The sequence below is a fragment of the Pleurodeles waltl genome, chromosome 3_1, assembly GCF_031143425.1.
Source record: "Pleurodeles waltl isolate 20211129_DDA chromosome 3_1, aPleWal1.hap1.20221129, whole genome shotgun sequence".
Lineage (NCBI taxonomy): Eukaryota > Metazoa > Chordata > Amphibia > Caudata > Salamandridae > Pleurodeles > Pleurodeles waltl.
The window spans coordinates 1,453,114,897-1,453,186,985 of record NC_090440.1 but is presented as its reverse complement, the minus strand read 5'-3'; positions in this window follow the sequence as shown (position 1 = coordinate 1,453,186,985).

Below are 72,089 nucleotides of genomic sequence, written 5' to 3'. Positions count from 1 at the left end.
CGCTCATTTCCCCCACTCATTGCAGCCCCCGCCAATCGTGCTTCAGAATCTCTGGCGCAGTGGGCATCAAACAATGGACTAGGAGATATATGGAGGGTGCATCATCCCACTCACCGCGAGTACTCTTACTTCTCCCCAGTCCATAAACTGCATACCAGGATAGATATATTCTTTGTATCCGCCACTGTTAATCACAAAATATGCTTATCTGAATATTTAGCACGCACGATATCAGACCACAACCCATTATGCCTAACATTGGCATGGGGACACATACATACTCGGATACCAACATGGCGTTTGCAACCAGAAGCCCTCCTAGATCCTCCTTTTCAAAAAGATATCTCCAAAAGTTTAACCGATTACTTTCTATCAAATAAAAACACAACCTCATCCTGTGCCATAGAATGGGACGCTCATAAAGTGGTGATAAGGGGTCACTGCCTTTCGGCCACGGTAGGGGTCAGAAAGGTACTCATTAAGGAACTACAAGACTTAGCAACAAAGCTCCGTAACGCAGAAAATGCAAATGATAATAGTGAACCCGCACTAGCAACACTACACCTGCTTAGGGCTTCTCATAAGGAGGCAGACAATAGACTGAGTAAACACGATTACAGACACTATATGACCAGACAACACGCTGAAGGCGACAGATCTGGCAGATTATTAGCTTGGCTGACTCGGCAACCATCACAACCAACACCAATTGGCGCAATACGCTTAAACCCTGACATGATCGTTAATACCCAAGCAGGCATAAACGATGCCTTCTCCACATACTATCGCACCCTTTATACGCCCCCTCCACAACCTCCAGAGCAACATATTATCAACACAATAAGCCTGGTCCCCCAAAATCAACTTATCCTCGATAACACCGCCACTTTAGATGGCCCCATCACTATTGAAGAGTTGCGTCTTGCATTATCACAAATGGCACGTAATAAAACGCCCGGCTCAGACGGCCTACCAATAGAATATTACAATTCCCACGCTGCCCTCTTATTACACCCACTGAGGTACTGGGTTTTTCAGAACCGGTACTGATCCGGTAACCCAGCGGTGCCAGGGTACACCCAAAGACCTCGGGTACTTTCCTGATTCAGACCACAGAAACTCAGAGTCTTCTAGGTGAAGTCAAAGATCGAATTTATTGGCTGCAACCAAGTAACAAGCGTCCTAGAAGTACAACAGCACGGTTTGTATGTTCTCAGGAGACTGTCTGTCAATGCAAAATCAGGTTTCCTTATATACAGTTTTTTAAGCTTCAGGCAAACATTCTTGACATTTTGGTTGGTCATTCACATGTCTTCACTACAAAGGAAAAAACAGTGTCATGATGAAACCTCATATTTCATGTCATCCAACCCATAATAAATTACCCGGCAAGGCCTAGAATTTCACATCAGATAAGTGTGGACCCCCAATAAAAACGGGCACCTCCCCCTCGTAAAGTAAGAAGAAGAAAAGAGCAGGTGCAGGTGTGAGCAAGATTAGGCAGGGTGTGTGAGTGATAATAAGGGTTTTATGGCATGGTGTGCCTTGATGCTATCTGATTCGGCCACTGGGAGAGGGACTGACCAAACAGGTTTGGCCTGAGGCAATGGTTCCAGCTTGCCCAGGTCAGAGAAAAGTCAATCAAGGTGTACGTGTCCTTGGAATCAAATCCAACTGTATTATAAGCCTATGTGAGGGCAACTTTTAAAATGGCTGCCGTGTATAAAATGGGAGCCACGAGTGCAGGACGAAAATGGCGATTTCGAGGTGAAAACGCGGCTGGAATTGAGCGAAAATGCTCATGCTTAGTGTACTAGTCATTATCGGTCTTTTGATACTAAAATCGTACTGTTGTGGCAAAGTAAATTACATGGGTCCAGAATTTTTAGAACCACAAACCCTCCTTTTGCCCTTACATAGGCAATAAACCTATTCCCATGCTAATCTGAGTCCAGGTCTATGTTTCTAAAGTCGTTGAGATGTTGCTGTAACATCATCCTAGTATTTAGCTCGTCTCTTGGTGCAGGTTTCCTTATGCATGATGTAACACAGAAACCACATATCGCAGGAGCACACTGCACGCATAGACAGAACAGGAAAAGAATGGCCAAGATCATCCCAATGACCATCAGAATCTTCCATCCCCATGCTGATATCAGTTCCCAGAACCATCCCATTAATGACCAATCTCCTTTATCTAAATGAATAGATTCGGAAATTCTATGCAGTTTGGAGATGGCCTGGTATACTGTTGGAGCGTTATCTGGGACAAAAACACAGCAACTCGACTGGATCAATGTACATACTCCACCCCGGTCTGCAAGTATGACATCTAATGCGACCCTGTTCTGAAGGGTCATAAGACGATCCGACTGGAGCTCAGCAGTCAAGTTACCAAGGGCACCAGCGGTTTCAGCCACGGTGGATTCAACCACTCTTATCAATTGCCTTATACTCCTGCTGTTACTTATTTGTCCCCAGAACGGCAGAAAACCCTTTACGAAGTCCCCAAATTCTTGTCCTGCAGTGTCTTCTTCAGTGAAGACGCCTCTAACTATCCTTGTCTTGTGGTAATCTGCCGCTGCTGTGTAGGTAGGGGGCAACAGGAACTAAACGAAGCATGTGCCTGAAAAGTCAGGGGGCAACCATGTAAAGGCTCTATCATGGCAGATGAAATAGGTACCCTTAGCTGCCAAGAGCGGAGGGGAGGTCTGAGATGCGAAGACATATGTCTCAGTGCAGACGCTTTCCCCTAGCTGAGCTCTGGGATTCTTGCCAGTACCTTGCAGACACAGGTGACCCTGATGGGGTACAACCCAAATCAGGGAAGATATCTTAGCTTGCTGTTTCTCACTCATTGTGGCTTCATATCCGGTCATGTTCCATCCTATATATGCCATTGTCTCATCTCTGGGGATAGTCTCGTAGAAGATATTGTCCTTCATCATGTCTATGATACCTTTAACTAAAGCATTTTTCTTAGGGTTGTCTTCCGCAAAACGTAGGGGGTAGTGTGCATAGATGAATATCGTTCTGAATGCCCACACGGAACCATTGTGGCTGAAAGGCAGGATCAGATAAGGGATACCTTTATCTGCTGTGTGAGGCATAAGGCCACACACCCAACAGTTAGTTGTATTTATCACTAGTTGGTGTTGGTGCAAAAGCTGGATGAAGGAGTTATTAATGAACTCTAGTCTCCTAGCAGATTCATGTTTAGGGAGGAGTTGAAAAGAATGTGGGGAAACAGTGGAAGGAGGAAGTGCAGACGAGGTAGTGGGTGCCAATATCACGTTAAAACAGAATAAAATATATCCTATAAAAAACATAAGTATACTAAATAATATAAAAATGCACAGCAGCAAAAACCGTTTCCTGGTTATCGTTTCACATATTCTCTTCTTGAAACTCAGTCTTTCAACATGTTCTCCATTTTGGAAAGATTCCATCCTCTAACCGTTGCCGCTCGTGGCGGTTGGTTTACTTCACTTAGGAGTGTTCTGAATGTTCCAGGCCGCCCTAGAACAAACCAGACCTGTAGACCTTGTGTCCACAGGCTACCCCCCTAAGTCTTTTCAGCCACGATCCTACAGCTGAACCCGGATGGAGGTTCAAAAAATACAAAAAAACTAAAAGTCATTCAAAAATAATTTTCCATATTGGAGAACTTTGCTAAAGGGAAGAAAAGTAAACTGTTTTATTTGTCCTTTATTCTTGGTCGTAGATTATAACGGTTAGTCCCAGGTATCGTGTGGTCCTGAAAAAGGAGTTCAGGTTCTGTAGTGTCCAATCGAACTGACGGTGATACTGCTGATTGTAAAATGTCATCACTTTCTTTCTCAGTGAGTGTTCCTTTTATTCGTGCATCGCTGAAAGGCAGAAAACGTGGCACGGTTTCAGTCTCTGAGTCGGCGACACCTTCCTGGACCCACCGGTCATATGGCAGAGGTAGGGGCACCCTTTTGCAATGGGTCCCATGGATCCAGTGTTTCTTCCCTTCTACTCGAACAGCTGATCTTGTGAAAAGAAGAACGAGGTGCGGTCCGGTCCACCTGGGCTGCTCGCTTTTGGTTCGCTGAAAGTTCTTTATTAAAACCCAGGATCCAGGCTCAATGGGATGACCTGGAGATTCAGAGACCGGAGGCAGGGTGTCGTGGACCTGTTGATGTAAGACACGCAATTTAGCTGTCAATTCATGCAAATAGTCAAGCAAGACAGGATGCTCTATCTCGCTGAACTTCTTGGGCCTGGGCACACCCCATATATTGGCCGGGCGGCCAAAGACTATTTCATAAGGACTAAGTTTCACTCGTGAATGCACAGTCATTCTGGTTGATAGGAGTGCTAAGGGTAGAGCGTCAGGCCATTTGAGACCGGAGCTCGCTTGTATCTTGGCCAATTTTAGCTTTAGAGTGCCATTATAGCACTCCACTAATCCAGCTGATTGGGGGTGATTTGCAGCGTGAAACTTTTGGTTTATGCCTAGCCCTTCGCATACTTTCTTCATCACTTGACCCACAAATTCACTTCCATTGTCACTCCAGATCATTCTCGGCATTCCGAATCTAGGGAAGAACTCTTTCACAAGGGCTTTGGCTGTGGATAGCGCAGTATTGTCTTTTAGGGGATAGGCTTCCACCCATCTTGAAAAGGCACAAACAACAACGAGTACGTATTTTAAGTTGTTGCACCTCTCCATGTGGATGAAATCTAGCTGCAAAACCTCAAACGGATACGTAGGAGGTGCAAAATGACCAGCTGGAGTTGGGGTTCCTCTACCAGGGTTGTGTTTCAGGCATACCATGCAATTTCTAACCACATTTTCTGCGCACTTGGGAATTCCTGTATTTTGCCATACTGGGGCCAACAACTTACAAATCCCTTTCACACTGATGTGAGCCATTCCATGAGCCATTGTAACTACTGCAAGCACATACGCATCGGGTAGCAACCATCTTTGATGTTCTGACAACTCGACCCAACAACCATTCGCATCCAATTTACCCGTACTTTCTCTCCACACACTCAATTCTCTCTCTGTGGCTTCAGCTTGAATCGATTTCACGCTTTCTATCGTGTCTTCACACATTCCAACATCACCAATCCATCTTGCAGGGCCCGCGACATACATTCGGCTTATCACATTCCTTGCCGTTTCTTTTGCGACCTCGTCAGCAAATGCATTCCCACAACCAACATCATCAGTCACCTTTTTATGTGCGCTACACTACACAATCGCAACTTGCAACGGTAAAGTAAGTGAATCAAGAAGCTCATTTACCAACTGACCATGCTGTATTTTAGTTCCATGCGAGGTCAGGAACCCACGTTCCTTCCACAAACGCCCAAAACTATGGGCCACACCAAACGCATATTGGCTATCGGTATAGATAGTCACTTTCATTCCTTTTGATACTGTACATGCTCTTGTTAGGGCTATTAACTCAGCTGCTTGGGCTGAATTATGTGGGATACGTGCAGCTTCAACAATCGTACCCAAAGTTGTCACAGCATACGCCGCAGTCGTGTCACCATTCGGGAGCTTAAAGCATGAACCATCCACCCACAAAGTACCATCACTCTTTGCAATGGGAGTGTCCAGAAGGTCTATTCTCCCTTTCGTTTCTTCTTCTGTTCTATGGAGACAATCATGTTGTTCAGAAGTATCTAACTCCGTCACAATTGGCAATAACGTAGCTGGGTTAAGTGTAGTGCATCTTTTTATATGTACATGGCTTGCTAACAATGTCAACTCGTAACCTGACAATCGAGCACTAGTTAAATGCTGTGTCTTGGTTCTGTTTAACAACGTGTCCACTGCATGTGGAACCATTACGATTAATGTGTTATTCATCACTAAACCAGCAGACTGTCGGATAGAAACAGCAGCTGCCGCTGCCGCTCTTAAGCAGCTCGGTAGTGCCTTAGCTACTGGGTCTAAGGTTGAAGAGAAATAGGCGCATGGACGCTCCCTGTCTCCAAACTGTTGTGTCAAAACTGCTAACGCACAACCTTCTTTCTCATGGACATACAATGTAAAAGGCTTGCTGTAGTTGGGGGTACCCAACACAGGAGCTGAACATAATGCATCACGTAATTCGACAAAACTTTTCTGACAATCTTCAGACCATGGGATGGGATTTGGTATATCTTTACAAGTTAATGCCACCAAGGGTTTGGCTATTAACGAAAAATTAGGTATCCATTGTCTGCAATATGATGTAATACCTAAGAAAGCACGCACTTCTCTTTGTGTTCTTGGCACACTTATTGCTGCAACAGCCCTGATTCTCTCTGGGGTCAGTTGCCTTCCCTCCTTCGAAAAGAGATGACCTAAATAGGTCACTTCTTTTTGACAATACTGTAACTTTGAAAGGGACACTTTGTGGTGTAAATCAGACAAATGACGCAATAATGACAATGTTGCTTCTTTGCAGATCTCCTTAGTATCTGCGGCAACTAGCAAATCATCGACATATTGAATGAGAGTGGCGCCATCAGGTAACATAAGAGTGTCAAGTTGTGCTTTCAAAGCCTGACTATAGATAGATGGACTTTCACAATAGCCTTGAGGAGCTCTCTTAAATCTGAAGCTTCGTCCTCCCAAATTGAAGCCAAAAATGTCCCTGCTCTCTTCTGCAATAGGGATGCTGAAGAAAGCATTTTTCAGGTCTATTACTGAGAACCAAGTGGCTGAAGCTGGAATCATTGTCAACAATGCAGTGATATCGGGGACGACTGGAAACTGTGGCACAACTATTTTGTTCACCTCTCTAAGATCAATTACAAACCTATAAACAGGTGGCTGAGTAGGGTCAGTATGCTTCAAGACAGGCAAAACAGGACTATTGCAAACGTTGCCTCTTGTCTCTTCAATTACATCCTTCTCAATCAGATCACAAATAATTGCCAACAACGCTTTTTCCCCTTCACTAGAGATCTTGTATTGGGGAATACGTGGCATTTTAACATTGGCTTTTAATGTTATCACATATGGCTGAATTTCCAAAAGACCTACATCATTAGGTCCAGTAGCCCAAAGAGTATTAGGAAGAGACGAAAATTCTAGTGGAAATCTGTCCTTTGACAAATACATTGGTGAAACCACTTTCTTACCTAATGTGAGTTGCACTCCAGAAGGAGAGCAATACAATGTCGCATACAATCTTTTTAACAGATCTAATCCTAACAAGTTCTCGCCACAACCTGTCGTCAAAATAAGGGGCGTTTCAAATTTACAAGGTCCAACAGAAAGAGATATAGGGTTAGAAATCGGATTTCTAACTGGGGCGCCGGAAAACCCTACTGATACATTTGTTTCACCAGACAAAGGTGCGCCAGGGAGTTTTGAGTGCATAATAGAACTCTTGGTAGCACCAGTATCCAACAGAAAAGGTTCTGACACACCTGATGCAATCACCTTAACATAAGGCCCACTCTGATCTACTGGAACTGAAACAACTCCCTCTCTTTGTCTATGGCTGTCCTAGCAATCATTACTGTCCAAATGCTCATCCTCTGTATAGTAATCATCAGTATAGTACTGAGCCGTCCTACCAGATGCATTAACCTGTTGATCAAATCTGTTCATTGAGTTTTGAGGGAGGAATGGACGCGCGCTCTGGGGAACATATCCACGTCCTCTTCCTCTAGGTGCTTGTGGAACACCTCGACCTCTTAAACCAGAAGTACCATTTGCGCACTGTAGCAAATCAGGGCAACTATACTTGAAATGACCCTCTTCCTTGCAATATGAACACTGATTGGGACCTACTGGGATATGTGGTTGAGCATACTCGGCTCTTTGCGAGTTTCTCTGAAACGGTTGGGGCTGATAGTTATTCTGATAGTTGTTCTGTGCACCACTATTCTGACCACCACGTGGCGGGTACGCTTGTTGTAACAGAACCTTTGTTTTCAATTCTTTTGTTTTCTTCTCTACTCTATCTCTCTCATCTTTATCTCTATTTTCGTAGTACTGTGCAGTAGCCAATATCTGTGCTGAAGAGGAAACTGCCCAAGAACTTTCCGAGTCTTTTAACTTTTTACACAACTCAGGAAGCAGATTATGCACAAATTTATCGACGAACAAACGTTGACCACCTTCCGTGCTCATATCTTGACCACTGTGGTCCACAAACGTTTCTTCAAACCTGGTGAAGAAATCTGATACCGTTTCTTCTTTCTTTTGCTTACATGCAGACAATTTATCCCAGTTTACACGCATCGCAGGCATTATAGTTTTCATGTAATCAATAATTCTACCAGGAAGCTCTGTCACTAAAGGCTCAGGTTTAGCACCACCAATTTGTCGGGCATCTGCAGCAGCAATATTAGCCCATGTGTCACCTAACTCTTGAGCATGGTCTGTATGGCGAATCTTTCCCCATAAAGGCTGTGGAACAACATTCCCAAACAACATGTCTATGTCAGCTAAATTCATAATGCAAGACCCCGCAGTCTGTGACAATTCCTTGTAATACCCTGTAGGATTCTTACGGGGATCAGGCAATATCTGCTTAAGGGCTAAAACTTCAGCTCGCTTCCATGGAACGTGTACCCATACACGCTGGAAATGAGGCAGGACAGGTGGATTAGCATTTGGGTCCCCTTCCCTCCACTGTGGGGGAACTTCTCTCATGGGGTACTGTTTCCCTTTCTTTTTAGCAGGAGAATCATATTTAAACAATAACCTGGAAACACCTTCAGTCCTAAACGACAATAACATCGCAACTGCTTTCTCGACATCTGAACCCACAATCAAACCTGTCGAAAAATCGAACCGTACACGACACAACTGAGGCGGATTGGGCTCCAAACCATTTTCCTCTAAATCCTCAGAAAGAAAAGTACACATTTTTTCAAAAACGTATCTCTGTTTCGGTTCTTCCCACTGATGGAAGACATCCATAACAGACTCTAGTTCATATCTCGCTGGTTCAGTAACCCATTTATGCGCCAAATAATTCAGTGTCTCTTTCTCCATACCATCAGACAATTGGCTACGCAATTGCTTACGCTCTGAAACTGGGGTCGTAGCTAATGACCCAAAGAGAGGGGATAAAAGACTAGTCACAGTGTTTGTCATTCTCTGACGGATAGAGGGAGAGGTTGACAAATGAACAGGAGGAGAAACAGAATGAGACAAGGCAGAGACAGAAGCAGTGTCAGAAACAATACCAGGAGTGGTAGTCGCTATAGTAGTCAAAGTTGTAGGAAGTAAAGGCAGAGCAGATGTCAAAGCCGGTGGCCCTTGAGGAGGCTGCACCGGAGGAATAGGAACCAACTGAAGAATAGCTGGTGGGTGCTGGGGAGGAGCAGGAGGCAATGCAACCACCGGTTGTGCAACTAGAGGTTGCGGAGGTGCCGTTGCATTCTGCGCATAGGGTGGTGGCGAACTTAGCAAATGCGACATTAGGGGATCTTTTTCAGAGTCTTTTGCTGCATCTTGCTGAAGAGGCGGCAAAACTGGATAGCATTTATCTACTGTCATTTTATGTCGCCTATGCAACTGCTCATTCAACTGTTCTACTTCGTTATCTTTAAACTGTATAGCAGCTTGCATAATCGAAATACCTTTTTCTCTCTTATTTTTCTTAGCTAATTTAATTTCCTTTTGCTTGGCTTCCTTACGCCATAAGCGGAAAGAATCAAACATTGCCGGCCGGGCTTTCTTCTTAAAAAGTCTAACTTCGAGGTTATCTAAGATTTCTGTGTCAAAGCTACCATTTTGGGGCCATTTTAAAACACCATCTTTTCTGGTGTAACGGATCCATACTTTATTATATGTGATGGGGCCTACTCCGTGCTTCACATATAGTTCATAGGTTGGAGTTCCAATCGGAGGAACCGGACATGAGTCCTCCAACCGGGAGTCCCTTTTACAACCAAGACAAAACAAATTTCCAAGTCTGCTAAAACCAGGCATCTTCGCTCACTAGTCTAGCTTCAAACTTCAAAGGATTATCGTTTACGATAGTCTCGTGAATACACGAGTCCTTCGGCTTTGGTACTTGCAAGTTCCAAATCAAAGTGATCCCAAAGGGATACCAAACCAAATGTCCAACTAAGGACCAAACCAAGTGTCCAACTAAGGACTGGGAGACGCTCCACTTATACTTAACTGAAAATATCGATGACGTCACCAGAAGACTCGTCTTATCGTTTCGCTCTACCAAACATCAAGGGTCCAAATCAGGGCGATAGCCAGGGCAGCAGTCCTTCGTAGCCGTCGGGAAGCGGGGAACCTCGCAGCAAAGACTTTCGGACTACGTCGACATGCAGGGGTCGATGAAGTGGCGGCCTCCTCCAGAATTTTCACACGAAGCTCCTCACAGACCTCAGGCTTGGACCGGTACCGCTGGTATCGCCCCACATTGGGCGCCAACTGAGGTACTGGGTTTTTCAGAACCGGTACTGATCCGGTAACCCAGCGGTGCCAGGGTACACCCAAAGACCTCGGGTACTTTCCTGATTCAGACCACAGAAACTCAGAGTCTTCTAGGTGAAGTCAAAGATCAAATTTATTGGCTGCAACCAAGTAACAAGCGTCCTAGAAGTACAACAGCACGGTTTGTATGTTCTCAGGAGACTGTCTGTCAATGCAAAATCAGGTTTCCTTATATACAGTTTTTTAAGCTTCAGGCAAACATTCTTGACATTTTGGTTGGTCATTCACATGTCTTCACTACAAAGGAAAAAACAGTGTCATGATGAAACCTCATATTTCATGTCATCCAACCCATAATAAATTACCCGGCAAGGCCTAGAATTTCACATCAGATAAGTGTGGACCCCCAATAAAAACGGGCACCTCCCCCTCGTAAAGTAAGAAGAAGAAAAGAGCAGGTGCAGGTGTGAGCAAGATTAGGCAGGGTGTGTGAGTGATAATAAGGGTTTTATGGCATGGTGTGCCTTGATGCTATCTGATTCGGCCACTGGGAGAGGGACTGACCAAACAGGTTTGGCCTGAGGCAATGGTTCCAGCTTGCCCAAGTCAGAGAAAAGTCAATCAAGGTGTACGTGTCCTTGGAATCAAATCCGACTGTATTATAAGCCTATGTGAGGGCAACTTTTAAAATGGCTGCCGTGTATAAAATGGGAGCCACGAGTGCAGGACGAAAATGGCGATTTCGAGGTGAAAACGCTGCTGGAATTGAGCGAAAATGCTCATGCTTAGTGTACTAGTCATTATCGGTCTTTTGATACTAAAATCGTACTGTTGTGGCAAAGTAAATTACATGGGTCCAGAATTTTTAGAACCACACCACTCACAGAAGTATTCAACGAAGCACACCATAAATTACAACTGCTGGACTCAATTTGCGAGGCATTGATAGTCGTCCTTCCAAAAACGGGCCGTGACCCTCTAGATGTCAAATCATACAGACCGCTCTCCTTGCTGAACACAGATTGCAAACTATTAGGAAAAATACTCGCAAACCGTCTCCTCCCCTATTTACTGACTTTAATACACCATGATCAATCAGGCTTCATTCCTGGCAGAAGCACCTTCCTGAACATTAGGAGACTCTTACACATAATACACAGTAATACAAACTCGGAAGCAGTGGCCCTATCTCTAGATATAGAAAAAGCATTCGACACACTCAGTTGGAACTATCTTTTACACACACTTAAAGCATTTGGCTTTGGTGCCGGTTTCATTAACTGGATCAAAACGCTTTACTCCAGGCCCACTGCTCGTGTAAAAAATGGACGAGTTATCTCTGAAGCATTCCCCATAGGCAGAGGCACCAGACAAGGCTGCCCATTATCCACATTGCTGTTCGCTATTACTATGGAGCCACTAGCGATTAAACTACGGAGCTATGCACACATATGGGGTATCCCGGAGGCTAACACCCACCACATCGTATCTATGTACGCGGATGATGCCTTAATATATCTGCGTGACCATTCAGCTTATATCACTGAGGTCCTGCAGTTACTGGACTCCTTCGCTATCGCCTCTGGACTGCACGTCAACTGGTCTAAATCAAGCATATTCCCCATATCTCCGTCCCCGGTAGCTCACCATATGTCGCTACCGCAATACAAATTACCCTGGTCATATATAACCTTTAAATATCTGAGAGTGCAGATTTATCACTCCATCACGGATCTAAAAGAAGGAAACATAGACAGGATCCTTGGCTCCGTTCGCGGCTCAATACCCTTCTGGAGTTCACTTCCCCTGTCTCCAATGGGCCGTGTGGGGATAGCCAAAATGCTCATCCTTCCAAGGTTTCTATATTACTTCACAGCTCTCCCGCTGTGCTTACCGCATTCCTTTTTTAATAAGCTGCAATCAATACTAACGGACTTACTCTGGGGTAAAGATAGACGCAGAGTGGCGCTGTCAATAACGCAACACCCGCAGGAGATGGGCGGATTGGGAATGCCTAACTTCGAAAGATATTATGCAGCCGCCCAATTATCATGGCTGTCTACATGGCTATGTGACACCCCGTCGGCTGAAAGCAGGATGTTACAGACACATTTAGCATCACAGAGGCTGCTACTCTCGATACTAACTAGTACCCCCCATACGTCTTCCAGACTAATATTACTAGAGGCAGCCCGATTCTGCTGGAGCAGATATGTCCAAACTAAGTCCACATCTTTCCTCTACTCGCCTCTGTTGCCACTACTTCAATTGCCGGGCACCCAAATCCTGTCAATACACCATGATACACGTGAAATGAATACGCTCCAATTGGGTGACTTATACTCTCGCTCCGTGATGCGTACTTTCGCTGAACTGGTGACCGCAGGCACGATGCAAAATGGGGCCTTTCTAACATTTAATGCCATAAAGCTATTGCTCAATAATATCTGGGGCGCAGGAGACTCGGAACCTCCCGAGTCCTCGCTGCTCACCACTATACTAACCATTGGCAGCTCAAAGAGCATTATTACCATACTATATAAAGCATTGCTCGAAGCAATATGTACAACACTGCCACACGCAAAGTCACGATGGGACTCTGTCCTTCCTACCCCACTACCACAGAAGACCTGGGTTACTGCCCTCGCAACAATCAAATCAATATCCCGTAATCCTCGCCTGCGGTACACTCAATTTAATTATCTTCACCAATCATATTTATCACTAGCCCGCATCCCAAAAATTTACCCCAATACAACACCAACATGCCCTAGATGCGCTACACCAGCAGCTGACTTCTACCATATGGTTTGGAGTTGCCATTCCATAAACTCGGCCTGGCAACGTGTGACGGAGGTCACAGCAGAGATCTCATCTCACACCCTAGTGCCCACTCCTGACTCCTGCTTACTCGGCATAAGACATCGTACTAAAGCGAACAAATGTACGCACAGGTTTATCGACCTGGCATTTGTAGTGTATAAATGCTTGATAGCAATACATTGGAAAGCTCCACATGCTCCCTCCCACGCGACATGGCTACATGATTTACATAGCCGATCTCAAGCTGAAGCCCAGACACTTCACTTGCTACAACACAGAGGTCTCATCCTTGCTGGCCCGGAGGTCTGGGACACATTTGTGGTAGCAATGGAGGCCAGAGACGACATGTATCCCCCATGAACAGGTTTCAACTCACGAACACCACAGCCTGTGCTGACACTGTTAACACCTTAGCCGCACGGCATCAACTCTGATTGTCCTTAAATGCACTCATCGCTAATATCCTTCTTCTTCCTCAAAGGACATTTCTTAGCTGTGCCCAATTACTCCCCACACGCTTATACATGCATGTAACATACAATCATAACATGTAAAATATTCCTGCCCCTGAACCTGTCAACACCACAGATACTCTTTACATCCTTGAAGTGATTTCTACATTAGTTACGGATACCGTCAGTGATTGGCCAGACCCCTTAAGCTGCAATCGGCCCTCACAATAGCTTGCATGCTAAATGTCACTGCATTCTCCTTTTACCACGCCCTTAACTCTCTCGCATTATTAGGATTAGTTGTAAAAGTTTCCCCTTCCAGCTATCCTTGCCTTCCTCTTCCCATTCCCCCTTCCCCTCCTTTCTTTTTGACACCTCTCGGTGTAGCAATGCTGTGTAAAACTAGACAAGTGTGTAAATGTATTGCAAAATAACGTACAGCTATTGTATTGTTGTGTGAAGTTTGTGTTCAATAAACAGATTTAAAAAAAAAAAAAGGGGGACACAATGGATTTCGAGGCTTTCGTATGGAGACAGGGTGTTTCATCAAAAATGTGCATAATCTGCATGAGCCGCGGTCCTGAGGTCTCTGGATCAGTAATGAAAAACAGTATACTATCCACGTATAAGTGTACTCTGTTGGAGCATTCTGTACTCCTTTCAAAACCCCGCACCTGGGCATTCATCCTGACTCAAACGGTCAGGAGTTCGACCACTAGGGCAAACAGTAGCAGAGAGAGAGGGCACCCCTAGCACATCCCCTGCTGGATTGGAAATGAGTCTGATAAAGGAATCTGCAACTCTACCTGCCGCAGTCAGGTCCATATATAGCAGCAGAAGATAGGAGAGGAATCTGGAAACAAAATTCATCCTCCGAAGCAGGACAAACAGATAGTCCCAGCTGACAGAGTTGAACAATTTGTCAATATCTACCAGAAGAACTGCCACATTCTGATCCAGGTGATTCGTAAGGGCATTATAAACACAACAAATGTTATAGTGCATGGCGCAGTTAGCCATAAACCCCCACCCGCTCCGGATGAACTAAGTCTGAGATGCAACTTGTCAGTCTATTTGCAAGGGTCTTAGCCAGAATGTTTCGCCTCCAGATTCAGGAGAGAGATTGGGCGATAAGAGGAGTGTTCAGCTGCCAGACGGCCCGGGTTGGGAAAGACCACCATTTCTGCATGCTGCCCCTCCGACGGATGTATCCCCAACCGCAGTGTGAACTGCCTCTGATATATGTGCCCCGAATCTGGGTATAAATGTCTCAAAAAACTTACCTGGACCTTGAGTTTTGCCCAATTGGAGTACTAAGAGGGTGAACAAGATCTCTGCTTCTGAAATTGTCTTTTCAAGTTGGGTTCATGCAGAGTCAGAAAGGGTTCTAAGAGGAAAGGCATCCACAAATCTGAGCACCTGTCCACGAGCCAGCATGTCCTTTCGGGCATACATAGCTCTAAAATACATTGCAAAGCTGTGGGCTATCTCCTGGGGGTGCACTAGCAGTGTCCCCTTCATGTCACAGGGATATGGAAGGCATTAGGGCGGTATGCAGCCTGGCACAGCCTATGAAGCAGTTTGCTCGATTTATCTCCTCACTGGTATATGCAGCTCTGTGCCAGCCATCAGGTCTGTCTGGCCTCCTTCAAGTGCAACTGTTGATATTGTTAGCGCATCTGACTTTCATAAGTAAACTTACAAGGGGACACAACTAGGTCTTTGAACCGTTTGACTTGCAATTAAGATATTCCCATCATAACTACTGTACATGCAGATCAATAATCAATCACTAAAATCAATAATTAATGATAATCAATGACATTAATAGTCAATGGAGTCAATAATTGTCACACACCGTGACCTCTCAGTCATGAAGAACCACACCTTTAGTAAAAGTTAGAATATGTATTTCCCTATATTAACAATGCTAGTGTCACGTAAAATAATCTCAAAATCAAATGATACACATACAGAAACAACACTGGCTGTCCAAAGCGACAGAAGAAATGTAATCTAATCAAAGCTTGAACTATTACACATTTTAAGGTTACAGTACAAATTAATAACAAGAACAATTGTGCAAATTATATCACACACATTTAGATGCAGCAAAGAAAATCATTAACTGTTATCCCCTATTAGCAGACTAAGAATCCTTAACTAACACCAGATTAGCATCGGCATGTTCGACTTCATGCAAAACAATTTAGCAAACACATATTTGGAAAAACATCTAGCTATGGCTCTATCAAAACAGTGTGGTTGGTCCCTAGAAAGAAAATGCAAATAAGGATAACAAACACATAGGTACAAGAATCCTCAATTGGATCAGCAAGCTAAAATAGCCTTCGTCAGCATGACATCAGTTCGGTCAGCAAGGCATTAGGATTCAGCATCAAAGTTCACAAAATGCAAAGCCTTTAAGCAATAAAGTTAAGCACGTCTCTTGTCAAGACACTGTAGAAAGTAACCACCTTTCAGCTAGCAAGAAATTGAGCAAATGTCCGTCTTCCCCTGGTGCAGTCCAGCTAAGTTAGATTTCCTAAAACTACTTCCCAAGTCCATATTGGTCAAGGGATCGCATGTTCACACTTTGTCCAATAAAACTAAAACTCCAAATCTATGAATTCTACCACTACTCCGTTCACATGTTGCTGATTGGCTTTTCCTGCAATGTTCTCATCATCCGGCTCATAAGGTAACAATATTGTTGCAGCTTATACTCCAGTCAGTGTCTTCATTGTTTTCCTCCTAAGAAAGTCAGTCTTACACAGTGTACACTCAAAATGTTACATTTAGCAAGACCAGCATCTTCTAGCAGTCGGTTCTAATGAGAAAGACGTTTATCTACGAACACATTACACAATACAATGGAAAATCTGTATAGGACAGCCATTTATTAAACGTTAAGAAATACAGCTTGACATGTGGCCGGGCAACTAGGCCAAGACATCTGCTAAATTAAGGCCTACACTTAATAAAGCTAATACATGATGCATAACTCTTCATATGACATATTACTACATTAATCTAGCATATACTCAACATTTCATATTAATAAACTATTAATAAGTATACTTTGTGAATATTGGCGGCCACTCATCGTGATCACATTTTCAAATGTGTATATTAATTTTTCTTCGTCATTGCTTTTTCTACGCAAATCCATTACTCACGGTACATGAACTCTCAATCATTTTTATTAAAACACCTGCGCTAGCAATCCCTCCTCTGATGACTAAGGCGGTCATTATGAACATCGCGGTAAAGACTGCCGACCGCAGTGGCGGTGGTGAACAAAATCCCGCCGGCGGCAGCGAATGCAATCCTGCCATATAATGAACAAAAAACCCAACACCGCCAAACATTCCCACACCACCACTCCCCGCCAGGACCCTGTCAGCAGGAATCACGGCCCACCCCAGCCCGCCACCGCCAAGCACACCCACATCCCGCCCTCCAAATAAAGATGCACAAATCACCTCATCCAGAACACCATAAAACACCCTCAGACACACCCCACAATCCCTTGCAATGAAACCAGGACCAGAAGACGGAGAGCACCAGAGCCAGACAGAGAAAGCTAGCAGACAGGACAAGCACATCGACCCACACAGGAGCACCCAAACACCATCCCCAGTCCCGATGCCATCCACCACCCTCACCATGTTCCCCCAATAAAATCCACGCTTCACCGAAAGGGAGCTAAGGACCATGGTGGACGAGATCCTAAAAGTGGAGCCACAAATATTCGGCTCCGAGGTGCAGCATACACCCATCGCCCGGACAATGGAGCTGTGGCAGACCATTGTCAACAGGGTGAATGCAGTGGGACACCATCCACGCACCAGGGACGACATCAGCAAGAGATGGAACGACCTGCGGGGGAAGGTCCGGGCCATGGCATCCAGGCACCACATCGCCGTGCACAAGACTGGGGGAGGGCCGCCACCAACACCACCCGACTAGACCGATTGGGAGGAGAAGGTACTCGCCATCCTGCACCCAGAGGGACTCACTGGACTCACTGGAGGAATGGACTTGGGTAAGTCGTCTACATTTACCCCATATACACCATACCTGTAATGCATGCACAATCCCACCTCACCCACACCCACCTAGACCCACACCCCTCCCAGCCATTACCCACTACATCCACCACCCTGCATCACCCACAACTCACTACCAGGGCCACATCACTCCCGCTGTGCAAAGCCACCCACTGCTGCACTTTCCAACAATGGAATAATAACCCCCACCACAATGTAACGCCACCACTGCCACTAGATGCTATGTCCACCTCACAAAGGCACCCCTGAAGGCCACTGAAAGGCACACCAGCACTAAATTGCAGACCCTCCTGCATATGTAACAAACAATCCTATGTCCCCCAACAGGCACCACCACCCATGCAACCCTAATGGAGGGGGCAAGGAGTGCCACAGCATTCCAGGGAGACAGAGGCACATCACAGGACACTGGTGAAGGATCCCTGGACACTGATGAGCAGGCAGGCCCTTCACACAGCCCTGGATGCTCACCATGCAGCAGCCCCACCCAGGAAAACACTGTCACCCCTAACACCCAGTCAAGACCAGCAGGCCAGGGGAGGAGTGCCCACACCAGTGAGCCCAGGGCACAAACAGGTGGAACACAGCAACAGAGGCCACAGTCTCCCACCCCCAACATGCAGGAAGATGAGGGCCCCAGTACTAGTGGCACATCCAGACCTGCGCAGGGGACACAGGCACAGGGGGCAAGGTCAAGTGCCCCAGTGCGTCAGGGGGTAGGGCACCGGATAGATGCGGCAGCCCAGGACGTCATTGCAGAGGTATTGTGGGCATACCAACATACCCAAGACCGGTTGGCACAGATTGTAACCACCCTGGAGCAAAGTCAGAGGATGCAGCTGGAACACCATCAACAGGCCATGGAGCAGTGGAAAGAACACAATGCCACAATGGCCACCATTGCTGGAGCACTGCTGCAGTTGGTCAGCAAACCCTCAGACATCCACACCGGACAAGAGGGCCCCACAACAGCCCTGGACAACCAGCAACAGTTGTCTCAAGCAGCTGAAACTGCACAGGAAAAACCCTCCCAGGAATCACAAGGGCCGACCATGTCACCCCAAGTAGCTCCACAGCAGGCGCCCAAACGTAGCCTCAGGCCAAGATATGGCACTGGAAACCCAGCCAAGAACAACCCCCCTACCAGCAATTGACACTGCTGCTACTGCCAAGCAACCAACACACCCATTCACAAACTGCACTTAGCTGAGGGCTTAATGATGAACAGAACTACAAATAGGACCCACCTATGAAATCAAACAGGCCTGCCACAAAGTCGGTTTTGTGGACAACCAACCATAACGACTTCCATCACTGTACATAGCACCTTTCACTATATTACACCAATAAACAACATATCTCACCTGTAACACTGTCCCCTGTCTTCAATGTTGAACAAAGTGGAGTGATGATGCAACAGGCAGGGATAAACTTTATTGTCAAATTGTGCATGCTGCTGGTACAGTGTGTTTCTAAAAAGTCAAGAAGGGAATGCTTATGTTGTCTGTCTGTACCATGCTGAAGAGGTCCATGACTCGCATATCATGACCAATTCCCCCTAGTTGACATGGCACACTTACAGTATCAGCCACTAACCACATATACAGGCTGGAGTCCCAGACAGTTATTGGATGTAGAGTTGTTTCAGTTGGTTTCTGTAATTTACATCTTCCCCTTCCTCATCCTCACCATCACTCTCCTCACCTCTCTGAGGTAACTGATCAGGACCTATAGCACCCTCCACCTCCAAAAGGGGGATTGAATGTCTCACTGCCACGTTGTGCAGCATGCAGCAGGCCACCACTATCCTGCACACCATATCAGGCCCATAGGCCATGGAACCCCTAGAGATATGTAGGCACCAAAATCTAGCCTTCAGGAGACCTATAGTACGCTCTATCACCCTCCTAGTACGTCCATGAGCCTCACTGTATTTCTTCTCTGTATCCGTCCTGGAATTCCTCACTGGTGTCAGGAGCCAACGCAAGATTGGATAGCCAGAATCACCTAGAGAAATGGTCAATACAGAGTCGTCATTGGAATGTTCTTAGTCTGACAGACTGTTTTTCAGCAATGTGTCAGTTAGTGACAGGCACACTTACCTATGATCCACCCTCTGTCCTCTTGGAGTTGTTCCATATTTTGTGGCACACTACTGTTCCTCGAAACAAATGAATCATGGACTGAACCAGGAAACATGGCATTCACATGGGATATGTACTGGTCTGCTGTACATACCAACTGGATGTTCATGGAGTGAAAGTTCTTCCTGTTTCTGTACACCTGTTCACTCACTCTTGGGGGGATGATGGGTATGTGGCTTCCATCGATGGCACCAATTAGATGGGGAATGTTTGCAAAGGCATAGAAGTCTGACTTGATGGCAGGGAGCTCAGCACTTTGGGGGAATCGCACATAGGATTGCAGATGTTGTACAGATGCATTTAGAAATCTTGTATGTACCTGGCTGAACATTGGCTGTGGGAAACCAGCACCCATGCCCACTGTCACTTGAAAGGAGCCTGTAGCCAGGAAATGGAGTGCGTAGAGCACCTTCACCTCAGTTGGAATGGCATGCTGATTATGATTTCCGGGAGTCAGTGCAGGATCCAGTAATGCACATAGGTCCTGAATAGTTGCACGTGTGAGTCTGTAAGTGATAATGATCTGACGCTCCACCATGGTCCCTATATCCACAAGTGGTCTGTACACGGAAGGTGCCCTTCCTCGCCACAAGGGTCTGTACCTGTGAGGGGTAAGAACAAGGAGTCATGCACACACATACACAGGCATATTTGCTAAACACATTCACTGCATTCTTCATAGTACTGTATGAACAATAACTGCAACCTGACATATGTACATTGTCACCACTGAGAGGGAATGGAGTAAATCATGGGTGATAATATACTCGTCATTGTGTACTCACTTGACTCCCTGATCTTGTGCAGAGAAGTACTCCACTCTGTGTACTGCTGTGGCCTGCCTCTGGCTATGGATGTTCCACGTGGTGCAGGGAAAAGGGCCCCGGCCTTCACCCAAGAAGAACTGGAGAAACTGGTGAAAGGGGTCCTGCACCTGTGTGGCAGACTCTACGGCCGGCCAGAGGTATAGGTGAGTCCGGGTATGGGGGGCACTGTGTGTGGAATGGATGGAGTGAATTGCTCTGATGTGTGTTCCTGTGAGCCAGGATGGGGCTTGGTGCATGGAATGCTGCGTGCCGCTGTCCTGCATGTCTGGGAGTACTGTCTGTCCTATGTCTAACAATCAGCCAGCTATTGCCATTGTGCAGGTGCCTGACCTCTGTGTTTCTTCTCTGTGTCTCCCTACTAGGTCAGCACCCACCAGAAGAGGGCACACTGGCATGCCATTGCCAAGGAGGTACGGACCCTGGGGGTCTACAACAGGCGGAGCACCCACTGCTGGAAGAGGTAGGAGGACCTGCGGCGCTGGGCGTGGAAGATCAGTGAGGCCCAGCCAGGGAAGTCCTCCCAACGTGGTAGGGGTGCCCATCGGCCACTGACCCCCTTAATGCGAAGGATCCTGGCGGTGGCGTACCCAGACCTGGATGGGGGCTTGAAGACTGCACAGCAGTCACAAGGGGGTGAGTACTCACAGCCCATACTTCAGCCTGGAAAGATGAGTGTGTGTTCGAGAGGGTCATGGGGCTTAGAGCAGGGTTTTGACTGGTGTCCAGCTACTGTCTGCTCCCCAAAGGGTGTCCCTGTCAGGTTTCACTTACCTCAGCTTCAATGCAATGACAGGATATGGGTGTAGGTCACTATACTGCTCAGTAGTCAGGGCCATGGTCATGGGCCTAGTGCACGATGCAGCCTTTTGGGTGTGTCTGCTGGGTAGGTGTATGTCTGGCCATTGTGTATCAGCATTCAGCTACTTACAAGTATCTCTCCTGTTTTGTCTCCCCATCCCTGTTCTCTTTTGTGTTTCTTGTACAGCATCAACATCAAGCGAGGGAGCTAAGGCACCGGCTAGTGGGGAGGGGAGATAGCGGCCCACGGATCCTCGGAGGTAGAGACAACGGACGCCCAGGGGACCAGTGAGTGGGAGGGCGAGGGGGCTTCCACGGGGGAGGTTACTACCACCGGTGGTAGTGACTCTGAAACCTCCTCCGATGGGGGTCCTCAGGCGGTGGTGGACACTAGTGGACAAATCATGACGTGACATCTTCCACCACCACCCATACCATCAGTGCCTTCCCTTCTGCTCCCCATCGAGTTGGCCGTGCCCGCCCACCCAGAAAGGTGGGCGTCTCCTTCGCCCCAGGCACTTCCTCCCCTGCCCCAGTCAGCCCTGCTGCACTCACAGAGGAGGCTATTGACCTCCTGAGAACCATCTCTGTAGGGCTGACAACCATTGTCAATGCCATCCGGGGGCTAGCATCAGAGGTGCAGCAGACTAATGCCTATCTGGATGTCATTCACGGTGCCGTGTCTGCCCTACAGAGATCTTTTCAGGCTCTGGCCTCCTCTTGGACAGCAGCCAGTTTCCCTAGCCATTCCGTCCCCCCTCCAACCTCCTCTACCCCTTCCAGCAGCCCACTCCCTTCACCCGTCCAAGGCACACTTTCAGACACGCAGTCAAGCACTTCAACACACAAAAAACTGTTGTGTAGATATATGGCAAGGAGCAAGGCTGGCATGATCTGCAGCTCTCTGTCCATGGCTGCCGCTGAATGTTTTGTGGTACTCCGGTGAGTGTTTCCTTCTATTTGTTTCATTTCCGTCTGGCTTTGTGTGGCAGTGGTTCCCGCCCAGGAACTGGCAGCGGAATGGTGTTCATAATTTGATGGGCGGGTTGGGCATTTCCGATGGCCTGTGGGTGGACTCTGCCATCGTCAGCGGGACTACTTTCCTGGTGGTGGGTGGTGCGCGGGATGCAAGAGTTTCGTTTGGTTCATAACGGACCACCATGTTCATAATGAGGGCCTAAATGTGTCATCACACTAAACTATCACTCACAAATTTTTGCATCAGCTAAAATTCTGTCATTTCAATCCCTTCATACTTTTGTTCCTTTTTCGAATTTTCCCTAAACAATTTTTCCCTTTTCTTTTCTTCCCTCCTCTGATCATTCCTTGACTTTTCAATTTAATTCTTTTACACAATTTACATATTCCCCATACTCCAATTAGGCAAACTACAATAATGAATATCCACTGAATAATTTTCAACAAAATTCCTTTTCCAAAATTGCTGAGCCAATTTCCCACTAACGCAAAACATTTGCCAACCCTTTCCCAAACACCTGGTTCTTTTAATTCTTTCAAATCAGCACTTTCATCAGTCAGATTAGTAAGCAAGTCTCTATTTACTATTATGAGGTATGAACGAACAATGCCTAGATTTGATAATTCTACAAACTCTGTCTTCCTTCGCTAAAAGAATGTCTAATGCAAGGCGATTTTAAAGAGTCATAGCTCTTTTAGCAGCTAATTCAGTATCTATCCGGAGTATGGGTGCTGAAAAATTTGTCAGCATGTTATCCACAATAGTAGACAACTTTCAAATCTTTATCAAATTCAGAACAACTCCTACTGAAGGAATCATTGCTCCAAATATATCTCCCACAATACCAGTAGTAGACTCCCTCCTCTCTCTCATTTGAAGTCATTCAGTCACTTTCGTAAACTTCTTCCAAGCATTCATTTGAAAAATCTTTGGGAAAACTCTTCCCAAGTAGCATGTACCATACCATCCTCTTGGAAGACGGTAATACGCATTAGGACCACAGATGTAATATATCCCAGGAATTGCCTGATCCTGTCCATTCAACATAAATTTCCTATTACTCTGAAACAAAAACACATGTCCACATTCATTCGTTCCCACAAACAAAGCATCAGCACTTGACTAAGGCCTATTTGTACAAAGTTTCCCTAACGTGTCACGCATCTAGAGCTAATTCCCCTTGCATTTTAATTGCACTATAAGCATAATCATTCTTGTAAGTTCTTTTCTCTAAGTCTTTTTTTCTAACTTCTCCTTCAATGCCTTCCTCCTGTCATCTGTGTGATCTAAGAAGCTCTTCTTTAAAGGTGTAAGCAAGCATGTTAAATTATTCCTGTGAGCATAAGCCGGGCCAATGCCAATGTAAGTTCAAAGAAACCTCTAACTAATACTATGTCATTATTCTTAGCTACCCTACTCAAATACCTAATTATAGGGACACATGAAAACACCATATCATAATTGGAGTAGAAATACTGAATGTACTCCTGATTATAGAATCTTGTTAGTAGCAGACTACAACCTATTCCATATATTAGAGGCAGACTATGGTAAGTAACTCCTTCTTCGACAGATGAAGGAAACTGCGTACACACATAACAAGTCCTCGCATCCATTGTCTCAACATACTCAGCAAGCGACAGAAGACATTAGAAGAAAGTTCTCCTGGCGCATTAGTACCTTCATGCAAATACTTTTTATCTAACTTAAACTTCTCCATTGCTGTTAGTGCAGTATGAATTATGGTTGGCTCCACCTTTATCAAGAACAGACACACCTGCAATCAATACCACGACCAATATCTCACATACAATCGCCAAACCAATACTCATATATTTACAGCATCTATTGTTCCTACCCTGCTGGCTAATGTTACTCATGATCTGTGAAGAATCAGAAAGCAGAAGAAAATTTAGAAAAACTGCAGCAAAATCAAAAACAAAAATCTTCTTTCAGCCGTTATTTACAGTTCTCAGTCTCACTCCCAGGATCCCTTATAAAAAATTGATAAGCAGCTTGTCAAAATCAGGCTTCAAAAGTCAAATCAGGTTATCAATGTCTTTTAGGGTTATTTTTAACAGTCTTTTTCTAAAAATAAATTTATCTCGGATTGTTTTGACAGTTCAGTTCATCAGCTTCCTTCAAGTGCCAAAATATTGACCCAGAATGTCTCTATAAAAACAAATAGACAAAAATTCTTGCTGCCGTTCACTTGTAGTTGCATACGCCCATTCAGGACCTGCGTATCTTCGACTTTCTATTCTCTTTCCAACTTACAATCACCATTCAATTCTACTTCACTTAGATCTTCTCTACTTGTTACTTGTTGTATCTACTTCTTCTTCAATTGTTGTGCCAACAACCACTTCCTTTCCCTTTCCTTGTGACTCTGGCCATTTACCTACTTTCAGTGGACCTTTGGTCAATGTTCTTTTCAGAGTCAAACTTGAAACTTCTCCTTGGTCTATGGTGTTTTCTCTTGACGGACCTGCAACCAGTTCAGGAGGAGTCAGACCACCCTGGCTTTGATCTGCCTGAACTCCTTTCGCCTCGAGTTCTAGCAATTGCTCTGTTTGTCTCTCAATATCGTCTGCTTCTGGGAAAGCCCTCCTTTGACTAGGCTCTCCTGCTGCCTCAATTAAGATAGGCTCTCCGTCACCCTCCTGGAGGTTTTCATCTCTCACAGGAGTGACTGAACCGTCCTCAACGGGCTCAGATCCGGTCTGAGTTCCTCTTTGTTGTCTTTCTGGCCCTGAGACTTGCTCTGCTATTGGTACTCTCAACAACTCTTCTTCATGATCCAGTAGACATGCCACTTTCTTTGTGTGACTGGCATGGATCCAGTTCGGAACTGTAGCGCACTTCACAGCTGTGGTAGTTGTCAGAACTACCTGAAACGGTCCTTTCCAATCAGGCTCTGAACACGTTTTCCTCACATGTTTCCGGACCACGACCCAGTCAATGGCCCTCAGATTGTGCCCTGGGTCATGTATCGGTGACAGTCTGGTAGCCTCCACCTGCTGAGAGAAAGAGCGAACCACATCAGCCAGACCTTTCCAGTAGTCCAACACCATATCATCTGTAATGTTGACCAGTGCATTTGCAGGCACCGCTGGCAACCTCATGGCTCAGCCCATAAGGATCTCATGCGGTGACAATTCTGTCTTCCTGTCAGGTGTGTTTTTCATTGTCATCAGTACTAAAGGCAATACGTCAGGCCATTTCAAATTCGTGGATGCACACATCTTTGCAATTCTTGACTTCAAGGTACCATTCATTTGTTCCACTAGTTCTGATGCTTCAGGACGGTAATGACAATGCAACTTCTGCTCAATGTTCAGTGCTGTACACAGTAATTTAATTACTTCATTGTTGAAGTGACTTCCCCTATCTGATTCAAAAGAGATCGGAAACCCGAAGCGTGGTATCAGTTCCCTAAACAGTAGTTTCGCTACTGTGAGACTGTCATTTCTTCATGTAGGGTAAGCTTCAATCCAGTGAAAATCCACATAATCACCAACACATATCTCAAACCTCCACACATAGGCATCTCAATAAAATCCATCTGCATTCTGCTGAATGGACCTCCTGCTCTTCGAATGTGGCGCAAATTAACCACTGTCCCTCTCCCCACGTTTATTTGCTGGCAAATGACACAACAGTGGCAAACTGCTTGAACAACCTGTCTAAACCTTGGGTTGAATCAATCATGTTTAAACAAACTAATCATGGCATCCCTCCCAACATTTGCTTGACCATGATAATACCTAGCCAAAAGACTATTAGACAAAACCAATTGACCCTCTTCTGAAACATACAATTCATGTTGTCTTTGGACACGTTTCATTTTACTCCATGAACATTTTTTCGCCCTGTCAGCATTATTCTGAAGCATTTTCAAATCCTCCAAGATGTCAATTACTTTCAATGCAAAACTTGGACATGTTTTGTCTTCTTCAGGTAACAATTCCCACTTATCTTTGAACGATATACAGTTCAATGCACAAAGCCTTGCGACTTGATCCGCATATCCATTTCAAAATGACACAAAGTCCTGTGACTTTAGATGTGCACTGCATTTTGCCCCAGCAATCTTTTCAGGCATTTGAATAGCATGTAACAGTTCTTTAATTCTCCCACCATTTCTCACTGGTGAACCAGAAGAGGTCATGAAACCTCTCTGTGATCGCAACTGGCCAAAATCACGGACTATTCCAAATCCATACTGGCTATCTGTATAGATTGTAACTTTCATCTGAGCAGTAACATGGCACGCTCTAGTAATGGCTACCAGTTTTGCTACCTGGGCAGAATACACTCCTTGAAGCCAAGAAGCTTCCAAAATACCAGTAATTGTGCACACAGCCTATCCTGCTCTCAGTATCCCTGTATTGTCCCTTAGACAAGAACCATTAACAAAGATAATTTGGTCATTCTCTTCCAATCGGGTATCTCTAATGTCAGGTCTTGGTTTTGTGCACAAGTGGGTTACTTCAAGACAATCATGCTCAATGTCTTCCAACTTTTCAATTTCAACATTTTCATTAGGAAGTAAGGTTGCCATGTTCAGCACTGTACATCTTTTCAATGACACATTTGGTGACCCTAGAATACTCGTTTCATTTCTGGTCAATCTCGCACCAGTCAAATATTGGGTTTTCGTCCTTGTAAGTAGAATCTCAATAGAGTGAGGGACCATTTAGTCAAAGGGTATCCCGTCACAATGCCCTCACACTGTGTAAGGCTTTGTCCAACCTTTTTGCAACTGTGCGCAAACAACCTGGTTAGGCTGCTGCGACTGGGTCCAAAGTAGCTGAATATGTTACTGGATGGTTTACACTTCCATGGACCTGTGTCAAGACAGACAAAGAACATGCATCACGCTCATGACAAAACAAAGTGGAAGGTTTCATGTAATGAGGCATTCCCAAAGCTGGAGCCCTGCATAGACTCTCTCTCAATTCAGTGGATGCTTTCATTCCAGCCTGGTCTAACACTATGGGGTCAGTGACTTCCTTATGAGTCAGCTTCTGCAATGGTCTCAAAATGACTGAAAAATTGGAATCCATTGGCGACAGCAGCCTACCATCCCTAAAAACATCCTGAAATTTCTCTGTTTAGTCGGGGGATTCATCTGCAATATGGTTGCAACCCTTTCTCTGGATTTCTTTTTCAATCCCTTCTCAGTCTTGTGACCCAAGTATTTCACTTATTTATGTCAGTATTGCAATTTAAGCTGAGATACTTTGGGGCATATTTATACTCCGTTTGCGCCGATTGTGCGTCCAAAAATTGGACGCACAATCAGCGCAAACATTGCCTCATATTTAAACTCTGACGCCCGAGCCCGCAGACGACAAAATTCCGCCGTGTGCGTCATTTCTTGGATGCGGCAACCCGCCCTGCGTTAATGATATGCAGGGTAGGCGTTCCCATCCAAAAAACGACGCAAACGGCCGTGCGTCGTATTTATGCTTCCGGGCAAAAATGACACACGGCCGGGAGGCGGAGCCAGAAAATGACGCACAGCCCGATTTGCGCCAAAATTTAACGCTTGGGTCAGGGCAGGCGTTAAAATGGGACAAACACACCTGTATTTAATCAGAACACACAGAACAAACAGCAGAGCAGCAGAGCAGCAACAGGGAGCCATGGAGGTGATTCTTATCCAGCGTGCACGCAGACGCAGAGCCCAGCAGCAACAACAGCAGCTACCACAACACCAGCAGGGATCCCAAAGGCAGCGCAGAAGGCAGGAGAGGATATTCCGCCCAAAAACAACCCTTCAGGGCCTCAGGGAACACGACATCATACAGAGGTACCGGTTGAACTGGCAGGCCATTCAGCAGCTGCTGCGAAACATTGAACAGCAGTTGGCCCTCACTTTGCTGACACCCCGCACCATACCAACAGAAACAAAGCTGCTTGCCGTACTTCACATGCTGGCAAGTGGCTCATTTCAAACAACTGGTGCCCTGGTTGGTGGAATATCACAACCATCATTCTCCGCATTTCTGCTAAAAGTACTGGATGCCATCATTCGCCTGACACCCCGCCACATCTGCTTCCCTAAGACAATGCAGAAGCAGCAGGAAACTAAACAAGGGTTCTACGCAATCAGTGGCTTCCCACACGTCCTTGGTGCAATCGACTTCACACATGTACGCCTTGTGCCACCTGCTGCAACTGAACACCTCTACCGCAACAGGAAGCACACACATTCAATCAACGTGCTGGCCATAGTTGATCACCAAGGAATGTTCACAAACATCGTGGCTAAATATCCTGGGAGTGTCCATGACTCATTCATCTTCCGTCACTGCACCATCAACCAACACTTCCAGGATGGACAGTATGGCAATGGACTACTTGTTGGTAAGCACTAAAACCTACTTATTCACACACTGCACAGCAACCCTCTAGAACACACAACACATACACCACAACAGCAACATCTAGACAGGAACACACTGAGGTCCTGACATCACTAGCCATGTTTCGTAAGTCACCATTGAACCTGTCACACATTGGAATTTACTGTACAGCCTAATGTGAAGACATTAATGAGTGTGGTAGCCGAAATGTCACCTTGCAAATTGTAAGTGTCACAATGACCTTTACATTAATACACTGCCTAAGTCTAAGGGTATGGGATGTCCAGGGTACTTTCATATGAACGTGCTAACAACACTTATAAATTAAACTCTACATTGAACTATCTACTCACCCCAAGTGAAGACACAAGGACACCTGTATCACAAGTCACAATGTTAGGGAGGGCACACTGCACTGAAAATTACAATACATACTGATGACAAACTGTTAGCAGAAAAACACGTGCTCAGCCAAGGTTTAAACACAATGCAGATGGTATAGCCTACAAGTATAGGATGCCACATCAGTACACAAAAGAGTCACAGACAACACAAGACAACTACTGCCATGAAGGTTTTTTTCAATAATGCAAGCTACATCAACATGATCCCATTGTTTTTTTTCTTTCAGCTGATCAGGGGTATGGCATCCAGCCATGGCTAATGACACCATTTGGGAACCCGAGTACTGCTGCAGAGCGGGCATACAACGACGCCCATAAGAGGACACGCAGCATTGTCGAGCGGACCTTCGGCATCCTCAAGTCAAGGTTCCGCTGCCTCGACATCACTGGTGGTAGCCTACTATATTCTCCCGAGATGGTCTGTAGGATCATACTAACATGTGCAATATTGCACAACATTTGTGTCAAAAGGAACATTCCCCTCCTCGAACCAGACCTATACATGCCTGAAGACGAGGAAGAGGAGGATGCTGCCCTGCAACAGGAGGGGGAACAACCAAACACGGCTGCTGGAGTGCGTAGGCGCCAACAGATTGTAAATAATTTCTTTTCATAATTATCACCATCACCACTTAATGCACTATTGTAAATAAACACTGATAACAAACACCACATCATGGTTTGGCCTATTCATTTCTGCCACCTTTAGCTTTAAATATCAGAAGAAGAATGTCGTCTCATGGAGCAATAATGATATAACAATCAGGACACAGAAAAACACACAACAAATGTAATGCCCATCATACAATGGTCACATACACACACAATGTAAATGACTGACATCCTGTACAGTTCACCTTTGAAGGGCAATAGCTGATGACCACACATATGACACACATACATGTAGGAAACATGGTTCATCGCAGCAGATGGCACACAACTAAAACACCATCACTCCACTAGGGGAAAACAGGCCTCATACATCAGGCAGTTGACATGCTTATGCTTCAGGAACAGGAATGTATTACCAGACTCTTGGCAGCAATAATTCCAACTACTTACAATCTTTGCAATGACTATCTGTCACTAGAGTTACACATAAGAAGAACATACACAGCACAAGTGCCACACATATGACAAGCATCCAGCACATCAATACCCATCTACATGTCAGCCCTTTTCTAAAAACATTACACACACATGCGGCTGGTCACACCCCACCTGTCTGAAGAGGTCCCTGGAATGCTGATATGTGTACACTGAGATTCCCTCATCTACACACACACACTCACAAGAGTCATCCAGTGTGCCACACCCTTTCCTATGCCTACCAATGTCATAGTACCATCTCACTGCATGGAACTCAGCTCATACAATACACTGGCTTGGAGTTTTTAAGGCCTGGTATCACCTGTAGATTGATTCTCGTGTGAAAGGTACTGTAGGCTAATTTTCAGCAAATCTCATCCGACAGGACTAGTGAGACACTGATGGAGGCCACACCAGTGATCCCCTCCATGCACACCACCCAAATGTACATGCCCCGTCCCTGCTGATGCCTCCTACAGCATAGATGTTGGCATTTGGGCAATTACATCATTAAGCATTGCTACTAATGTTGCCGTGTAACACTTTATCAGGGTTCATGTGTCACCTTCAAAACAACACAGACATACACAGTGTGACATGTCAACTGTGTTCTCCTCCCTCTGACCAGTCCTGGTCAGACCACTGATCATGTAATTTGTGAAAGAGCTGGCTCCTGATTGACCCAGCATCCTGTCAGCCTGACTGGCACCTGTCCGTGGGTCACCCTAAAGATACCTGGGGTCCACCTATGGACCACACGTGCTGTCCAAAACCTCTTTTACCTCAGAGACTAATTTTTCATTTGCCTCATCAATGTATACTCAAATACATAGTATAGCATCATCTGACTGTTATTTGTATCATATTTGTGACAGTGCCCTTGAATAGCTAAATCATGGCCCTTCCGTTGTCTGGGCCTCATTAATGCCTAAACTACAAAGAGTGACAGTGTACCTGGACCATAGCGTTTGATGGTGTACGTGGCCTCCAGCCGAACCAGCAACCTCAGATAATGCCCATGAAAAGTCCACACATATGAGGACCCAGACAGTTCACACGCTGAGTTACATTGTTCAAATAATAGAGATGAGTCGTGTGTGCTGAATACCAGCCATTTACTTCTGCACAGAGGCTATGATGTTTCCTGATACATTGCCATCCACAGAGGCCAACTTGAGTACAAATGTTGCAATGACACATGCCGGATCCAGACACCTGAGACATTCTCTCACTCAGCACACCAAGGTTGCCCAGTTGAAAGTCTCATTACACGTCTTCAGTGACAGGGTGGGACCATTCACGTGTAGGTTACCATGTCCTCAATGACTTTTCTCACATTAAGCTACAAACGATAGTCATTAGATACACAATTAGCTGCCACTAACTCATGAGGAGACGTGGACATTACAGTGACAACATACACCTTAACAGTTAATACTGGATCAAATATGGACCACACACATGTACATGTACCATCCAATCAACAAAATGGTTGCAAGCAGCCTATCACAGTAGTGTCCCAGTTGTAACCTAGCAGGAAGAATGAAACATGCCACTAAACAAGGTAATGCATAAAGGGCCACATACATCAACAACCTATTTGCTATCATGACATAAGGAACATAGAGAATTTGCTATTAAATCAATGCTAATTGGTATGTCAGAATACTCCAAAGAATCAATAGGGCAAACGTCAAATGGGCAAATGGGATTACAGATTAGCAAACAGGGAATCATACCCAATTTGCTTCCATGGGCCTGCTGCCAATGGTTTTGCATTACTGAATTTGGGAAAACCTTGGATAAAGTTGCAAGTCAGGAACAGCAAACCCCAGGGTGCTGGGGGCTTAAGTCCCCCTCTGCTGCACCCCAAATATACATTTTTTATGCACATGTGAAGCACACACATGCATAAGGCGCATGTGTGCCCTACATGTCAATAGTGAAACACATTTTAGATACATTAACTCGTAATTAGGACATGGTTACCCCCAAAAAAGGTTTAGGCGACAATTGCACTACCTAATTGGCCTTTATGCAATTTGGAATAGCTTGATACATGTGGACACAATTTTGCTAAGGAATACATCCTGGTATCTCTTTCACATTTTGAAATTAGCAATCAAAAATTACCTGCATATGTGCACAATTATGAGTAATATCCATTCTGGCCAATCATTACTATTGCACTGTGAATACCTTCTATACATCCTATAAGGGACATTTGCTATAGCTAACCCCAAAGTTTATCACTTCGCACCGTTTGGTCATGCCAAAATTATTTTCTCATTTGGACCAATGAAATACATATTTGTCATAATGCGTCATATTTTCACGCATACAGCTTGTGCGTCATAATGTTTGACGCACAGGAGTGCAGATAATGCAGAGTCAAAAATATATTTCATAAATAGATATCATAATATCCTGCATAACATGGCCGCCGTTTTTTTCCATTATGCGGCATATTTCCACGCATACAGCTTGTGCATCATATTTTTTGACGCACAGGAGTGCAGATAATGCTGAGTCAAAAATATTTTTCATAAATATATATCATATTTGCTGCGGCTTAATTTTCACCTCTAGAACTTTAAAATATGCCTCAAACAAATATTATATCCCAATTATGAAAAATATTTTGACTCTGCATTATTTGCACTCCTGTGCGTCAAAAAATATGACAAACAAGCTGTATGCGTGAAAATATGACGCATAATGGAAACAAACGGCGGCCATTTTATGCAGGATGTGATGTAATAGGATATCCTGTTTACAGAATCTGTACAGTGGGTGTACTTTCACTTTCACTTTGCAGTCTCTGATTAATCTAGACTGTGTGGCTGTGTGCAAAGTGTTGTCCTGTGTATTAGTGCTTTTGTGTCCAGTGTGCCATCTCACTTGTTCTTTTGTCATCATTATCTTGTTGTAGAATACTGTCTGAGTCTGTGTTGTATAAATGTGTCAAGTTCAGTGTTGTATATATTGTCTGTGGGAGTCTGTTGTGGGTACTGTGATATAGGGGATAGTTGGGCACTTCTTTTTGTTAAGTTTTCTTTGTATTTCCCCACTCTAACTTTCCCCATTTCCCCCTTTTCCTTTTTTCTACTAATTTTTCCCCTTTTTCAGTGCCAAAATGTCTGGTAGGCCACGGCTTTCCAGGATGGGTGAGGAGGAATTGGGGGGGGTTTATATGTCTTGTTTGCCATTTCCTCCCACTTATGCTGGAGGCTGGGGGTAGGGTGATACAGGGGTATCACACGGAGGCCCAATAAGTCCGGTGGGGGAAGGTGCGCCATCACTTGGTGCGTCTACATGGTAGCCAACGGAATGACCATCAATTGAAGCACGGCTGGGCTGACCTGATCTCCAGGGAGCAAGATCTGCTGGACCACCTGGGAATCAGGATTGGTGGCCATGATGGTGAGTACAGATCATGTAAATGTGCACAATTTAAAGCTGTGTTGTGACATGTGATGATTGTTACCCAATCTGCCAGATAAGTAGCTGACTGTGTGTAATGGTAGGGAAACATACAGGGTAATTGATGCACTATGTGAAGGATGACAAACGCTAGCAGTCAGGTAGCTCATGTTTTCAACACATACAGGTTGCTTGTAGCAGAATGTAATGTAGTGCCGCCTTTGTGTCAGACAAGCGACACATTAATGACGCAATCAGGACTCTACAGGTCACAATAGCCAGTGAAGTATGGATGTAGAAACATCATACCTACATATGTTGACGCTATAGCTAAACTGACATTTGTAAACCCTACATGATGCTGAAAATGAGTGCTGCCTTCACGTCAATTGAAGTTAGCAATGTGGCCCACACATATGTCACATGTGTGTCTGGTTGGTGTGTAGGGAAAATGTTCACGGAAGTGCCATGCCTTGTCGTGATAAATGTGCTCCTTCACATTTAATTGTTACATGCCAGATCTGAGCATGAACCATATTTGTAAAGGACTCAGGTGCCCTTAGCTAAATATTAGACAGGTATTTATTGTCACTTGTGCCCAAATCTGAATAGGGATGGCAGTCCAAAGGTATGGACTAGGGTACAAACATCTATGTTTGGTGCCAATCACCATTGTTTGGACACATCAATGTATGAAACTGTAACAACATGAGGTATTGCCAAAGTACCTGGCCCTCTGTACCATGTACCTATCTGTCACATATGTGTCATGGCCACATAGGCTGTTTGACAGGTCAGGCAGTCCTCAAGTAACCAGCTTTTGGATGTCTCTCTTGGATGCACATGATGAGATGAATGCACACCTATATTGTTGCTGCATACTAATGGAGGTGCATTTTTGCCACCACATGACAGTCCGGGCCACTGCATGTGTGTAGAACTGTGTGTAACTGTAGCAGGAGACTCATCCGAAGTAAATGTTGCGCATGAATAATTCCATGCAGTATGAGCATTTGTGAAAGTGTTTAATTACTCATGTCATATTATCACATTGTGTTTGTATTTGCAATTGTTTGTCAGTGCACGGATTCTGAGTATATTCTTCCTTCCATGCTTTACAGGTGGACCTGCACCGTACACAGTGGGAGAGGTGGCTCATTTTGAGGACCCCGACACCTACAGTGAGTGTTGCATGTGTGGTATGTTTTGTGACTGTTGGTAATGCGTGATGGACTACTGTGTGTTGAACACATTGCAAGGTTTGATGCGCTGCCCAATCATTAGTCTTGTTCCATTAGTGGGATTTCAGTTATCACTTCATTTTGAGTTGACCTATGCTTATCCATTTGTCTGAATTTGGGTCTGTAGGCCATTCCTGTAGGGCCCGCTATGGGAAATGGGGTGAGTCATGTGGAATACACTAGTTAATGTAAGAGTTGCACTGGGACTCGTCTCGGACTGAGTCTGCATGTCAGACTGACATTCTCCCAGATAGCTTCTGCAAATGGCTTGTCTGAAATCTGCTGCTTCCCTAGTAACCGATGTACTGAGTACACTGTAGGTTGGATCTTCCGGGGGCATGTACTTCCACAAGTTGTACTAGAAGTGTGTGGGACTAGAGTGCAACGGCCTAGGTGTGCATGCTATTCATGATCATGGGTGTTCTTGCTCCTCTGTGTCTGTAGAAAAATATGCCTCACTGTAAGTATGTGATGTTGGCCTAGGTCAGTACATTTTGACATGTGTGGACCTTGGATAGGACAAGATTTAGCCGACTCCAATTTGTTGATAGCCCTTCACTGGTGGTGTGTGTGTTGAGGCAAAAACATGTTGAGCTTTCTATACACTCCTGGGTGTGCATCTATTTTGGGATTGTTGGTTGTTCTTCCCCCCCCCCCCCTCAAAGACAGGCATGTGTTTGGATATAGGGTACCTAGGACTGAAGCAACCAGTATGTTACACATACTTGTGACCATTTGAAACTTTGTTTTGAACCTAGTGTACATACTCGGTTATGGCACATGAGTTCCATACTAGCGAATCCCATTACAAATTGCAGATCTTGAGGTTTGTGATTGTTATCACATACACTGACATATGTAGTCCAGGCAATAGGCGGAGGAGGTGCAGCATGATTGTTGGCTGCATTTGTAATTTTTATGATGACAAGTTTTGGCTGATGTTACCCATCATGTAGATTATTGTATATGCTATGTTTGAGATGACCTTTGTATGCAGTCTTCCCATGTACTTCCTCTGAGACTTTCAATGATCTATATGGTGATATGAGCTGTTACAACTACAGTAAATGTAATTTCCGATTGACCACTTGTGCTATTCCACACAATGCAGTTCCTATGGTAAATAGTTGCCCTTTCTCTTCACAGCTGCAAACATGAGTGCCGCACAGAGGCATGAATTTGAGAGGCGGGCCATGAGGTACCGACACATCCTGCAGGTGCAGTCGGGGTTCCGACAGATGGCCCGAAAATACCAGGCGGATCGGGCCTCCGGAGCATGGTGGGCTTCACCACAGGGTGGCCCAACGTTGCCCACTACAGCCACCACAACCACCGGTTCTCCCCAAGTGGCCCCAGCCACAGCGGAGACAGTTGTCCCTGCCTCTGCAGCACAACCAGGACCCAGCATGATGAGAGCTGCAGGACAGTCCAGTGGGCTAGGCTCAACACCCACACAGAGCACCTCTGCCGGGACCCAGACAACAGCAGCACCTCCAATTGACCCTGCGGCATTCCAGGCTTTGGAACGCAAAATGGACAAATTTATAAGGAAGGTGGAATAGCTGAGCCAGGATGTGGCCTACATCAAGAAGCGGGTCAGGTCCATCAGGCGGACCCTCCGGAGGGCCAACCTCTAGGACTGATATGGTCGATTTACATTAATCCCTCCCCTCCCTCCTCTTTCCTTTTTATCATGATTAGTGGGCTTGGGGATTAGTGTTAGGTTAGTATAGGTTGTTAGCTTAGTTAGTGTTAGTGTTCTTCTTTCTACTTTTCATTATTAAGTGTGTGGGTGGGTGGTGGTCAATGTTGGGGTTCCTGTGTGTTTAGAAACAAAAAATATATATATGATTGTTTAGGATAGTATAGTATGAGTGTAGGTTAGTATGTGTTGTCCTGCATGTGTCCTGTCTCATAATGGTGGGTGGGGGGTTGATGTTTAGATCGATTCGTTATATGTGTAGAGTAAGTTTAGCTTAGGTTAGTTAGGGACAGTTGTGGGTAATGAGTAGTCAGGTTAGATTAGTGTAGGTATGACTTTTCCCTTAGTTGCCTCTGGTGTGGTTACTTATGAATAAATATATTGTTAACCCTTTGCATTATGTGTTAACTGGTACTTGATCATGGCCTTGCCATCAGTGTAGGTGATTGTTGTTCTATGACATTTGTGTCCTATGCTAAAAAACAAAGAAAAAAGAGGTTTAAAATGGCAGCTACCCCTGTGCTAACTTGGTAATTATCCACCATTTGATAGAACCACCATTTGGAGTTTACAGGGATCACAAAGGATTTGTGTCGATGAGTATGTTTTCTACATCACAAAGTGTGCTTCCAGACTTGGTATTGTGGGGAATTTTTTAGGTCGGACTGCAGTGTGATGTTCAGGGACATCTTTGAAGATGAGGTGTTGTTAACACTCTTGTCTTCTTGTCTACATTACTGACATAGATCATGTGTGCAAAAAATCAGCATGATTACCTATTTGTAAGTTTACTCAGAAAGGTTGATTGATGCTGTGTTTGGTTGTATTTGCTTAGATTAGACTGCATAATTCAAAGTATTAGTATTGCATGGTGACAACATTTATCAGCCACCATTAGTTGACTTTGATTTATCTTGATGAAGCATTATTCTGTCCAACACAGCATGATTGTGTGTGGTTTCTCCCTTCATCAGTTATTCTCCTCAGGATGGGCAGGCTATGATGCAATCCTGGCCACTGCACAGATGTATCTGACTACATGATGTCAGGACAGTTGTATTGACAAGCTACATGGTTGTCACACAGGCACTTTTGTGTTATCTACTGCACAGTTGATGTGTCAAATTACACAGAGACATATTAGGTGTGCAAGTGCTATTTATTGATAGATGCTGTAGTGCAATATGTACATTGTCCATGTTTGCTGAGTCCGTTCTAGTGAAATCTTACATGGTGATCCTACAGAAGGGGTGTGGATAATGCTCCTGACTTGCTGGGGTGATGTTACCGACAGTGCAGAGGGACAGGATTTGCCAATTAGTAGGAGAGAGACATTCACTGGCAATGCTGACAAGTTATACAGTGATTAGCAGAACAGTCATTGAGTATAGTTGTAGTGAGACTGGCATTTGACAATACGTAGGACCTTGGTCGAAGTAGGCCATGGTGCAGGGACTAGTGCTTCCGGGTACTCTTCCTTGTGAATGTGATCTGTTCCATGTCTTCATCTTCTGATGTGTGTGTTGCCTGCTTCGTCCTTGTTGTTGTTGGTTGTGAAGGGCCAACACACACCTCAGTGTTAGAAGATGTGGAGTCAGACATCCCGGTGGCTGCTCCGTGTGAAGTTCTTAAGGGCAGTACTGCAGCAAGGAGGGCCTGCTGGTTTTTGAGAATAGCAGCCACATCACGATGGTAGGCAGCCAGGTCGGCCCTGAGGGAATCATGATTGCATTCGTGCATGCAGTGGAAAGTTTGGGGTGCGAGGTGTTGTGGCAACTCCCTTACTGCAGTGGTGAATTCTTTGACAGTTTCTTGTAGTCCTTGCAGTATGGATGTTAGGGCTTGCATAGCTGCTGCCTGATCTGCAGATGACATCATGCACGAGCGCACCCCCTCAAGGCTGGCTGCCATAGTTTGCATCCGCACCTCCTTGGCCAGCTCCTGCTGTACTCCAACTACAGTTCTTTCAAAGCTGGTGCCAGTGTCGTCAGAGTCCTCAGCTGTATAGGAGCTGGCAGGTCTTGCAATTGGGGTGGTGGGTGGGTCTTCTGTGATGGCTGCTTGTTCTGTGCTCCTCCTTGTGACTGAAGGTGGGGTCTGGAGGGTTTCTAGGACCTTTTGGATGGTCTCCTGGGGAATGTTTATGGGCTCGTCATCCATGTCGTCAGGGAAATCTGGGACAGGCATGTCGGCAGGAGATCCGTCTTCCTCTGCAATGAAATAGGGTACAATTAGTGTGTCTGTGTTGTGACAATTTTGACGTAACATGCCTGCCTTTTGATGAATTCACTTTGTGATCTTGTTTGGTATTGGTATCTGCTGTCCTTCATATGGGCATTGTTATAGGCCTATGGCCCACCTGTGTGTCACATGTATGATATTGAGTTATCAGACTTGTCTGCCTACTTGCCTCTAGGGACATCTTTGAAGATGAGGTGTTGTTAACACTCTTGTCTTCTTGTCTACATTACTGACATAGATCATGTGTGCAAAAAATCAGCATGATTACCTATTTGTAAGTTTACTCAGAAAGGTTGATTGATGCTGTGTTTGGTTGTGTTTGCTTAGATTAGACTGCATAATTCAAAGTATTAGTATTGCATGGTGACAACATTTATCAGCCACCATTAGTTGACTTTGATTTATCTTGATGAATTCTTTGACAGTTTCTTGTAGTCCTTGCAGTATGGATGTTAGGGCTTGCATAGCTGCTGCCTGATCTGCAGATGACATCATGCACGAGCGCACCCCCTCAAGGCTGGCTGCCATAGTTTGCATCCGCACCTCCTTGGCCAGCTCCTGCTGTACTCCAACTACAGTTCTTTCAAAGCTGGTGCCAGTGTCATCAGAGTCCTCAGCTGTATAGGAGCTGGCAGGTCTTGCAATTGGGGTGGTGGGTGGGTCTTCTGTGATGGCTGCTTGTTCTGTGCTCCTCCTTGTGACTGAAGGTGGGGTCTGGAGGGTTTCTAGGACCTTTTGGATGGTCTCCTGGGGAATGTTTATGGGCTCGTCATCCATGTCGTCAGGGAAATCTGGGACAGGCATATCGGCAGGAGATCCGTCTTCCTCTGCAATGAAACAGGGTACAATTAGTGTGTCTGTGTTGTGACAATTTTGACGTAACATGCCTGCCTTTTGATGAATTCACTTTGTGATCTTGTTTGGTATTGGTATCTGCTGTCCTTCATATGGGCATTGTTATAGGCCTATGGCCCACCTGTGTGTCACATGTATGATATTGAGTTATCAGACTTGTCTGCCTACTTGCCTCTGGGTGTTGCTTTATACCAAATAGAGAATAGCCACCTTTTTGTCCTACTCGACCCTCCGTGTATATCCATTCTCATGGTCAGACCTTTCACTGGCTGTGGGTGTTCTGATGGTCCTGGCAGCACAATTGCCTCTCAGGACCTGCCCCAATCCCTGATTGTTCACATTGACTTAAATGTAATTGACATGTAGCATATCCTATGCATGGCAATGTTATGATATGATATGGATGTTGATATTGTTAATGTGTCCTGCTGATGTTGGGTAATGTGTGTTACATTGGATTGCCCTGATAATCGTATCAGTGTCCTATTTCCCCATATGACTGTGCAGGTGTATTTTAGTGACCAATTCCATGTGTCCCCTCCTCAATGCTGTTGTCTGAGCAGTATGACTTTTGTGATGTTGCCTTGTTTGCCAGGCACAGGATGGACCCTGACATATGCAGCATGGGTGTGTCCTTAGTGCTGTGTCGCTCCTATTGCTGTTTACATTGGCTGATGTTTGCGGCAACTATGGGCATTGACATTTGAGTGTACTGGGGGCTTTGTCTTGTTTCAGGAGATTGTTGCAAATGTCATCCTCACCTCCTAATTTAGGTATGTATGTTCCATGGGGAGGTTACTGCCATTGGCTACTATAGCTGCACAGAGATCAGAGGTGGTAGTGTCAACTGTTGTTGCAGTTACATTGCTAGAGGCTAGAGGATTACATTGTTTTGGCTAGAGGATTGCTGATAGGGCCCTAGTTAATGTAGGAGATATGTTGGCTGACGAGTGCCAGGATGTAAGTTTGACGTAGTTGCCTTCCCTCCTGTCGAGGATTTCCATTTGCTCCATTGTTGGCATGACAGGATTCCCCCATGGGACTGTTGTTGGTGTAGTGTAATGTTGTGCCCCAGCTTCTGTTTGTGCAGGCCATGCCCCCCTGCAGTACCCCTTTACCCATGCCACTCCATGTATATGATGACTTACAGGCAATGTGTAGTAGGTATTTCCCACCCCTGCTCACAGTTGAGATTATTGCATTTTAAATCCCCAAGCGACTTACCCTGCATGTGTGTTGTCTTGTGGTAGTCTGCGCTGTCCTGTCCTTGAATCCCTGTGACGATCTCCTCCGGGATGACGGCTGCGACCATCTCCTCCATGTGGTCCAGGGCCTCCTGGTGTGCTGGACTCCCACCTCCAGTCTGCAGTGCTGCCTTCCTGTTCCTGGGCATTTTTTCCTTTGTCCTACGTTTGCAGTCATGCCAGCGTTTCTTACACAATTTCATTTATTTTTCTCAAATTCTGGACAATTCGAACTTTCCCACAGGGCATTTGTAAACCTATTATCAGTGAATTACATGAGCTGCTCAATACTTCTTTCAAAACCCCTTGTTTCACAAAGTGTGCAATTATCTGGGCGACCATCATAAGGACATCTTGTGGCATGTGGTACTAGGGAATTTGAGGAAAAACTGCATTTGACTTTACAGTAACTTTAACTGCCTCAACTCCCTTTATCAGACCAAACTCTTTTCCTGTAAAATCCCACACTTTCTCCTTAACTGTTCCCTGCAAATCAGGATGAAGCTCTTTCACTGTGAACAGTGGGAAAAATTATATCAGAGGGTATTCCTCAATTGTAGTCTTACATTCGGTCTCCGGGGTAGGGTCATCTTCATCATCGCTATTCGTCTGAATCTCATCATTTGAACTAGTAATCGAGCATTTCGTTTTACACAGCAAGTCTCTTCCCAGTAGGGATACTGAACTTGAACCACAGACCACAAGTTTGTGCAATCCCTGAAAGTTGCCAATTTTAACCTGAACTGGTTCTGTAATCGGTTTAGTCAAATACTGATTCGCTACTCCTACAATCTGAACTGTTTTACCTGAAAGGGGCACGTTTGGAATTTCTGCACTTCTCACTATAGAATGAAACTCTGTGACTCACAACTTCTCCCTTCACATAGGGACCTCCCTGATCTACTTCCAAGGAGGTTGCAATCACACATGGCTCCTCATCGGAACTTTCGCTTATCCAATCATCGTTTATTCCATTCTCACTGTGTAACAGGAATTGGTGTACTGTGTTAATACTTTGGTTAAACTTCGGACCTGTGGCCTGTTGAGAAAGCATAATTTGCTGCTGTTCCATTGGGGCTTGAGGTATCTGAATTTGCTGTCTAGGTACCATGGGAATCTGCTGCTGCATCAGTTGCAACTTTGTCATATTTTACACGTGGGATTTGAACCTGCAGCATGGGTTGAAAATTCTGGATTCGATTCACATTATTTTGAAAATTTGGGATAAGACCTCTCACTCTCGGTCCTCTCATGTTCTGGAAAAAATTGATGTCATTACTTTGTTTCCGGTCCAGGGAGGACCTGGCTTGGCAGTTCGGGCTAGACTGTTCCCATGAGGAACAGGGTCAAAACTGATTTGCATATGGCTGGGTCCAAACTGGGGTGGCATGGTGAGCAAAAGAACTATGGATTAAACCCAGATCTGTGACTGGGGGTGAGTGTTTGCATTGTTCAGCACTCCGTCCATCATCCTTTTGTGTTGCTAAAGTTGCCCTAAGTGGGAAGGGTATGCCCAGACGTGGGTCCCTTGCTCACTGTGCCACTGGGTTCAAGCTAGCCTGGCTGATGAAGGGTGAAACCCTGAAACCGGTCCCAGGATGCTTGTTTCCGGTCCAGGGAGGACCTGGCTTGGCAGTTCGGCCTGGACTGTTCCAATGAGGAACAGGGTCAAGACTGATTTGCATATGGCTGGGTCCAAACTCGGGTGTCATGGTGAGCAGAAGAACGATGGATTAAACCCAGATCTGTGACTGGGGGTGAGTGTTTGCATTGTTCAGCACTCCATCCATCATCCTTTTGTGTTGCTAAAATTACTTTGCGGAACAACACCTTCCTGCACCATCATTCTGTTTCCAATGTCCAACGGCTCTGCAAACGTGAAAAGGCAATAATCTCTTCTTTCCCTGCACATCACTCTGAAACAAACTAGTACCCAAGTCTAGACCGCGATTCACATTACCTCCATAACCTGTACCTCTCATCTGGGGCTGAAACATCAGGTTTCCCTGCTGCTGCTGTTGTAACAGTTGTGGAAAATGTCCTTGCATACATGTCTGAGCAGCTTTAATCTACATCACCCTCACCTTTTCTTTCAGCTTTCTCTGCTTCAACTCAGTCTCATTTCTACAGTATTTTGCATAATGCAACACCTCTTCAATCGGCTTTCCTTGCCAGCAAATCAAATGACTGTTAATCATCTGACTAATTACAGGTCTCAATCCTTCCACAAATCTGAACACAAAATGAATCACATCCTTCACCTCAATTGTCTCTGTGGCACTGTAACGCTTGAACGCCTATTACAATCTCTTATAATACACATGTATCGATTCCTTTGCTTCATGAGCTGTCCTGTCAATTCTCTGCCAAACAATATTCTTGGGCGAAATTCTCATTTTCAAAAATTCAATCACCTTATAGTAATATTTCATTACTTCGGGAAATGGTGCACCTGTATTTTTGTCTCTCTCTGGTTCGCTTGTTATCCAATCCACACTCCTCTTACACTCCATCAACAGATCAGTTGTGACCACTATCTCTAATAGTGTGTTCAAATCTTCCCACAGGCACTTTTCAAGTTTCACAAACCTGTCTGTCTGCTGGTACCACTCCACTAGCTCCTCTCTCAATTTTGGAGAATCATTTGTAAATGATAGAATGTAACTTCTGCTCCAAGGGACATGAAAAAAATTCCCTCCTGGAATCTCTCTCATTGGTAAAAGCTTCACTGGATCTTGGCCTTGCTGCACATTTGAAGTCAGCTCCACATTTGAAGTCACCTCCACAGAATCCCTTTTTCTTTTATCTCTTTTCTTACCCCATCTTCCTTCCCATTTGTCTAATGCTCCCTAGGTCTGGGCACGTTGAAGCAATTCCCTAAGGTGTGCCTTCATTCCGTCAGAACTCATGTGTTCAAAATCTATAGTCTCAAAATCTAATCAGTAACTCCATTTCAATTGCTTTGCTTTCTCTATGTCTATGCCATACTTCTCTGCGAGATCTGCTAGCTTCTGAGGCACATTACTCCCTTCCCTCGTAATCTTCGGGCACACATATCTCAATTCTGCCTCTGTGTAGGATTCTAGCCTGTTCACACCCATAGTTCCTTCAATTAGCTCACCCACTTCCATGCTTAGCCTAGAATAATTCAAAAACTCCTCTCCCTTAGGAGCACTCTGTGGAGTATTCACCTTTTCTAACTATTTAGTAAACTGCTGAGCTGTCAATCCTTGCAACAAAATGTTACAGGCTTGGACTGGTGGCACCTACTGTGCAACAGCATTCGGGGACTGCGGTGTCAATAATTTCAAACTCTGGCTAATGTTTGACCCTGCCATAGTATTTGGAAGCACTCCAAATAGACAAGGAACAACAATGATCTCGACCCTTCAAAAGTCTATCCCACAGGAGAGACTACCCAAGTATTTTCGTTATGCCCTCCCCTCATTACATTCTGTGTCATGAAACCCTGTTCACCAACACTAGGTTTCTTTTGTGCAAATAGAGGTACAGCTGGACCAACAGCAATAGGTAAAGATATAGCATCTGGGGTTGTTCTGGTACTGGTAAGTTCTGTGGGAGAGTAACTCCCATGTTCTGATTCATCATTGGAGTCATATCTGAATGGGTCCCTGTTACTGGAGTGAACCTTGACATGACTTGTGGCTGCACTTGGGGCAGTAAAAGTAATGTTGGTTCAGTCTGAACCAACATCGGTCTCGGGAAAACCTGTTTGGTAGGCACCATTAAGTTCAATGTCATTTCCATAATGGGCACATCAGGGTATATTCTCTGAACCTGTGGCGGTTGCACCTGATTTTGCTCTACCGGATAGTCATGTTAAGACTACCCCTCATCAGACTCTGTGTCAGGCTAGCATTAACCTGCACCGGACTCACTATCCCATTAATCTGTGTCAGGGCTGAAGGATCAGCATTGGTGCTCGGATCACTCTCATGTGCTGCATATGGTGGTGGGTGATTTCTCAGTAACTGCAAAATGAACTCATCATCATATGATTGTTCCTCCACTGTTGAAAACTTCCTAGCCTTCCTATTTTCAGACGGGCTTCTGTTACTTTTTCTAGTAGCTTTCCGTCCTTCCTTCTCATTGTCCTGCGTAATCGCTGGAAACAACTTAATTCCGTGCAAAGTCTCCATTCTCCAAACTCTCTGAGCACTGTCCCACCTAGCCTCTGTTAATGTCTTTTCTTGCTTTCTCATTCTCCTCTCTAATTTCTGTTGCTTTTGCTGTTACCGTCTGGCTACTAGCTCCCAGATCGCTAATGCCTCAAACTGTGCTGGTCTCGGAAGAGGCTTTGAATCATAAAGCACCATCCTTAAATACTCTAAAACCCTCAAATTGAATGTCCCATTTGTAGGAAACCCTAAGTTCCCATCCTTCTCTGTCACTTTTCACCATTGCTTTAGCCAAAGACATGGCACAACACCCTTCTCTTCCATTACAGTGTAAGCTGGTGTATTTTCTAGCGGTGTAGCTTCACCTATACTCGCTGTAATGTACGTATCTCCCCTTAAAGCACTCTTTAAAGCCTTGAAAAATTTAGGCCCTCATTCCGACCTTGGCGAGCGACTACCGCCGCCCGCCAGGCGGGAACCGCGGCCCACATTCCGACATTCCCGCTGGGCCGGCGGGCGCTAACCATGTTAGCGCCTGCCGGCCCAGCGGGAATGAGGCCGCAACACAGGAGCCGGCTCCTAATGGAGCCGGCGGTGTTGCGGCTGTGCGACGGGTGCAGTTGCACCCGTCGCGCTTTTCACTGTCTGCCATGCAGACAGTGAAAAGCAGGCCGGGGCCCTGTTAGGGGGCCCCTGGACACCCGTTACCGCCAGCCTCTTCCTGGCGGTGTACACCGCCAGAAACAGGCTGGCGGTAAGGAGGTCATAATCCCCAGGGCAGCGCTGCTTGCAGCGCTGCCCTGGCGGATTATCACCACCGGGGGAAAATCGTCGGGACACCGCCGTCCCCGGTGGTGCGACCGCGGCTTTACCGCCGCGGTCGGAATGGGGTTTAAAGCACCGCCAGCCTGTTGGCGGTGCTTCCTTTCGATCTTTTGTTATTCAAACTCAAATCAGGAAGAGACTTTCAATCCCAGAATTCTCTTCACCCACTTTCTCAACCAATTGTCTCTCATGGACAGCTGCCAATCCGTGCGCGACCCTTCTCACTAACCAACCTATCTCAGCGCAGCTCCAATGATGTCACACTCACACGTACTGCGGCTGACAAAGTCTTGCGGTTTGTCCTCCCAAACTCAGATTCACACAAACGAATGCAAAATTGCGAGCACTAAACCCAAACTCAAAACCTAAATTTGCTGGTTTACTACAGGGAAGGTAACACAATCACTTCAGAAACTTTACAGAATTTTCACTGACGGCTCTCGTTCTTGCAGCTACTCCTTCTTTCTCAGTTTCCCTGATTCGGAAGCAAAACTTAACCCGCAAATTTTACTCTCAACTGATCAGTGGGTTTGTCCTGGTACACATAGGACTCACCAGATCTCAGTTGAAATTTCCTTTCACTCACTTTGACTCACACTCTGACTTGTCGACCAAACCCGATCGACCTATGAAACCACACAAATTACAACATAAAACCACGGGGCATATTTATACTCTGTTTGCGCCGAATTTGCATAAAAAATTTTGACGCAAATTCTGTGCAAACCTAACACCATATTTATACTTTGACGTCCGACTCTGCGAATGTCAAAATTCAGCAGTGTGCGTAATTTTCTGGATGCGGGAAACCACCTTGCGTTAATAACATGCAAGGTAGGCGTTCCCGTCCCAAAAATGACTTTAAGGCATGTGCACCTTAATTATACTCCCGCGTCATTTTAACGCACAGGAGAGGGTGGGCCTTAAAAAATGGCGCACCAGCTTGATTTGTGCTGTTTTTTAATGCCTGGGTGAGGGCAGGCGTTAAGGGACCTGTGGGCTCATTTCCATGGTCTCTGACCATGGAAGCAGTCCACAGGTGCCCTTCCCTGCACCCAGGGACACCACCTGCCACCCACGCCCACCCCTAGAGGACACCCATGGATGGTGGGACCCATCCCAGGTAAGTACAGGTAAGTTGAGGTAAGTAATCTTTTTTTTTTTTTTAAGTGACATGGGGGGCCTAACTTGGGCCCCCCTACATACCACTGTGCCCAATGACCATGCCCAGGGGTTAGAAGTCCCCTGGGCATAGTCATTGGACAGGGGGCATGACTCCTGTCTTTCCTAAGACAGGAGTCATTTCAATGGGGGTTGTGCGTCAAAAAATGGCGCAAGTCCGGTTAGAGCCATTATTTTTTACTCTAACCTGACTTGCACCATTTTTTGCCGCACAACCCCCATTCTTCCCCACGCCGCCAGGTTGGAGTCATTTTTAAAATTTTTACTCTAACCAGCCCGCAGCGCCGGCTAACGTCAATCCACAAATAAGGTGCCGTCTGGTGCGTTGGAATGGCGTTAGCCGGCGGTACATTTTTTTACGCAAACCAGCGCCGGCACTGGTTTGCGTCAAAAAGTATAAATATGGGCCCAAGTGTCTCATACACTTTTCAATAGACTCCGGAGTCTTATACCACTCAGGGTCCATACATTAACAACCACGTGAGCAATTTTTGAGTACAAAGCACCACACACATGTTAAGTTTGACGACTTCCCTACTCTCACACTGCGGAGTATGCACACTTCTTCTATAACCTCATTTGGAGTGTGAAAACTCCCTAAGCCCTCACAAACATCACAATTCACCTGCATTTGCATAAGCTGTGCAAACGCAAACCTTACTGCATTCACACTATCACTAGTACGCCGAGAACATCCTCAAACAACCATTGGCAGGCTCAAAGATTCAAGGAAAGTCATTTCTGGACTGAGGGAAACATTTTCTCTCCAATTAACCTCATTGAAAAATAAAATCCAAATCTCAGTAATAATGAGCTCTCAAAAGACCAAGGCCCTCATTACGAGCCTGGCGGTCTGTGACCGCCAGGCTCGCGGTTGGCGGGAGCACCGCCGACAGCCTGGCGGTGCCCCTTAGGGCATTCTGACCGCGGCGCTTTGGCCGCGGTCAGTGCAGGAAAACCGGCGGTCTCCCGCCGGTTTTCCGCTGCCCGTCAGAATCCTCCAAGGCGGCGCAGCATGCTGCGCCGCCTTGGGGATTCTGACACCCCCTACCGCCATCCTGTTCCTGGCGGTTCGCCCGCCAGGAACAGGATGGCGGTAGGGGGTGTCGCGGGGCCCCTGGGGGCCCCTGCAGTGCCCATGCCAATGGCATGGGCACTGCAGGGGCCCCCGTAAGAGGGCCCCGCTTGTATTTCACTGTCTGCATAGCAGACAGTGAAATACGCGACGGGTGCAGTAGCACCCGTCGCACCTTCCCACTCCGCCGGCTCGATTCCGAGCCGGCGTCCTCGTGGGAAGGTTGTTTCCCGCTGGGCTGGCGGGCGGCCTTAAGGCGGCCGCCCGCCTGCCCAGCGGGAAACTCAGAATGCCGGCCGCGGTCTTCAGACCGCGGTGCGGTATTCCTGCGGCGCAACTTTGGCGGGCGGCCTCCGCCGCCCGTCAAAGTTGTAATGAGGGCCCAAATCATTTAAGCTACTACCATCTCCGTTGATCTGCATGTCTTCCTACTATCACTTCTGGGACCATCAATCCTACTACTATCGCTGTTAATACCTGTTATTCTATTTCGGACGTCCACGATGGGCTCTTAAGGAGACAAATCATCAGTCTTTGCTATTGTCTCTGTTAGTACCTGTTACTCTGTTCCGGACGTCTAAAATGGGCACTTCAGGAGACAAACTATCTGTCTCTGCTATCATCTCTGTTAACCCGTCTGACCTTAATAAGTAAACTTACAAGGGGGTGCGAATAGGTCAATGAACCTTTTAACTCACAATTAGGATATTCCCACCATAACTCCAGTACATGCAGATCAATAATCAATAACATCAATAACCAATGATAATCAATGATATTAATCATCAATGGAGTCAGTAATTGTCACACATCATGACCTCTCAGTTGTAAATAACCACACCTTTAGTAAAAGTTAGAATATTTATTTCCCTATATTAACAATGCTAATGTCACATAAAATAATCTCAAAATCAAATGATACACATACAGAAACAACACTGGCTGTCCAAAGCGACGGAAGAAACACAATCTAATCAAAGCTTGAACTATTACACATTCTAAGGTTACAGTACTAATTAATAACAAGAACAATTGTGCAAATTATATCACATACATTTAGATTCAGCAAAGAAAAGCATAAACTGTTATCCCCTATTAGCAGAGTAAGAATCCTTAACTAACACCAGATTAGCATTGGCATGTTGGGCTTCATGCAAAACAATTTAGTAACACAAATTTGGAAAACATCTACCTATGGCTATATCAAAACAGTGCGATAGGTACCTAGAAAGAAAACGTGAATAAGCATAACAAACATATGGGTACAAGAATAGATCTCCTCAGTTGGATCAGCAAGCTAAAATAGACTTTGTCAGCAGGATATCAGTTTGGTCAGCAAGGCATCAGGATTCAGTATCAAAGTTCAGAAAACGCAAAGCCTTTAAGCAATAAAGTTAAGCACATCTCTTGTCAAGACACTCTAGAAAAGTAACCACCTTTTGGCCAGCAAGAAATTGAGCAAATGTCCGTCTTCCCTTGGTGCAGTCCGGCTATGTTAGATTTCCTAAAACTACTTCCCAAGTCCCTATTGGTCATGGAATCGCATGTTCACACTTTATCCAATAAAACTAAAACTCCAAATCTATGAATTCTACCACTAGTCTGTTCACATGGCGCTTATTGGCTTTTCCTGCAATGTTCTCATCATCTGGGTCATCAGGTAACAAAATTGTTGCAACCTATACTCCAGTCAGTGTCTTCATTGTTCTCCTTCTGAGAAAGTTAGTCTTACACAGTTTACACTCAAAATGTTACATTTAGCAAGAGTAGCATCTTCTACCAGTCGGTTCTCATGAGAAAGACTTTTAGCTACTAGCACATTTACACAATACAATGGAAAATCGCAGTTTAACTCTATGGGACAGCCATTTATTAAACGTTAGGAAATACACCTTGAAATGAGGCCGGACAACTAGGCCAAGACCTCAGCTAAGTTAAGACCTACACTTAATAAAGCTAATACATGATGCATAACTCTTAATATGACATATTACTACATTAATCTAGCATATGCTCAACATTTCATATTAATAAACTATTAATAAGTATACTTTGTGAAAATTGACGATCACTCATTGTGATCACATTTTCAAATGTGTATATTAATTTTTCTATGTTATTGGTTTTTCTATGCAAATCTATTACTCATAGTACATGAACTCTCATTAATAATTTTTATTAAAAAACCTGCGCTAGCAATATTGGTATTGTGCCAGTCCTAATTGTCGCGTTGCTACCTATCCAATTGCAGCACTCCTCCAAGTCCTGTATCTGAAGTTCAAGATCGACTAGGCCCTGTGTTCTGTGATGTTGCTCTCTGGCACAATAGCTGATATCAACTCCACAAAGCACTGGCTTAAAAGCCTCCCAAAGTGTCACAGCAGACAATACTGTGCCATCGTTGAGGGTGAAGTACTCCTCTATAAATCTTGTAAGGCGTAATCTGTATGTGGGAATCTGTAGATGGCACGGTGAGAAGCATCAGTGGAAGGTGGCCTTTGGGGCCCGATTCAAAGTGTGATAGCAATCGGGAGTGGTCAGACAGTCGTCTAGCTAAAATGTTAACATCTGAAACTCTGTGCAGGTATGTGGTGGGAATATGAAAATAGTCTAATCTAGATATGGAGCCATGGGCTGCAGAAAAGTAAGTGTATGCTGATCCAGATAGGTGATGAGCTGTCCACAAGTCACATAATCCCAGTCCAGATACAATAGTGGCGAGTTTAGATCTGCCCAATTCTGCTATACTACCATGTGAGCACCACCTGTCTACTTATGGGTCCATTACATCATTCCCCCGATCGCTGGCAAGCCACTTGGGAGTTCCCCCACAAACACACAACGAGTTCTTCAAAGGTCCAACCTAGTGGAGGAGGGGCATATATATGACAGAGCCTAATGCTTTTGCCGTACAGGGTGCCTGTGACTACTGTGTATCTGCCTAAGCAGTCTGACCAAGTCTTGACCAACTGGAAGGGGGACACCTCGTTGTATCAATATTCAAGTACCTCTGGACCCTCTTGTAAACCCAGAATTGAATACCTAATTGTAACTGTGTCTGGCAAACCAGGGGGCTTTATTGCCAAGGAGATGGGTCTCTAGCATCAATATATCTCTTAGCATATTTTAGGATTGCTTCACATTTAATCTTGTCTAGAGCCCTTTGGACATTCCACGACACTGCAACCATGACCCACGAGGCCTTTATGTCCCACAGTACTCATATAATATTAGGGCAAGCAAATCTGAGTTGCACTGTGTGGTCTTGGGCATGAACATGTGGTGGGTCTGTGCTTGTGAACTGTGTGTAAGTGCTAACTTCCTCCAAACATCCCCCCTCCAAAATACTTAATGCAAAAAGAAGTACCTATTGCGGACTGTGAATGCATTGGGCCCCAACAGGGGACCCCAACGTCCATTTCCAATGGATCCCCCTTCCCCGTTAATACAGATCAGGAGTACATGTTTTGATTGGTTAGAAGTTGTGTGCTTTCACAGAAATAGTGCTACCCCTAATTGTAGCTGTGATAAATGTGTTCAGCTGTCTGAACCAGCAATAGTATGACTAAAACACATAAAATATCAAGGACCAGATTTATCAAAGTCTTGCATTGCCCTGTGCCACGCTAGAGGGCACAAGGGCAATGCAAAACGTAAGTGACATTTATCAAGCCACACATGCCACCTTGCATCACCTAGCATAGCTTTATAAACGCGAGGAAGCTCAAATCATTGCCTTGCGTTATTCTGCCCCAGGGTGGCATTTCAAGGGTCGGGTGTTGGTGTTCCAAGGCATCCACCCATGGATTTTGTCCCATTCACAGATTTGCCATTAGTGGAAGATCTTAGAAAGCATCAAAATGCTGCATCTCCAGAGGTGATGAGTAATAAGGAGAATTATTTTTATTTCTCCTCTTTTTTTTCATCATTCTGCAGCGCACACATAGAAAGAGGAAAATGCTTCTGAGGACTGTTTTTGTGCAGTAAGGCATTCCTTCCTGCACAAAAGCAATCCTGTCTACAACGCAGGCACCCTTGCACCATGATGCAAGGGACAAGGCATTGGTGGTAGGCAGCCAAAAGTGCACCAGTGATAGGAAAGGACAGGAATGCGCCATACAACATTTAATATGGCACATTCCTACCCTTTCACACAGTGCAATGAAGCAAGGTGGCTTGCTGATTTGCACTGCGTGAAAAAATTATCTAAATATGGGTCCAAATTTTATTGGGATAGAACTTGACATAATTTTGGGAACACACACATACCATTGTAATGCTGTTAATGTGTCTTAGATGAGTAGATAATTTGTATTTAGTGTTTTTTCTCTGGCAGCAGTACAGATGGGAAGGCAGCAGTAATGAGGAATGTATTGCTTTTTTTTGAGTCGTAGTACCCTCTTCTTTCCTATCCATCATTAACTTTAGACTTCAAAGAGCAGTTCAATGTTTGAGGGCAGTATTGGATGCCCTGGACTACATTAATCTACATGCAGTTTAAGGTCTAGCTTGAAAGCACATCTGCTGTCTTACCTTATGTGATCATCGAAAATGAATCATTGAGAGTACTACTTTTGGTTCCCCAGAGTACAGGATTTGATAGGTCTGAAGTTGTTTCCCAAACTACAGTATTTGATGGGACTGAAGTTGTGCATTTTCAGAGAAAGAGTGTGTAGTGTTTTCCGCGAGTGCAACTAGAATTCTTCTAGTTTATTGCACACGCGGCGGAGCCGCTCGCACGAGCCGTCTTCTCAATTCCTGACGTGTGTGTGGGCCAGGGGATTCAGGACGTCGAGAAGACGGCAGTTGGTGGAGCGGAAAGGCTGAGATCGGTGGCGTGGCGCTGGGGTGATAATTTGAACATATGTATTTGCGATGAAGCTGAAGCATGGAGAAATAAACAACGTTTTTGTTCAACTTACATCGTGTTCTTACAGCTGGTTTCCCCTTGTTCAGCTTACTTTATGTGGCGACGAGCTGTATCACCCCAGACTATTTTATGGAACTCAGTAACCCACACGTGCCTGCTGTTTTTTTTAAAAATCTTTAGTCCTGGTGGATCAAAGGTTAATTACAGGAAACTTAACTGGAACTTCCTGCTGTGTTTCCCATGACTCTCTAGTCAAAGGGGTGTATCTACAAGAAGCCTAAGTCATTAAGGGAACGTGGCAGCCGTCTTTAAGTGGCAATTTTAAACAAGGACTTTATATTTTTCTCAATGTATACAACGTACGGCGAAACTAGTAAATTAGTAAAGACTTTACTATATTGTTTTTACACTGTCTAAACGTCCATCCAGCTGTCATGCAATCCATTAACCCTCCACCGCCATTTTTGGAGACGCCTGGAGAGCCGGTTATACCATGGAAACAGTGGTATAATGCTTTTGAAACGTACTTAGGAGCTATCGGAGCGTCAAGGTTCAGACCTGAAAGGAAAAAATGTTTGTTGTTGCATTCATTAGGGTTCGAGGGAAGATCTGTGTTTAAACACTTACCTGATCTTCAGCTGGAAGAAGGCGAAGAACTGGACGAATTTGAAGAAACTCTTAAGAAGCTTGTTACCAGATTTGATACACCTCCCAGTTTGGTTATAGCGAGACATAAGTTTTTCAAAAGGGAACAGAAAAGTGGAGAGGACGTCAATACATATATATTTGCATTGAGGAAACTTGCGTCAGATTGTCGGTTCAAAACATTTACTGATCAGTTAATCCATGACCAATTAATTTGTCACAGTTCGGATAAGTCAATCAAACAAAAGTTGTTGTCCTTGGAAGATCCGTCTTTATCGGATTCAATCAGAATTGCGAAAAGTATTGAAACTGCGATCAAATCGGCCAAGGAATTAGAACGTGCACAAGTTCAACAGATTAATGCAGTCCAGAGGTCTGACGACAGACCCAAGATGAACATTATGTCTTCCAGCAAAGGAGTGGAGGCCAAATACAATAGTTTTTTCAAACAATCTAACATATGCTTTAGGTGTGGTTATCCTTCACATCTAAAAGCAGGGAAGATCTGCCCAGCAAAAAATGTTCAGTGCAGATTATGTGGTAAAACAGGACATTTTGCTAAAGTGTATAAAAGTAGCAAAAATGACAATACTAAGTTCAATGTTGTCACTGGTGATGGTGATGACAAAATGAGTGAGTTGATGAATGAAATGCAAGATATGATCTTGGCTATGGGTGACCATGACATAAAAAGTGGAAATCCTGATCACTGCGTTGATCCTTACATTTTAATACAGGTTGGTAATAAACATTTAAACTTGTTAGCTGATTCTGGCGCCAGAATCACTATGATAACTCAGGAGGTATTTGAACAAAATTGGGGAACACGAAAATTGTTTCCACCAGACAGGTCACCTGTGTCGTACGAAGGTAGGAGAATTGATTTAGTGGGGTACTTCGAAGATGTTTTGATTTTCAAAGGACGACGCATTTTTGGGAAAGTGTATGTTGCTGTAAAAGGATTGAACATTTTGGGGTGGTTCCATCAAGGGTTGTTTGGCATGGTGTTGCGTCCAGGTACAGGTGATCAGCTAACTGTTATAAGAGATTCTGACGATATTGAAAATCTGCTTAATGAGTTTCCTAAAGTCTTTTCAGGCGAATTGGGTAGAATTAGAGGTTTTACACATTCAATAAAAGTCAAAAACAATGCTGTTCCAATAAAGCATAAATTGAGAGGTGTACCATTTAGTGTCAGGGACGAATTAGAGAAAGAGTTGGAAAGTTTACAAATTAAGGGAATCATTGAACAGGTTGATTCTTCGTTATGGTTGTCACCTTCAGTTGCCGCAAAGAAAAAAATGGTGAACTAAGAGTATGTGTTGACTTGAGGGCTCTTAACATAGAGATTTGGGTGGACTCCCATCCTCTGCCAAAGATCAGTGAGATGCTCTCTTGCTTTACTGGAGCTAAACTCTTTACAAAACTTGACCTAGCTGCTGCTTATCACCAGGTAGAATTGACACCAGATTCTCGTCACTTCACTGCTTTTGTTTCCCCGTGGGGAACGTAACAATATTGTCGCATGCTGTTCAGTCTGGCGTCGGCAGCGTCAGTGTTTCAGAGGATAATGTCTACACTCCTCATGTATATTATGAAGGTGTGTGTGTTCCAGGATGATGTTCTGATCCATGCTGCTGATCGACGTGAACATGATGAGATTTTAATGCAAGTACTGAGGAGGTTCAATAATGCTGGAATTGTGTTGAAAGAGAAAAATTTCAGTTTTTCCAAACGTCTGTTGAATATTTGGGGCATGTCTTGACTGCAGAAGGTGTTTATTCCAGACCAGGTTTGGTAGAAGCGATTGTGAAAGCACCTGCACCTCAGGACAAAATTGGTGTAAAATCTTTTTTGGGACTTTGTGAATTCTATTCTAGGTTTATTGAGAATTTTACGACCATGATCAGACCTATTTCGAATCTACTCAAAACAAAAACAGAGTTTGTCTGGGATGCTAAATGTGCGGAAGCATTTAATGACATTAAACAAAGATTGGGTGGTGTTGGTGTGCTACGATCCTATGATCATAATTTGGAGTGTTGTTTGACTGTGGATGACAGCAAGTTTGGGGTTGGAGCTGTTTTGATGCAGATCAGTGGAAATCTGGAGCATACTATTGGATTTGGGTCAAGAGTGCTCAGACCAAATGAATTACACTATTCTGTAATAGAAAAAGAATTATTAGCATGTTGGTGGGGTATAGAAAAGTTTAAACCTTATCTGTGGGGAAGATATTTTTTACTTCAGACAGACCATAAACCCTTAGTTTCTATTTTGAATGGTACTAACATCAGGAGTAGCACACCAAGAATTGCAAGATTTGCAGCCAGGTTGTTACAATGTGATTTTTCTGTTGTGCACATTGCTGGTGGAAGGAATGTGAGAGCAGATTACCTCTCTAGGCATCCCATCACTGAAGATGCTGGTGGGAAAGAGGATATTCAGGATGGAAATTGTTTCATTGCAGCCATCGAATTAGAACGTACTGGGTCATTTTCCGAAAAGTGCTGGAAGGAAGCATCGACAAATGATTCTGTACTCACTAAAGTCGTGAAGTATGTCGAGGAAGGGTGGCCACATGAGAAAAATTTTGATTTTAGTTTTCAACCATTTTTTAAGATTTCTGATGAGCTGTCGATTGAAGACGGGGTGTTACTGAGAAATTATAAAATTGTACCTCCAGAAACTATAAGATCTATTATTTTGGAAAAAGCACATGAAGGTCATTTGGGTGCTACTTTTACAAAAAAGAGAGTGAGAGAATACTATTGGTGGCCGCAAATGGACAGAGACATTGAAACATTAGTCAAAGATTGTCACATCTGTTCCAATAGTGATAAGTCTCTCAAGACATCAACGCCTCCGCTTAAGCCCATTGAATGTCCGTCAGGTCCCTGGGAAAAGATCAGTATTGATTTGTTAGGGCCGTTCAACTCACTTCCATCTAAATTGCGTTTCGCTTATGTAGCAATTGTCTACTTTTCAAAGTGGCCGCATGTGAAGTTTGTAGGTCATGCTGACTCCTCATCAGTGGTGTCCTTTCTGAAAGATATATTTTTGGAAGAATGGTTTCCCAAGGAACTTGTATCTGATAATGGAGTCCAATTTGTTTCAAATGAGGTTGAACGGTTTCTGAATGATTGTGCTGTCAAACATTTGAAAAGTTTACCAACCACAAACGAATGGTTTGGTTGAGCGCTTTAATAGAGTTGTTGGTGAATGTGTCCAGTGGGCTTTAGCTAATGGGTGTGTGGTGGATGCAGCTGTAAAGAGTATGCTCTGGTTCTACAGAACAACGCCCCATACTAGCACGGGGGTGTCTCTGTTTGAAGCGCTGAAAGGGAGGAAGCTGGCCACATTATTTAGACCAGCTTGGTTGACAAAAGTTTTCTAACATTCTATGTGTAAAGAACACATTGATGTCAAGGTTCGTTTGGGTATGAGGAAAGCTCAAGAGAGACAAAAAACTTACTATGACAAGAAAAGGAGTGTAAAAGAGTTACGGTTTACGGTTGGAGATTTAGTGCGGATCAAGCTATCTAGTTTTGTAAAGAAAGGTGACTCAAAGTTTTCTGAACCTTTGAGAGTTGACAAAGTGTGTGGTAATGCTGTTCGGGTTGGTGGGCGTAATTGGTGGAATGTGGGAAAAGTGGGAAAAGTTTTACCAAGAGATGTTCCTTTGTCACTTAGTGACCCGTTGGAGCAGGATGGGAGGGAGAAAAAGTCCTCGATTGTACAAAAACCTGGTGTGGTTGAACCATTAAATCCAAAGGTAGGGGATGCTTGCTCCGAACTGTTGCCTATTAGGAAAAGTTGTAGAGTCCACAAATTACTGATGAGATACCATTAAGTGAATTTTCCAGGATTGCTCAAGTTTTAATATCTTTCAAGAAATACAAAATGTGATTTTTGGAAATGTAAAGCGTAAAATGTATCATTACCTATATTTAGAAATGTCTAGCGAAATGTGTATAAGAATACCCGATGGTTTTTTTTGTTTTTTTTTCCAGTGTTGTATGACAAGGTAATGGGGTAAATGTTTATGGTTTGTTTTCAGGGGAGGGTTGGTTTTGATTGGTTTCGTTTAAAAAAAAATATATATATATTAAAAAAAAAAAGAGAAAACTAAATGTAGGGCCATATTTATACTTTTTGACGCAAAACTGCGCTAACGCAGTTTTGCGCCAAAAAAATTAGCGCCGGCTAACGCCATTCTGAAGCGCCATGCGGGCGCCATATTTAATCAATGACGTTAGCCGGCGTTAGCCGCCGGCGCTGCCTGGTGTGCGTGGAAAAAAACGACGTACACCAGGCAGCGCCGGCGTAGGGGGATATGGGGCTTGGGCGTCAAGAAATGGGGCAAGTCAGGTTGAGGCAATTTTTTCACCTCAACCCGATTTGCGCCATTTTTTTCGACTCCCAACCCCCATAGAAATGACTCCTGTCTTAGCAAAGACAGGAGTCATGCCCCCTTGCCCAATGGCCAGGCCCAGGGGACTTATGTCCCCTGGGCATGATCATTGGGCATAGTGGCATGTAGGGGGGCACAAATCTGGCCCCCCTATGCCACAAAAAAAACTGAAAAAAAACACTTACCTGAACTTACCTTAATGTCCCTGGGATGGGTCCCTCCAGCCTTGGGTGTCCTCCTGGGGTGGGCAAGGGTGACAGGGGGTGTCCCTGGGGGCATGGGAGGGCACCTCTGGGCTCCTTCAGAGCCCACAGGTCCCTTAACGCCTGCCTTTTGCAGGCGCTAAAAAACGGCGCAAAAGCGGGCGTACGTCATTTTTTTTGACCCGCCCACTCCCGGGCGTGAATTTTGCCAGGGAGTATAAATCCGACGCACATGCCTCGGAGTCGATTTTTTAGACGTGAACGCCTACCTTGCATCTCATTAACGCAAAGTAGGTGTCCACGCTAAAAAATGACGCAAACTCCATGGACTTTGGCGCTAGACGCGTCTAACGCCAAAGTATAAATATGGAGTTAGTTTTGCATCGAAATTGCGTTAAAAAAAACGACGCAATTCCAGCGCAAACGGAGTATAAATATGCCCCGTAGTGTTTTCCGCGCGTGCAACTAGAATTCTTCTAGTTTATTGCACGCGCGGCAGAGCCGCTCGCACGAGCCGTCTTCTCGATTCCTGACGCGTGTGTGGGCGTGAGGGATTCAGGACGTCGAGAAGATGGCAGTTGGTGGAGCGGAAAGGCTGAGATTGGCGGCGCGGCGCTGGGGTGATAATTTGAACATATGTATTTACGATGAAGCTGAAGCATGGAGAAATAAACAACGTTTTTGTTCAACTTACATCGTGTTCTTACAGCTGGTTTCTCCTGTTCAGCTTACTTTAGAGTGCTTGTATTGCACTTATTAACTTCTGGCAAAGTTTACACACAGTACAGGAGCATTGAGTTGAATATGGTGGCAAAGCCACTGATTGTGGCTAAAGGCCTAATCTGTTTATTATCAATCGCTAGAAGGAAGGGAGCCGGCCTGACAAACTTATTGTGAAAAGCATATGCTAACATCAAACCATTTTAGTGTGGATTGTTATTACTCTGTATGAAACCCTACAGAGAAGGATTTTGTCATATGGACTATCACAGATTACTGTAGTATTAGGCAAGGGTTTTGGTGTTGGCTACTGTGATTTTATAAGATGTGCTATGTTTCAATCATTTTCTTAGGAGAGATTGTATTTTGTTTTGCCAATTGTAATTTTGTACAGCTTTGCAATTTTTACGACTGTGTGCCTGAAAGTTGCCATGTGGGAAAGCTTACAGTAGGCCTCAGTTGGTTATGGTGACCTATTAGCCTAATTGTCACACTGTGAAAAGTTATACCAAGTGTCATAGATCTGATGTACTCATTATGAAAGGGTATGACAAATACAGAAGTCCTAACTTAGGTATTTTGAAAAGTATTTGTTAAAGCTAGTAGGCTATGGGTTGTTATGACATTGTGTTAAATGTTTTAGACAGGTACTTTGTAACATGTCCCCTAACAGACAACCACAGTAGACAAGGGTTTTTGTGTTGGCCACCCATTCTGACGAACCCTGGAGGTTTTTACTTTGATGATTTTTGCTATGCCCCATTGAGAAGCATTATTTAATATTTTCCTATATATCTGTATTTTTCTACACATTTGTAAATGTATAAATATGTGCATTATGGGTGCCAGTTTATGTGCACTTGAATAGGTCTGTGTTGGTTATGATGTCAAGCCAATGGTAAAGGCTATAGGCCTTATCAGTGCATTGGATAAAGTAGGCCAGATTCCATTGGCTTCATTTCTTTATTATAAAATATTTTGACAAAGCCAGGAGGCCTGACCTATATATTGTGAAAGCATTTGTTAAGGGCAATAGGCATTTATGGGTGAATTGTTATTGTCCTATGCTAAAGCATGTCAGCAGGTATTTTGGTACATGAAATAAAACACATTACGATAAATGGGAAGGGTTTTTGGTGTTGGTGACCCATTCCTGTCCTTTCCCCTCAAAATCATCATTACCTCCATTTATTTCTCTTCACCCAAATCCTAAAATCACCTTCTTTACCTCCTTTACCTCATTTACCTCTACACACCCTAAAATCACATGTAACTCTTTTTCCCTCTATCCATCACTGATCCCTAAAATCATATCTACCTCACTTAACTCCCACCTACCCCTGAACCTTATAATCATCCTTACCTCCTTTTACCTCTACTCATAAATGAACCCTAAAATCACCCTTTTCTCCCTTTAGGTCTCCCCGTCCTTAATCTCTAAAATACCCTTTTTAAATAATATAAAAACTGTGTTTTTTTGTTTTTTTAAACGTACCCATCTGGTAAAGTATTGCATGGTAAAGGTACAAATACTTCCCTCTCTGGTACGTGCCTGAAGCATAAAGGTGATGTGTGGCAAAGGCTGTTCTCCCCCAGGCATGACACATGCCATCTCCTTGCGTAAACATTTTCCTGCCTTGCCTCTAAATGTTCTGATGAGCCTGCCAGTTGTTCTTTGCCCTTTTTAGGTCGAGTGTTAGCGTTCGGCCTGCTGTATACTAAAGTATACAATAGAGTGAGTTCCAGCGTTTTGAGTTGTTAGTTGCAGTGTCCTTCAAAAGTCCTTGCTTGCTAGTGGTCAGTTCTGCTTCTTTGTCCTGCCTTTTTTCACTTTGGGGCAGCACAAAGTACAGTGTAATTACGCTATGTCCTGTTTATCTCTTCTGAAGGGGACTTTTTCTTTCAGTATTGGCCTGTTTGCCTTGCACTGTGGGTGTGTGTTCAGTCCATCCTCCCCACCAGCTCCCTCTGTAAACATAAACCAATATCAGAGGGGGGCTTTTCCGGGGCCAGCTCGCTCTCACTCTCTTCCTCTTGTTATTTTCACTCTGTGTGGGAATAAAAGTCCAGTCAGTAATTTACAACACTATGAGCTCTAACTCGAGCAAACACCAGACTATAACATTTCAAATGCTTGTTTTTACTTCCCTTGCTGGATTGTAGGTTGGCTCATTTCGGGTGCCCCTGGTGCTGAGAGGCAAACTTGAAAGCCCCGTTGTTGGTCGCAGTCCAGGGTCCCAGCGCCTGCACTCCTGGGTGCACGGGGGAGGAGGAGGAAAGCCAGCAGTGCGCAGTGCGGTCGCTCCTCTCACACACGAGGGAGCTGCAGAAGGGAGACTCTGACTGACAGAGCAGCTGCTCCTCACGGGCGTCGGCACCGAGCGGCAGCATCTGAGGTAAGGCGCCCGGCCCCTTCCAGCCTCCCTCGCGCGCGCAAGATCCCCTGGGCCAGGTTCTGCATTCTGCTGCTCGTGGCCCCCTTTACCTACTGGAAACGACACCTTGGGAGCAGCAGAAGGAGAGCATTTTCAATTGGAGGAGTTGGTCAGAGCTCGGGAACGGGAGGAGAGCTCCCAGCAATACCACTGGGTGTGCAGCAGAAGGGTGAAGCTCTAGCTCCCTATAGGAGCCAAACAACTGGGCTTTTGCCAGGTGTTGGAAAGCCGGTGTGTTTACACTGTGGTTGCAAATATAATGGCTGCCCAGCGACACTGGCCAACTTTGCACTACAAGCCCCATCACTCTCAGTGCTGTGACCCCCGTCCGGACATAAGACCTTATAGTCCACTTGATTCTTTGGGGCTGTTTGTCAGTCACAGTCTCATACTCACTGAATTTCCCAGGGTGGTGTGTCCAGGGCCAGTTTGCCCCACCCTGCTCAAACTAGTTTGCTAGTACCATTCCGTAAGTGGGCATGAATTTTAATGCATCTAGGAAAAAGGTTAATGGCAGTGCTTTACTTATAAGCAGGGCCAATTATGTGGCAGAGAAGGCCAAATTATATGGCAGGGTTGAACAATGTATGTAGCAAGAAAAGTCCACCCATGTATTTACAAGGCCAGTAGCTCTAACTCAAGCAATTGTGAGACCTAGTGCATTGCAAATGCTTATTTATGTTTGGTGGCATCTTCTCCTCTTTGACAGTTTGTCTGCTCCGTGCCCACCCTATACTTTGGGCCTTGCTGAGACAGAGCATGTGCTAGACTTGTGAGACGTTTTGTTTACTTACAGGGTGCTTAGAGCCCTCCCACTGCTTATTATTGGTTGGCTTCATTGTAACTCATATTTCCTTCTCTTTGGTCAGCATGTTCTGGCTTCACTTTACTCTTTGTATGTTTTTCCGTACCCTGGAACATTTCCCAGTACTGCTTAGCTTGCCCAGTGTTTTCCCACTGCTTACCACTTTCAGAGGTATTTTTTCCATTCCTCCCTTCCCCCTCCCACATTGATGGCTGCCCTGACCCCCAAACCTCTTCAGCCTTGTTGTTTGTCCAGTTCGACTAGCCCCAAACTCCTCTGTTGCTTGCTCTGTCTGCCCCCAAACCCCTACACACTCCCTCTTTGTTGTTTGTCTCTCCCATCTCTCCAGAAAAAAGCACCCAAGAGTCACTAAAACAGGTTTCAAGATGTTACAAAGATGCAGATGGCTCCGCGCTCCCGGCCATGAATGGCCTTTTTGGCTCTGTCTTCGTGCAGGGCTAACACGGAAACTTCAGCTAAAAGGAAAGATTATTAAATATGTGAGTTTTTTACTTGAATGTCCTTTATGTATGTATGTGAGTTTCAGACATCGCAGCCATACCATGAGCCTTCTTGCTTTTGACAACTTCAGATTGCTCTAAGTACGTTGCAGCCCTCGCCCCTGTTTATGAATGGTGGTTATCATGTATTTTTGTTATTATTGCTTAATTTGTGTTTTGCCCAACCTCCTCAGCCTTTCGTTCATGTCTCCTGCTCTCATTGTAAAAAGTGAAAATGTGTGTTTTAATTTATTATAAGCGTATGTTTGCTAAGAAGGTGTTATTGTCATTTGTTAATCAAAATGTGTGTTTTTGTGAAGTCAAAGAATAAACCCATGCTTAGAAAGTGTATCACTGCCTCTTGTGGTCAGTGCTAGCCGCGCCATAGCACTTTTTGTTTATAGCTTTCAGCCATGATCCACCGCAGCAGGCTGCTGTACAACATAGCTAAAACACATTGATAAAGCCAATAGCTCTCGTACAGGCTAGACCTATCCGTTTTGTCAAAGTTTGTTTCTATTCGTATTCTTTTAATTGATCTTGCATACTTTGTTGAGTTTGTCTGTGTTTTATTGTGGTTGTGACAGACGGTGAAAGCAAGAATGAGCCAGCCGATGACTGACTAGCTGCATGAGTGCAAAGAATGTATTAATTTACGCATCAGAGGATCTATTTGTCTAGCTGCCTTTGGAGTTAGGGGATTGTATTTATATGGAGTACCTGACAACTGTTTTCTCTGAGGTGGAGCTGTCCTATGTGTCAACTTTCTCGTTAGAAGTAGTGGCTAGCCATCTGATAGGTTTGGCCCTCAGTCCTATGCAACAAGACCCGGAATTTGGGTTGGTCACAGGAAGTGTAGAACTTGGGTACAGCCCGGACGGTCTCAGGTGCCTCCCCTAAGCCATTTAACTGCGTTGCAGGTACAGTATTCCCTAACATGTAAATTGTGTGGAAAGTATGTCTTTTGAAAATCATTGCACGTAATTACTGAAATGTGGCATTGGATTTACTTTAGCTCCTCTCGCAGCAAGGCCATTGTTTTCAAAGATGTGGGTAATCCTGAAGGTCTTGTCTGATAAACAGATTGCATAGTGAGCAAAAAGTGAAGTACAAACATGTTTTCTTACCACTTGACAAAATAAATGATTAATCTTATCTGAAATGAAGTAAACTCACAGACATTAAATTGGGGTCACCTCAGGAGTATTTCCCTTAGTGTCAAAGCAAAGGTCATTTTATGTAATTTCCTGTGATGTAATGAAGAACAAAGTCTGATGTCACTTCTGCCACACTTGGGGCCATATTTATACTTTTTGACGCAAAACTGCGCTAACGCAGTTTTGCGTCAAAAAAATTAGCGCCGGCTAACGCCATTCTGAAGCGCCATGTGGGCGCCGTATTTTTTCAATGACGTTAGCCGGCGTTAGCCGCCGGCGCTGCCTGGTGTGCGTGAAAAAAAACGACGTACACCAGGCAGCGCCGGCTTAGGGGGATATGGAGCTTGGGCGCCCAAAAATGGGGCAAGTCAGGCTGAGGCAAATTTTTCGCCTCAACCCGATTTGCGCCATTTTTTTCGACTCCCAACCCCCATTGAAATTACTCCTGTCTTAGCAAAGACAGGAGTCATGCCCCCTTGCCCAATGGCCATGCCCAGGGGACTTATGTCCCCTGGGCATGGTCATTGGGCATAGTGGCATGTAGGGGGGCACAAATCAGGCCCCCCTATGCCACAAAAAAATAAAAAATAAAAACTTACCTGAACTTACCTTAATGTCCCTGGGATGGGTCCCTCCAGCCTTGGGTGTCCTCCTGGGGCGGGCAAGGGTGGCAGGGGGTGTCCCTGGGGGCTTGGGAGGGCACCTCTGGGCTCCTTCCGAGCCCACAGGTCCCTTAACGCCTGCCCTGACCAGGCGCTAAAAAACGGCGCAAAAGCGGCCGGATGTCATTTTCTTTGACCAGCCCACTCCCGGGCGTGAATTTTGCACGGGAGTGTAAATACGGCGCACATGCTTCGGAGTAAATTTTTTAGACGGGAACGCCTACCTTGCATATCATTAACGCAAAGTAGGTGTCCACGCAAAAAAATGACGCAAACTCCATGGACTTTGGCACTAGACGCGTCTAACGCCAAAGTATAAATATGGAGTTAGTTTTGCGTCGGAATTGCGTAAAAAAAAAACGACGCAATTCCGGCGCAAACAGAGTATAAATATGCCACTTGTTATTTTGGTGAATTGATGATGAATGAATAGATGCGACTCCAGGAATTAGGTATGATACATGTGCAGAAATGGTGGCTACTTGTTTGCCTTACATTCATGGGGAGTAAATAAGTCGCACGACAGGCGATGTTGTAAACCTAGCAGCTCAAAGTGTAAACAGTCTTCAAACAAAGACATTCATTCGTAGCTTCAAATGCCCCAAGCATGCTTGCCTGCATGCATTACCTGCTTCCTGCTGTCAAGGCTGTGCCCTCAGCTTCACCCCATGTTACATCCCATGCCCCCCGAGCTTTCCCTTGACACCACCACTTACACATGCAGTGTTTCCATGGTAACGCCCTTGCCTCTCAGAGGAGGGAATGGAACCGTGATTTATGGGAATAACAACCTTAAGAAGGGTTAGCCTACATAGAAAAGAAAATTTGTGCAGCGCCTGAATATCTCAAGCAGGTGGAAAACAATTTTAAAATGATTCATTGTCTGATCCAGGCCGGCTAAAAGTGGGTAGCATATAATTATGCCCATGCTAATGGAGTTTTAGATGCGGGATTGCATACAATTGGGCATAAGAAAATGCCTTCTTGTGCTAAAGATGTTCCTCTACATCGAGAATAGGTTTCCAAGAGGAGAAAAACCTTTATCCCCTCCTCCGCACCCCAGGTTTCTTTCTGGAGAAGAAATTACTCCTGCCCTTCATAGGACTACATTTTCGACTGCTTCCACAAGGCGTTTGGGTAAAGTTAAAGTTTGTGAGCCCGGAAGTTCGAAACTTTTAATCACATTTTCAAGGGAAAACCAACCTAATATGCAGGCTACCTACCTGTGAAAGAGGATTCACTAATTTGGCATAGGCCATAATGTTGGGGTTATAATACGTATGAATAAGTCCCTCTAAGAGTGCAAATTCAAATTTTGTGCAATTCAAGAGTGAATCTGCACTCAAGTCAACCCATGTCCACTTGTTCAAAACACACACGCAAATGGCTTTGTGAATCCGGTTGATTGGGGTTCAAAGATACTTATAGCATTCGACAACCTTAATTGTTTGATAAACTGTACAGATTTGGTACGTGTTCTTGATCTAGAGAACATATATAGGTTTCCCACCTTTATTTATTGCTTTATGTAAAGAAAAACATTATCACCCCAAATATCGTAATGTCTATGATGCATATGAAATATAATACTTGCTTGTAGGAGTGAGGCATACAATAATGTGTGAACACATGAACACGAGATGGGCGCAATATACGCTTCACACTGTAATTGTGGTTGCCGTCAAATTATTTCAATTGAGTATATGTGAGTGACCTATTCTTTTTCAAGTGATCCAGGACGTGTGTTTAATTCAGGTCTCGGGCCTGTAAACCCCTCCCGCCCCGGCCTTTCCCCGTGCCTGTCCCCTTTTCTGCTAATGCGGTCTAACGAAGGGCAGCCCTATCCTCCCCAACCGTCCTGGGGACACCCATTCACCCTCACCACTATTAGTATCGGTGATGTATGTGAGGTGTGAGTCTCAGGAGCCCCTCAATGCATTCTGTGGGGGGACTACTGATACGCTACTCGGTGCTTGAGTCTATGTGTTCTGACAACATTCCTGTGATTTCCGCCCATTCCAATATTTTCTTCTCCTATGCGTTTCTTCTGTCAATCCATTATATTCCTTTCCCCAAATGTTTCACTTGAGCCTTGAGTGCTCATCTAGGTGCAGATTTTTCACCTTCCGTAGCCCTACTTTGCTTGGTAAATCTTGATTAACAAAAGGCAGCTCAAGTCACTACCTTGCGCCACTCTTCCCTGGGAAGGTGGTCCATGACTGGAGCCGGGGTGTTCCCACGCATCGACTATGGATGTTGGCAAATTCCCAGATTTACTAATACTGGTAAACCTGGGAATGCGTCAAAAAGCTGTGTCTTTCCTAGGGAGGTGCAACAAGGAGAAATATCTTCTTTTTCTCCATGCTGTTTCCACTTTTTAAGGGTGCAAAATTCTGCATCACACTTAGAAAAAGGAAAAACATCAGAGGATTGTTTTTGTGCAGAAAGGTGCTCCTTCCTGCACAAAAACAATCCTACCAGCAAAACAGACACCCTTGCACCATGGTGCAAGGTTGTCTATGTTGGAGCTAAGCAGCAGATTGTGCGCCAGCGCAGGCATAGAGGAAAAATGTGCCATATCTAGATATATATATGGTGCATTCTGCCCTCTCACTTTTGCACAGTGTTGCACACTGTCTTGCTGTGTTGCATTATGTGAGCAAATGATAAATCCACTCCCCTGTGCATAGCTATCCAGTGCTTTGCAAGCATCGTAACCATGATTTCAGATCAGTGCTTCATCACGTTGTTTTGGGTGACTTCAAGCAGACAGAGTTGATCCCTCTAACATGCTGCAATCTCCACATCTTTTCCCAGTCCTTCACTATTACTCTGCAGTGCCAGGGCATGTTTATAAGGGGGTCTCCAGGCTCCCCATTGTAGGAAAGTACCATCTTTCTTGGCATGATACCCCCATTTTTACCTGTATGTCAGTATGTTTTTGCCTGTCTCACTGGGTTCCTGCTGGTCAGGACCTCAGTGCTCATAGTTTATGGCCTAATGTGTGTGCTGTGTATAGTGTTTAACTGTGTCGGTCCCTGCTCTGGCATGAAACTGGACAAAGGAAAAGGGAGCGACCACTCCCCCGTCCATCACCAACCCAGGGGTGGTGCCCAGAGCTCCTCCAGTGTGTCCCAGACTTCAGCCATCTTGTTTTCCAAGGTGTGGGGACACTCTGGAGGCCTCTGAGTGGCCAGTGCCAGCAGGTCCAACCTCGGATCAACCGCAGACTGCTCCAGGAACCACTTTAACAGCAACAAAGTATCCAGAAGGGCTACTTTTCCTCTGCTACTTCAGCTCCAGCCAGCATCTGCAACAGTTTCCACTGTGTGCACGCTCAGAGGACTCCCTGTCTTCATCCTGCACCAGAAGGACCGAAGAAATCTCCCAGTGGAGTGACAGAGCCACCCCTCTGCTCAAGCAGGTATCTTCTAAGTCGATGACTGGTTCTCTTGGACTCCTCTCCTGGCAACGAGCATGCTCCTTGGAACACAGAGAGTGGACCCCTTTGACACAGACTGTCCTGAGGTCCTACTGTCCCAATTTGGAGGAGGTAAGACCTTGCCTTCCCTGAGAACATTACCTCTGTGGACTGCATCTTCTTCACCTCCTGAGGCCTCCATGCACTATTTGCAAAATTCTTTCATGCACAGCCTGGCCCACGTCCCCAGCACTCTATCCTGTGATGCTCAACTTGCTGAGTTGACCTCCGGTGGCGTGGGACGCTCCTTTGTAGTGCTGCACCAACTGCATTTTGCGCCTCCTTTGTCCCCGTGTCCTGGAACTCCCGTGGGTGCTGTCTGATCTTCTGAGGGCTCTCTGAAGTGCTAAGAGCCCCCTCTACCTCCTCACACAGAGTTGGGGCCCCCAAGTCCCTCCTGCATCCAGACAGTGCCACTTTGATGCAAAACGCAACTTTGCCGGACCCAAGACTTTTTTGAGGAATCCAGCTCCAGAACTCGCCTGCATCCAACTTCTCTTCGTGGGACATCCACTGCATTGTGCAGGAACCCGCTGACATCTTCCTGGGGTGCATTTCTCCTGTCTTCGTCCAACTAGGGACTCTTCTTTTGCACCAACTTCTTTGTTGGCAGGGGATCCTGTCCTTCCTGGAACTTCTTCCAACTTCTGGACTTGGTTTCCTTCCTTTGCAGGTCTTCAGGTCCAGGAATCTACCATTTGTTGTTTGCAGTCTTGCTTGGTTCTTGCAATAACTCTAATCACAACTTGTAGTGTGTCCTAAGGAAACTTGAAATGCTTTACTCCTGCTTTTCTGGGCTCTGGGGTGGGGTATTTTACTTACCTTTGCTGAATTCTTACTCTCCCAGCGATTCTCTACATACTACACTTGTCTAGGGGGACATTCGTGATTCGCATTCCACTTTCTTAGTAAATGGTTTGTGTTGCCTCTAGACCTATTTTCTCCCTTTGCATTCTATAGCATTTCCTATTGTTTGCACTATCCTATGTCTGATTACTTACCTTATTTTGGTGTCTAGTGTATATATTGTGTGTAATACTTACCTCCAGAAGGATTATTTCCTCTAAGATATTTTTGGCCTGTGTCACCCAAATAAACTACCTTTATTTCTGGTAACACTAAGTATTGTCTTTACTTCTGTATAAGTACTGTGTAATTATAAGTGGTATAGCAGGAGCTTTGCATGTCTCCTAGTTCAGCCTAAGCTGCTGTGCTATAGCTACCTCTATCAGCCTAAGCTGCTAGAACACTACTACATTTCACTGATAAGGGATAACTGAACCTGGTGTAAGGTGTAAGTACCCAAGGTACCCACTATGAACCAGGCCTGCCTCCTACACCCATATGTTGGACAGGAGGAGAGCCATATCAGGGTATATATTTTGGAGTTGTAGGGAGTCTAGTTAAGTATGATGTAGTTAATAGAAGTATCTTAATTGAAATCTCCACATTACTAAAGGCTTTCTTGCCATGGGAACAAGCTGTCTCTCATTCTTTATCTGTGAGGAGTTCTTGCAGGTTTTCCTACCACTACTTCATCACCTTATGTATATTTCTACTCCTGCCTGCTTTCAAGTTCACAAAAGAGAGAAGCTTACAGGTAGGAGTCACTCACCTTTGCCTAAAGTTGCACAGTGATAGAAAGGAACTACTTCTGCCATTAACACAGACCACATCAGCCAGAAAACCCCTATCAGGAAAGCGAGACACAATCGTGAGTGGCAAAACCCCGGTGGCCATCTTTGATTATGCGGGTACTTAAGTCACGCCCCTTAATCATGTCCTCGCTTGCCAAACTTCCTGGTTGCTCCACATTGTCTCGCTTCTGCTGTTTCTGCTCAGAAATTAGTTGTTCCTTTTAGAAATTACTGAAGTCTGTGTTGCCATCTGGCCCTCACCTGTTTCCTTCAAGAGGCAGCCACATCAGCAAGCAATTGCTCGCCTCCCGACAACATTTTGTGTGCACCAGGTTGGCGTGCCAATTTCCACATCACTTTTGGGATCCTTTCATTCCGCAAGCCACCACTTTCAATCTGACATGTGGGCTTGCAAGCCAGGTTGGCATGCTGTTTCTCCCCACCCCTGCTGGGATCCATTCTTTCACCAAACGGTTGCTTGCAGCAGCAGTGTTACGAAGCACGCTGGAGGACGCATGCTATCTCACTTGGGACCGAAAGGAGTTCCCCACAGCTTAGGAGAGCTTCCTACAGAGATCCAAGGATAAGCAAAGTGTGTTGCCTGTACGGGTGTGCGCTGAAATACTGTTTGTTATTGTGACTTTATCTATGCTTACCGTTGATAGTACTCTAGGTTTTGTACTTTTCCTGGATCACCCGCATACCTGCATCAATTTATTTATATGGGATGAGACACACCATCCTACTCTTAACCTTTAAAGAAGTGGCATATTTCAACTCTTTTTGGTGACCCTGCTATTATGGTGTGTGTTAGAAATGGGGTCTCTGGTTTGCAGTCAGTTTGCACTCTGTCCCAGCAGGGACCCTCTCTCTAGTCAGCATAAGGGAGACACACAGTTCAGATAACCCCTGCTCACCATCTTTGGTAGCTTGGCACAAGCAGTCAGGCTTATCTTAGAGGCAATGTGTAAAGTATTTGTACCAACACACGCAGTAACACAGTGAAAACACCACAAAAGGAAAAATAGCCAATATTTATCTAAATCAAACAAGACCAAAATCACAAAAATCCAACATACACAAGCAAAGATATGAGTTTTTAAATTAAAGAGTCTTAATCCATAGAAAACAATGGATGTGTGGTTTTAGCACAAAATACCTGGTATGCATGAAAAATATTGCTGCTCAGGCGAGAGTGCGTCAGAAAAGCAAGCAATGTATCAATTTATTACTCGCAAATGAGGCCGTGTGTCGATTCTTTCTCTGCTGGGTAAGTGATGCGTTAGTTTCCGGATTAGCAGTCTCTGGTCCGTGCAGTGATGTTGAAGGTTTTGACGCTGAGGGACGATGTGTGGGAAAACGGGATGCAGGATGAATATGCACTGGGCTGGCGATGAGTCAATTTTACTGGCGATGCGTCGATTTTTCAGCCTTGGTGCAGACGCTGCATCGCTATTTCTGGTGCTCCCACAGCGGTGCAGGGATTTTCCTCTGCATGTTACCAGCTTCCACTTCCAAGGGCCCAGGAATTGGATTTGGCACCACTTAGCAAGTCAGGACTCTCAGCAGAAGAGCCCAGGCACTGGCAGATGATGTCTTTGATGTCCCTGAGACTTCAGAACAGGGGACAAGATCAGTCCTAGCCCTTGGAGAAACTTCACAAGCAGGATTTCAGAAAGCGAAGTCCTTTCCTTTCCCTCTTAAGACAGAAGCAGCAGCAGCAGACCAGCACAGCTAAGCAACAGGCAGAGTGGTAGGTCCTCCTCAAGCACCTCCATGGCAATCTAATAGTCTGCGGTTTTGGGTCCACTACTTATACTCATTTCTGCCTTTGAAGTAGGCAAACTTCAAAGGAAAGTCTCTGTTGTTCACAAAATCCTGCCATGCCCAGGCTTGGCCCCAGACACACACCAGGAGGTTGGAGACTGCATTGTGTGAGAACAGGCACAGCCCTTTTAGGTGTGCCAGCGCCTCCCTCCCTACTCTAACCTAGGAGACTCACCAGGATATGCAGGACACTACTCAGCTCCCTTTGTGTCAATGTCTAGAGGGTATTCACAAACAGCCCAACTGTCAGTCTGACTCAGACGTGGATTCCACAGGCAGGCAGAGGCACAGAATGGTCCAGAAAGAATATGCTCTTTTTCTAAAAGTGACATTTTCAAACTGACAATCTAAAAAAGAACTCTACCAAAAGATGTATTTTTAGATTGTGAGTTCAGAGACCCCACACTCATATCTCTAGCTGCTCCCAATGGGAAACTGCACTTAAAAGATTTT